The following is a 67,609-nucleotide window of genomic DNA, read 5'->3' on the forward strand; positions in this document are numbered from 1 at the left end:
GATAAGTCCCAACCCTATAAACCCTTATTCATGTAAATTAATACTTATTCATACAATAGTTCCATTGAAGTCAATGAGACACTACTCCCATTAGTAATCCTTACTTATGTGTGTCAAAGTTGAAGGGTGCAGCCCTAGTCAATCCTAACACCACTCCCATAGAGTACAAGTCATGGGTGTGATTCAGCAATGTGCTTAAGTTCCTGTCAAGTCTGTTAAAGCACGTGCTCAAGTGATTTGTTGTTTCAAGGCCATGAATCCCATTTTGCAGAAGCTGAGATCCTGGAATTAAGTGACTTGGCCAAGGCTATGCAACGAGTCAGCAGCAGAGCTGAAAATATAACTCCAGAGTTCCTGGCTCCAAATCAGCCAGTCAGCACTCAGATTCCCCCCAAGTTCTGAATCACACTTGTTTTGCTAAGCAGCTGCCAGAATGCTAGGGATTCTTTATGGCTAGGGAGATGGTCCTTTTTGCTATTGGATAGAGATGTCTATAGTTTGTTCACAGAATTGGCAAAACCATAGAGAACATTTATATTTTTAGTGGATTTCTGTAAAATGAAAGGAATTGACCATTTCAGCTGATGTTTTTGCTAATAAAAGTCCCAGTCCTGTCTCCTCCACAAAGAAATATAGCTGATTTTCCATGTAATGGGGGGGGGGGGGGAAGTGGGAAAGACTGCTAACTTTTCTCTTCAGGCTTCACCTCTACTTTAGGTTCTACCTTGTTTTGGGCGGGTTCTTGATTTCCTAATGGATTATTGATCCAGCTAGCATGTAGCAGTGAAGTATATCAACCTGTTAGAGTACCTGATGTTTCTTGAAGTTGCATTTTTGCATAGTTATTTAGTAACTTCAAACTCACTCACTTGCAGTGGGAAACTGGACATCCCTTCCCCCCTCTTGAACCTCATGATTCTTCACTTTTCTTTCTTCTGTCATTCAGCCTGGCTATAAAGAGTTAAACTATCTTATTGTCAGACGTAACTGTGGTCCCTTCACTAAGGATAGAGCCACACTGGAAAAAACAACTACCATCCTCCAGTAGTGAATCTCAGAGCTCGAGTCTACAGACTTGGGCTCACAGTACAGCACTAAAAGTAGCCAGGTAGACGTTCCATAGCAAGGCGGAACTTGGGCTCTAAAGCTTTGGAAGTATGGTGGGCTTCCAAGCCCGACTGCCAGCCTGAGCACAGCATCTACATGGCTAGTCTTAGCATTGTGACATGAGCCTCAGTCTGTAGACCCAGGCTCTGAAACTCACGGCTATGGGTTTTTTTGTTTATTTGTTTGTTTCTTGTAGTGTAGAGATACCCAAAGATGAGCTTCCCAGTTCACTTCACCATAGCATCTGCCAGTGGATAAATGCTGGGAGTTTTATCCTTAGTAATGGTCATTTATAGCCAAGCTCCTTAAACCAGGACCCTGAAATTGTGACAGAGCGTGTTTAGCCTAAGGCTCACTCACCACTCTGTGCACTTGGCAAGTGTCACCTCTGGGACAAACCGAGGAGATAATTGTTTAAGGACTGGTTGATTAACCAAATAACAAGGTGATTCAGCTTAAGCAGGGCCAGAGAAACTGAGGATCTCAGGCAGGTAAGAGTCCCTCACCATCCCCCATGTCTAAGAGAAGGTAAAAGCCTGGGGAACAAGGACTTGGACAAGTCTACACTACAAAATAGTCGACCTAAGTTATGTCAACATACAGCCACCACAGTAATAAAATTGCTTTTGCATGTCCACACTACGGTGGCTTGCGCCCTCAACAGGAGCTCATGCACTGATTTAACTGTCAGTGTGGAGCATCGTGGGATGGCTTCTGAAAGGCAGCAACAGGCGATGTAAGCAACATAGCGTCTGCACTGACACTGCGTTGACCCAACTACACTGACCTAAGCACTATGCCTCTTGCGGAGGTGGAGTTATTAAGTCGGTGTAGTGGGCAAGTCACATCGGTGGGAGCTACATTTTAGTGTAGATGCTTACAGAGTTAGGTCGACATAAGGCAGCTTACATCAACCCTAATTCTTTAGTGTAGACCAGGCCTCATGTTATATAGCATAATGGAAATAAAGTACATGGTATCGAACTTGCCACAGGTGTGGGTAAGGACTGTATGCAGCAAGGAATCCAGGGTGAGGGAGACCTGCCCTGTGACAGCAACATTACATTTATTTTTAAAATGGGTTAACATAGTAGAACAGTCTCCTTTCAGATATTCTGGAGATACCCATAATGTTATCAGAGAGCTCAGTTAATTATTTTCTAGCTGAACGTGATTAAGGTACTAGAAAAATGGGAGCCGTTAACAGTACAGTCATTATCTGGGCTGGACTTTTAACTGGTTGCCTCATTTTCAAGCTATTGCAGTATCCTAATTTCCATGCTACCGATAAAGGGGGAGGATTTTAGATTTTATCTGCATCATCAAAACTGCATACCAGCTTTGTGGAGGTGTGGAGTGGGACAGGAAAACACTGCACTTCATTTAAATAAAACAAAACAACAGAAACCAACCCTCTCTCATTGTAATTAGAAGAAAGAAGTGAACCATTCTCCAATAAAGTTAAAAGGGAGCTACAAATATTACATGCATTGAAGGGAAGTAGAAAACCTGTATTTGTGATACATGTTTTGCTTGGTTGGTTCCCCCCACCCCCACATTCATAGCAAGAGAACATGAAATGTATTTTGTCTGGCAGCACTACAGCTGGAAAATGAACAGCAGCTATATTTCAGGTTGGACGAGGTCTTCCATTCATCCTCCTTGCCCAGTTGTCAGTTTCTCATTACTTTTTGAAGTTTCCCCCTCTCTGGCTTAAGTTTCCTTAAATAATTAAAAATTCATTGCAGCAGAGGGACTAGATCCTGGCTCTCCCCCCTTGAGTGCTCAAACTTCCTCAAAGCACCAGGTTACGATGTTATTCTCAAGTTTGTGAGCTCCCTCTGGCTCAGGGAATCTTTTGTTGTTGTATCCACAGTGGAATGGCTGCAATAGGAGAGGGACCCTCTCATCAGAATATCCCATAGGCCACTGGTTAGAGCACTCACTTGAAAGAGAGCAGATCTGAATTCAAATCCCTTCCCCCCTCTAGTGGGGTGGGGGATCTGAACCAGCGGCCTCCCACATCCCAGGCGAGTATCTTAGCCTGTGGGCTAAGAATAATGAGGGAGCTCATTCTCTCCCCCAGCTTCTTGCTAAAATAGCATAGGGGCCTAACACCAAGAGAGGGTGGGTAACTTTGAGAACCCCAAGCAGAGGGAGATGCCTCCCTGCACCTAGACATAGGCACCTATCTCTGAGAGATGGGGCGGAGCTTAGCACCACACCTCACCTTGGCATCTCCCATTGGCTAGCAGAGGTTTGGAGCAGCATAGCACAGTGGCTTTTGTGACTCTCTCCCCATTAATTGTATAATGAGAGGAGCTTAGGAACCTTACCCAGGCTCTGTGAATCCCAGCGATTTTCTAGGTATCGTGATGCTCCCAGTAACCGTGCCCAAGTTTCTTTGTGAATCTAGCCCCCTGTCTTCACACACAGAGAACCAGATTAAAATCAGGCAACAACCCAAAGATCAATTATGTACAAACCAATAGAAAGATCACTAATGAGAAGCAGATACCAGTCACAGGGGGCATGATTTTGCATTTATCTGGAAGCATACAGCATGTTTGCTTTAAACATATCTATCAATAAGAAAACAAATGTACTTTAATAAAGAACAGTGAATTGTCCACATTTATCTAATATATCAAGCAAAGGGCATAAAGTAATTCTATTAGGGAACCAGTTTATTTCCTTAACTTTTTTTTCTTAAGCATACTAGTACTGATCCTGTAATGTGCTAAGCACCCACAGCTTCCATTGACTACAATAGGAGCACTGGAAACTGATCTTGGAGCGGAGTCAGAATTTCTTGCCATGTCCCTGGTCCTTCGTTTTTATGATGGGTTGAACCAACCTACTTTCCAGATTTCAACAGCCCTGTAGATTGTGCAGAGTAGGATTAAAAGCTGGGTTGGGATTTGGATAAGGTTCATTTAATTGTTTCCCTTCCAAAGGGGGGAGGGATAGCTCAGTGGTTTGAGCATTGGCCTGCTAAATCCAGGGTTATGACCTCAATCCTTGAGGGAGCCATTTAGGGATCTGAGGCAAAAAAATTGGTCCTGCCTAGTGAAGGCAGGGGACTGGACTTGATGACCTTTCAAGGTTCCTTCCAGTTCTATGAGATAGGTATATCTCCATATATTAAAGTGATACACTGGCTCACAAAGAGCAAACTAAACATCTGTACTCAAAAATGCTTAATATAAGAAAGACTCATTCTTAACTTTTTAATTTGACAAACAATGAATAAATTACTCAACTGCCTGGTTAATGTTCTCCATCTGAGCTCAATGCAGCATGGTAAATAGACATGCATAGCTGGAGATTTATGGTCTGTCCTTGCCAATAGATAAAGAGCAGAAGTTACTGGTTAAATGCAGACAAGACTTTTGTTCTTTCGAGGGCTCCCTTGAGATTGAGGGTGTTTGTCGCAAATTTGTTGCTACTGTAACATATTTTAATTGTGAAACTGCTTATCTGAGGACTTTCTCCATAGAATAAATTCCATTGGCCAACCCCGAAGTTCCTATTTTAAATAAAGAAACCAAGCTCTTCTCTCTGGGGGGGGGGGGAGGATAGGTGAAATTTTAAGGATCTAGGGCTGTGTGATTTTTAATAAAATTGGCAATACTTTTTTTTTTGGCTCTTTAACTTTTCCAGAAGCACTGTTTATCGAAGGCCATTGGCTCCAGTCTTGGTCCTTGGCCTGGCCACTTTGCACAGCTCAAACAGAACAAAGGAGCCCTAAAGGGAAACCTTTACTCCGTGTAGGGGGCAGAGGAGGGAGGCCAAGGTCATGGCTAGAAGTAGACGGGGACAGGGCTGCAGTGCATGGCACTCTTCCCAATACTGCTTGTGGGGCTGCTGCTGCTGCCAGTGTAACACAGAACAGCCTGACCACCTGCCCTTTGAAAATCAAAATGTCTTAACTTGGGCATCCAAAAATTCAGGAATCCATAATCACTAGCCACATTTGAAAATTAGGCCAGTACATAAAGCTTGTGTGTTCAGAACCTCAGCTCCCAATTTAACTGTCAATCAGGAGCTTTGCCTCATTACCCCAGTCTTTTTCAGTGAGAACCTGGAAGCTTTAGCCAAGAATTGACTATTTCCCTGGTAGGTTTTATAGAGCCTGTTCACATACCGGATTATTTGTAGACAGAGATTGATGCTGCTTGCTGGACTGCTGATCACCAATTCCTTGGATATTTAATTTAATTTAATTTCCAGAAGAATCTCTGGTGCCAGAATGCTAAAATTATTGAAACTGCACTTGGAGAAATTGTATCATTTTGGGGGAAAAGGAAAGGGTGTTCATGCAGGGGGTAACATTACCTGCTAAGCTACTGAAGCTATGTGGTCACATGGCTGGCTTTATAGTAGAGTGTTTAGAGTGGCACAGAGTAATACCCATCCTTATGTGCCATTCCATCCAAGATGCATGCCTAACTGACCTCATTGTTTCCTTCTCCTAATCTTATTTGTGTCTTCTTCCATGTGTCCTACTATGCCCAGAACTCCTTTCCTAGCCTGTTCTGACATGTGTCCAGCCGTGTCTCCTTAAAACACACTTCTTCTGTGAAGTCTATAAACCCTCATCCTCTCCATAAAGAAGTGTTATTAAAAAAGAAAGACAACTGAACAAAAGATAATTACTCTACACCATGGTAAATAAGCCAAAATGGTCAGACTTCCTGGCATTCTGATCTTTAGTAAATACTAAGATTAAAGAATAGAGAGTAATTGTATTCCTTAATATTCATGTGTTTCAGGGCATGGACAAAATTGTCAGATCACCAGTGTTTATGAAAACTAGTATGCACCACTCTGATCAATATGTACCACTCAAACAAGATTAAAAACACATGTAATTCCTAAGGCTAAAATTAGCTCTGATGTCCTATACTCATAATTCATGGTTAATGAATAGTTCTATCATCAACATTGGTATTTTATAGAAAAGCAATTATGTTAAAAAATGGTGGTATCAAAACAGACAACTTATGTTACAACAATAAGCTAACTAGTCACAGTATTCAGCCCAAATATCAAAAGTGTCTTTGTTGCTCTGAGGCTAAATGCAAGGTTTTGTTTTGTTTTTGAGTACTTACCAAGCCACTATACATTGATAAGTGGTAGAAATGAACTGTTGACTTTTTGTAGCAGATGCTTGCGTCACTCACAAAGAACATAGTGATTTTATTCAAAAAATTCTAGAGTTCAGTAAACAAAGAATGATAAAAGATTATTTAGAAGATGGTAGGTCTGCAGAATTGTTTTTCCTGTTAACCTTTAACAATAATTTCACCTTGTATAAGATATTCATTGTGTTCAGATCAAACATATTATTCAATTACAAAAGGTAACTAGCTTAGAACTTGTTCTAATCTCTTCCGGGTGCAAAATCTTATCTTCTTCGCAACTGTATCTGCCTAACATTTTGCAAAGCAAAGTTGTTTGCTGTTGAGAATAATCTCCAGCATTCTTCTCTGAAAAGGCTCATTCTATGCTAAGATTCACTCAGCACAACAGACAATTGCCACTTAAGTGGTAACTAAGTAACCACATGCTCATTTCCTTGATCTGGCAGGTTAGTAACCTAGCACAAGACTATTTATGAAGATGACTCACCAGTATGACTATTAAACGCTGATGATATGTAGAAGAAAAGGTATTATTTAGATATAGAAAAAAAGTCAAAAGGAAAGCACAATATTACTACAAAATAAAAATAAAACCCTATCCTGTGCATTTCAAATAGCCATATTGTGAATGGGGACAGAGGGAAGGAAAAATCCTTGCTAAACTGCTGTGAAGAAAACTATTTCTAATGTATATATTATATCAAATAGTGTTGTATTTTGTCAAAGGCTGACTCTGCTGTGATAAGTCATGCAGTAACAGGGCTCATACAATGATAGGGCACCAGAAACAGGAAAGAATAAAGAACAAAACTGCGAGGAAGGCATTTCAAATTGAGGATTGTGGTGTGCATTTTCAATACTCATTCTACTCCCCCCTTCACCCACCTGTTATATCTTTCCTTTCTCCAGTAACGTATGCTGGAACTGCAGAAACTAGTAATGCTGCTACTAGTAAAGCAGGATCCTGCAACATAGTAGGGTTAGGTGTGCCTACTCAGAGTAGTTAGACTCAAAGACTCTAACTCAGGCCAGAAGGGACCATCATGATTATCTAGTCTGACTTCCTGCACATTGCAGGCCACAGAACCTCACCCACCCACTCCTGTAATTGACCCCTCACCTCTGGCTGAGTTACTGAGTCCTCAAAACATGATTTACAGAGAATCTACCATTTACTCTAGTTTAAACCTGCAAGTGACCTTTGCCCCATGCTGCAGAGAAAGGCAAAAACAAAACAAACAACAACAAAAATCAGCCTCTCTGCCAATCTGTTTTTAAATTGTAGCTATCTAATCCAGGGGTGGGCAAACTTTTTGGCCTGAGGGCCACATTGGGTTTCCAAAATTGTATGGATGGCCGGTTAGGGGAGGCTGTGCCTCTTCAAACAGCCAGGCATGGCCCGGCCAACGCCCCCATCCAACCCCCTGCTTCTTGCCCCCTGACAGCCCCCCCCCCAGGACTCCTGCTCCAACCCCCCCCCACTCCCTGTCCCCTGACTGCCCCCACCGTGCCGTCCAACCCCTCCTCTCATTCCTGACCCCCCCCGACCTCTGCCCCATCCAACCACCCCTTCTCCCTGACCGCCCCCTGAACCCCTGCCCCGACTGCCTCCCGCTGCCCCATCCAACCTCCCCCACCTCCTTCCTGACTGCCCCCCGGGACTCCTATCCACACCCTGCCCCCTGACCACCACCCCAAACTCCCCTGCCCCCTTACCGCGCTGCCTGGAGCACCGGTGACTGACAGTGCTACAGCCGCGCCGCCCAGAGCACCAGGACAGGCAGCCGCACCGCCCTGCTGGAGCCAGTCACATCACCGCACAGCACAGAGCACCAGGTCAGGCCGCAGCTCTGCAGCTGCGCTGCCCCAGGAGCTCGCAGCCCCGCCACCCAGAGCGTTGCGCCGGTGGCGCAGTGAGCTGAGGCTGCGGGGGAGGGAGAACAGCAGGGGAGGAGCCGAGGGCTCAGGGGCCAGGCAGGAGGGTACTGTGGGCCGGATGTGGCCCATGGGCCGTAGTTTGCCCACCTCTGATCCAATCTGTACATTTTCAGAATGATTGCACTCTATACTGTATGTTTAACGTGGATTGCACTAACAAAATATTTGGTTTGGAAAAATCTAGGGCCCAATTCTAGATGTCATTTATACTGGTGAAAAAACTTACTTCAATGGTGGCATTACCCTTGTTCCTGATTTACACTACTAAGAGTGAGATCAGAATCAGGCCTTTTGTGTTAAGCAATGTGGGCAAGTTAAACAAAGAAGGATCATAAGCCCTTCTGTGAAGTGCCCAACAGAGGTTCTTTTAGCTGACAGGCTGACTGTACATTGAGTAGGGCTTTAAAAAAAAAAAAAAAAAAAGCTGAACAAAAACCCTTTGCCTCTCTTTTCCTCCACTCCATCTCTGATTCCAACCTGCTGCTTCTTGTGCCATCTCAGTCACGTCTTCTGGCTGCAATCCTATCTTTCTCTCACTAGCAAGACCCTGGGGATGTACGTGTTACAAACATCCACTTGTATAACAGCATAGCACCCTCTCTGAATAAAACTTGTTTTAAAGATGCTTTATCAATGAGTGCAGAATGTTCGGCTGCTTGGACACGTGACAGTGTTGAGCATTTTAGACATGTCTCTAAGTCTGTAGAAAAGGTGACAAACTGAAAAAAGGGACACATTTAAATTCAACTTGTAGTCATTCATATCACCCTTGAACTACAGAAACAAAGTACACCATGAAGACCTTTATGCAATTGCCATTTGTAACCGAGTCATGGTCAAACCACCCTCAGCTGGTGCTCAGATACCATGTGGCTGGTTGTCTTATTATAACCCAGATAAATTAGCATAGTATCCTTAAATCATGCAATTGCGGGGGAAAGCACAACAGCATGGGTTAATTCTAGGCCTCTATATTGTCAAGAATTGTGTAAGATATCAACCAGGTCCTTTTAAAGTCAATGGGCTTCACCCTTGCAGAACTGGAAATGGTACCCCAGAGGCTCAGCCTTAACCTTAAATTGCCACTTGAATAAAAAGATATTTAATACCACTACTCCCAACTCCTGTCCCTGAAGCATTCCACTGGATACTTCTTAGTTGTTTATTGCCTTGTTTATGGTCTTTTGGCCAGTTTTTGATTCTGATTCAAAAACAATTTGAACTAGTTTCAAATAAAGCTTCATGAGACACTATCAAACACGTTAGTAAAGTCTAGCTATATTAGATCAATTGCATTCTCCATCTATTTTGCAACACCATGAACAAATTTAAAAAGCAGTCGCATTTGCTTAGCCTGCTAATGGGTTGTTTAGCTGATCCAGTGAGACCACAAGGAGTTATAGAAATGTATGTTAAAGGTTAAATTGTGTTTAATTTCAGATATAAGACAGGAGCCTGAAAAGCATATTGCAAACTTTTCACTGAATGACGTGTCCACATAGGACCAGATTTTCAGAGAGGCTCAAGATGTTGGGTACTGAGTGCTTTTGAAACGCTGATTGTGGGTGCTGAGCACTCAAAAAAATCTGGTCATAAAGTAGAGCTGGACAACAAGATTTGTTCATTTGTTTGCCATTTCAAAAAGCCACCCACAGTTTCCTTCTGATTTTGAACATTTTTAAACTATTTGATTAAGAAAATTAAAAAAGAAATTTTGAACCAAAATCTACATCAATTTTTTGGATTTTTTAAAAAAAATCTAGAACAATTTGGTGAAGTCAACATTAATTCATAAAATAATTTGGTGGCACGGACTGCATCTTTTGCTGAAAATTCCACCCAGCTCTAGTAATGATTTTCTTGAAAATCTGGCCCTTGCTCCACAAGATGTTTGCACTGATGCTTTAATTTCTCTCACTGAACCTGAACCTGAGTTTGTTTTTCAAGAGAGATTGAAGGGGAAAGCTACTCCCAAAAAAGGCTGCACTTACCCAGCCTTTTAAAATGAAAAATAGATCTTTGAAGAATAGTGGTTTACAATGTACCCTCATTGCTCACATTTCAATTGCTTTTCTTGGCACAACCTATGTATACACAGGGACCTCCATTCCCTAGTTGGATGGAATCCAGCATTTTAAATCTGTGATTAAACTCGTAAAAACTTCATGTTTACTGGATCTCTGGTGGCATGAGCTCTGAAACCCTGTTAATAATGCCTTCAGCACACACTTGTGTTCCTGTGCTAGGCATGGTACTCACACAGACTTCTTCTGCAATACATATTCTCTTTATGTTCTAAAGGCTCAAAAACGTTAGACATGACAGTGGTAAAAAACAGAGCTCATTCCTACTCACTAAAAGCAGTGAGTAATTTGTGTCTGGGCTTGCTGAGCCAATTCTGAAAGTAAAAAAATTGCTTGAGCCCCAGCACTTCTTTCATAACAAATTAAGCACTGACTAAAGGCCAGGTTGCTGCATGTTTTTCACAGAATATGTTGGACTCTGATAACACGTGTGACTTTTTGTGAGCTCAGTTTGATTTCCTCCCTCTTTATTAATGGTTCAGTTGAGTCTTGACCCTACACAGCTGTGCGGGTGAGTAAGGAGTCCACACACTTCTGTGTATCCATGTAGGACTTCCTTGGATTGTGGCTCTGGGCACAGGGAGGAGAGCAGAAGTTAAGCACCTGATACACCTCCCCTGAGCAAGAAGGTGGGAACGGGAGAGCCAAGACTCCATCTTCCCCAATGCGCTAGCCAGCAGACCTGGCTGACTGCAGTAGAAATCCTACTGCACTGCCAGCTTAATATGCTACACCTTGGAAAAGAGTGTAGTAGTAAGTTACCCTCACCACCACTAAAGCAAAGCGGTAAAAGGGAAGGAATTGTTACTCTGTGGCACAACTCCTTCTCAGCTGCACTGCCCTGGCAGGGCCACTATGTGCCACCCCTTACTTAGGATTGAGCCGAATGTATGGGATTGCCCCTAGCATGTATGTTCCCATCAGTTGCTGTGGGATTCATATGGATAAACCTCATTAATGCTAATAGGTAGAGCTAGCCAAAGAATGACAATTGAGTTTTGGCACAACTTTCTGAGGTTTTGAAGTTTGTTTTGTTTTCATGAGAAATGAAAAATCATCTTTTTTTTTTTTTTGGTTAAAAGGCATTGTGTTGAAAAGGTGTCTCTGGGGAAGTCACCAGAGACTTCACTGTAGACCTCAGAAACCTTCCCAAGAAAAGCTTACTCAAAATGGATGCATCTTCATAAACCATTTCAGCTTTGATGAAACAATTATTCAACAACAACAAAAACTTCACTGACAACGTTCTCACCAGCTCTGCTCTGAGGAGTGTAATGGGGCAGGCTCCGTCACCATTCTCACATACTGGACAGAGCTTGAGAGGTTTCTGGGGGAAGTGACAACTTTGTGTGATTTATTTACATTCCCATCACCAAACACCAAGACAGCTCTGTGCAGCAATATTTACAGTGCTTTTCTACTGTTGGCCCTTTCCCACAGGGCCAAGGAAGAACACAGCTCTCCATTTCTTGAGCTGTCTGAACACACTCCACACAGCTAGCCTGTCCGCACTCCTCCCACTTCCTGTGTCTTGTATATCCCCCGCAGCTGATGGGCTAATTGGTTTATCAGCCCTCCCAGCCTATTCAGCTAATTAGCTTGCATATCCTGAATCAGCCTTTTCCTGGGGAGCTGACTGATGCCTAAGTGATCACAGTGCTGGTTCCATTGCTAGCTTCCAGCACTCTGTCATAAGGAGATACCCATGAAAGTATCAAAAACACAGTGAATATTTCTGAAGAGCTATAGTCTCTCACAGCCTCAGAGAAGCAGCAAACCTTAGCTGACTTAGAGTATATCTACACTGCAGCTGGGACCATGCCTCCCAGGCCCAGCCCACATAGACAGACACGCTAGTTCTACTTGAGCTAGCATGCTAAGCATAGCAGTATGGATGTTGGGTACAGGTGGTGGTGCGAGCTAGCCTTTAGAGCAGAGGTGGCCCGCAGGCCACATCCGGCCTGCAGGACCCTCCTGCCCGGCCCCTGAGCCCTCGGCCCCTCCCCTGCTGTTCTCCCTCCCCCACAGCCTCAGCTCACTGCGCCGCCGGCGCAACGCTCTGGGCGGCGGGGCTGTGAGCTCCTGGGGCAGCGCAGCTGCAGAGCCGCGGCCTGACCTGGTGCTCTGTGCTGTGTGGTGACGTGACTGGCTCTGCCCGTCCTGGTACTCTGGGCGGCGCGGCTGTAGCGCCGCCAGCCACCAGTGCTCCAGGCAGCGCGGTAAGGGGGCAGGGGAGTTTGGGGTGGTGGTCAGGGGGCGGGGGTGTGGATAGGGGTTGGGGCAGTCAGAGGGCGGGGAACATGGGGGCAGGGGTCCCGGGGAGGCAGTCAGGAAGGAGAGGAGGGGTTGGATGGGGCAGCGGGGGGCAGTCAGGGTCAGGGGTTCCGGGGGCGGTCAGGGAGAAGGGGTGGCTGGATGGGGCAGAGGTCCTGGAGGGGCAGTCAGGAGTGAGAGGAGGGATTGGATGGGGCGGCAGGGGGACAGTCGGGGGGGGCAGTCAGGGGACTGGGAGTGGGGGTGGTGGATGGGATAGGAGTTTCAGGGGGCAAGAAGCGGGGGGGGTCAGATAGGGGGCATTGGCAGGGCCACGCCTGACGGTTTGGGGCAGCACAGCCTCCCCTAACCAGCCCTCCATACAATTTTGGAAACCCGATGTGGCCCTCAGGCCAAAAAGTTTGCCTGCCCCTGCTTTAGTGTACAAGCCAGCCTGCTCCCCTGGGGTCCTTGTTCAGGTAGCTAGCCCATGTCACAATGTTCACACTGCTATTTTGGGCATGCTAGAGCAGAGCTAGCATGTGTCTGTCTACCTTGACTAGGAGGCACAGTCCCAACTGCAGTGCAGACATACCTTAGGTACCCAGGTATAGATTGTTTCCCATATTGCTCATGAGAAAGAAGCAGCTTTAACTGAGTGTCCAGTCTTTGCGACTGAAACCTCAACTCTTTGCATAGTGGCTACAGCCAAGAACGTGTGCATCCAACCATATGTTCTGGGCCAACTTTCTGCAACTGAACAAAACTCCAGTTGACATAAATGAAAGTTTTGCTTGAATAAGGGCTACATAATTTTGCTCGGTGTTACCAAATTTAAAACATTGAAAAATAATACTCTTCTCAAAGAGTTTCCTGGCCCTTTGAAAAACGATAGTTCTGAATACTCACTGAGGAATTGAGAGTATGCCGTAGAAATCTAACAACTTTGGAATCAGAAGCTGGACATGCCAAAGCCATGTATCGATTACGGAATGTCCCATAGATTTTCAGATGAAATCCTGGCTTCAGAGATTCCTTACCCGTGGAAGATATATCCATTCCATAAGCAGAGAGATCAAAATATAGACTGTGAGCACGGATCTCTGGAGTTGGCACCTATAAAGTGCAAAAAAAGGGAAAAATAATTAAGGGCTAATCTAACTAATGTGTTCATTTCACAGATTCTACCTGATGACCCTCACATGGGCTGCCTTGCAATGAATTAAATATTTAGAGAGTGAGGTTTTGTTTCCGGATAAGAAGAATTCAGAAAGTTACCCTGTGCATTTGCATTGCCATTTCATTTCCTTCCCGTGTTGTTCTAGATCAGGGGTCAGCAACCTCTGGCACGCGGCTCACCAGGGTAAGCACCCAGGCGGGCTGGGCCGGTTTGTTTACCTGCCACGTCCGCAGGTTCGGCCGATTGCGGCTCCCACTGGCCGCGGTTCGCCGCTCCAGGCCAATGGGGGCGGCAGGAAGCGGCACGGGCCGAGAGATGTGCTGGCCGAGGCTTCCCGTCGCCCCCAATGGCCTGGAGCGGTGAACCGCGGCCAGTGGGAGCCGCGATCGGCCAAACCTACGGACGCAGCAGGTAAACAAACCGGCCCGGCCCACCAGGGTGCTTAGCCTGGTGAGCCGCATGCCAGAGGTTGTCGACCCCTGTTCTAGATGATTTTTCTTCATGCTGAAGGCTGAGAAAATAACATCTCTGGGATACTAGTATATCGTGTTTTCAGCACAGTGAAATTGCACTAAGAACTCTAAAAGCAAACTGCCTTTTCCATAGGAACACCGCATGGTCCAGTGGACTGGGCACTGGTTCACTCATGAGATCAAGGAACTTGATTCTACTCGTGATTCTGACATTGCCTTGTTGTGTGATCTTGTGCGGGCCATGAAACCCCTGTGCCTCAGTTTCCCCATCTGTTAGTAGGAATAATGATACTTTATTCTTTTGTAAAATGCTTGGAAAGTTACACATAAGGGCAAAATATTCTTAGAGAATAATTTTTCAATAAGGCTGTGGGGGTGGTACTTTTGTGTTATTAGAAATAAACTGCCTCAGAAAAAGGAAAAATCTCTCTGGACATCATATAAAATGCAGATTTAATTGCAACATTTTTAATTAACTGAACATGTTTATAATTTATAAGGCAGACAGTTATTTGAAGCTGCCCAGGCACTTTTGCTGTGTCAGAATTCTTAGGGGGAAAAAAGAGACCATAAAATTCCAACATGACTTGTGGCAATCGTAAATTACAAACAGACATATCTTATACTATACATGTACAGGAAATTAATTTCGCATTCAAAGACGAATCCATTGATCTGCAGGACCCAGATACATTACAATTTGTCCCACATAATAATGCGAAGAAAAAAAGTTCTGCTTGTGTTAAGACTATTGTAACTTGAGATCGTTCAATAGAGCCAGTTTTGTCAAATAGCCAGTCTTTGTTCCATATATTTCAGCTTGCTACTACAGCACCAAGTTCTTCAGCCTTTACTCACAAGTGTAAAGTATTTGTTAAGGTGGGTAAGTAAAGTCTGATGTAGTCTGCTCCAGCTCAGTGTGGCCAAACCATAGCATGGGCTAGTGAGAGGAGAACTATGGACCAGAGTATGGCTTTCTTTCAGCCTCTTTGGAGCTATCCAGCTGTGGAGCCTCCTTGTATGTTCCACCCTCTCCTGAGCACCCCTGTAAAGGTCTGCTCCACTCTAGCACTATAGAAACATTAGAGATAAATCCCTATGGAGACTCTTATTGCTTATTGCTAGTTTTAATATGGTTGTTTTCTACTCCTTTGGAAAATTATTTAAATACGTCACTACTAAAGATGTATTTTCTTATCCTGTCTACTAGTTGCGGATGTTGGGCAAAATCGCTTCTTTATCTCTCATCATGACATTGCTCACGTGGCTAGGTATTTTTCTATATCTTCTCAGCCCTTGTCTTACACATGAATTATCACCATAACTCTCCCTTCCTCACCAAAAAGAAAGTTGGAAAAAGGCTTGAGGCCAAATCCTTCCCTCTAGTCTATGGTTCTCTACTATGTCTAGTGCTTGTGACAGGTGTGCAGAATAGGAAGTGCAGAGGACTTCAATGGACCACTCATGTTCTTAAATGAGTGTGTAAATGAGTGCAGGTCTGGGCCAAACTCATTTCACAAGCCAGCAAGTCAGATGTATCAAACAATAATGGCTTCCAGTCACTACCAATTGTATTGGAGAGCAATCTGTTACCTAAAGATTAAATTAGGGCTGTTGATTAATCGCAGTTAACTCACACGATTAACTCAAAAAATGTATCATGAATAAAAGAATTAATCGCAATTAATCACACTGTTAAACAATAAAGTACCAATTGAAATTTACTAAATATTTTTGGATGTTTTTCTACATTTTCAAATAAATCTATTTCAATTATAAACACAGAATACAAAGTGTACTGTGCTCACTTTATATTATTTTTATTACAAATATTTGCACTCTAAAAATGATAAACAAAAGAAATAGTATTTTTCAATTCACCTCATGTAAGTACTGTCGTGCAATCTCTTTATAATGAAAGTGCAATTTACAAATGTAGGGTTTTTTGTTACATAACTGCACTCAAAAACAAAACAATGTAAAATTTCAGAGCCTACAAGTCCGCTCAGTCCTACTTCTTGTTCAGCCAATCGCTAAGGTAAACAAACTTGTTTACATTTACAGGAGATAATGCTGCCCTCTTCTTATTTACAATGTCACCAGAAAGTGAGAACAGGCATTTGCATGGCACTTTTGTAGCCGACTGTGACGGGTTGGATCACAGAAACCCCCTTGGGGCTGCCAACTGATGTGCCAAGACTACTTCTGCCCCTGCTTTCCTGCCCTGGCAACTTAGGACTTCAGTGCCCTGCCTGGTTTGAGCCAGACCTACTAACCTACTGCAAACCCAGACCCAGGGACTGAACCACGTCCCCTAACGTCTGTAGTCTTAACTGAAAGCAACTTACAGAAGTGTTCCTGTCTTTAACACTCAGATGTCCAACTTCCAATGGGGTCCAAACCCCAAATAAATCCGTTCATAAATTGTTCACCCTCTATAACACTGATAGAGAGGTATGCACAGCTGTTTGCCTCCCCCCCCCCCAGGTATTAATACATACTCTGGGTTAATTAGTAAGTAAAAAGTGATTTTATTAAATACAGAAAGTAGGATTTAAGTGGTTCCAAGTAGTAACAGACAGAACAAAGTGAATTACCAAGTGAAATAAAATAAAACACGCAAATCTAAGCTTCATACAGTAATACAACTGAGTACAGATAAAATCTCACCCTGAGAGATGTTTCAATAAGTCTCTTTCACGGACTGGACGCCTTCCTAGTCTGGGCACAGTCCTTTCCCCTGGTACAGCCCTTGTTCCAGCTCAGGTGGTAGCCAGGTGATTCCTCATGATGGCTTCCCCTTTGTTCTGTTCCACCTATTTATATACATTTTGCATAAGGTGGGAATCCTTTGTCCCTCTCTGGGTTCCCACCCCCTCCTTCTTAATGGAAAAGCACCAGGTTAAAGATGGATTCCAGTTCAGGTGACATGATCACATGTCACTGTAAGACTTCATTACCCACTTGCCAGCACACATATATATAGGGAGACTTACAAGTAAAACAGAACCATCTGCAGACAATTGTCCTGGTTATGGGAGTCATCAAGATTCCAAACCACCATTAATGGCCCTCACTTTGCATAATTACAACAGGCCCTCAGAGTTATATTTCATATTTCTAGTTTCAGATATAAGAGTGGTACATTTATACAAATAGGATGACCACACTCAGTAGATTATAAGCTTTGTAATGATACCTTACAAGAGTCCTTTTGCATGAAGCATATTCCAGTTACATATATTTTCATAAAATCATATAGAGTGCAACATCACACCGACATTGCAAGATATTTATGTGCCAGATATGCTAAACATTCATATGCCCCTTCATGCTTTGGCCACCATTCCAGAGGACATGCTTCCATGCTGATGCCGCTCGTTAAATAAATAATGCATTAATTAAATTTGTGACTGAACTCCTTGGGGGAGAAGTGTATGTCCCCTGCTCTGTTTTACCCACATTCTGCCATATATTTCATGTTTTAGCAGTCTCGGATGATGACTTGGCACATGTTGTTCATTTTAAGAACACTTTCACAGCAGATTTGACAAAACACAAAGAAGGTACCAATGTGAGATTTCTAAAGATAGCTACAGCACTCGACCCAAGGTTTAAGAATCTGAAGTGCCTTCCAAAATCTGAGAGGGACGAGGTGTGGAACATGCTTTCAGAAGTCTTAAAAGAGCAACACTCCGGTGCAGAAACTACAGAACCCGAACCAACAAAAAAGACCTTCTGCTGGTGGCATCTGACTCAGATAATGAAAATGAAAATGCATCAGTCCTCACTGCTTTGGATTGTTACCGAGCAGAAGCCATCAGCAGCATGGATGCATGTCCCCTGGAATGATGCATGAAGGGAGATATGAATCTTTAGCGCATCTGGCACATAAATATCTTGCGACACTGGCTACAACAGTGCCATGAAAACACCTGTTCTCACTTTCAGGTGATATTGTAAACAAGGAGCAGGCAGGATTATCTCCTGCAAATGTAAACAAACTTGTTTGAGCGATTGGCTGAGCAAGAAGTAGGACTGAGTGGACTTGCAGGCTCTAAAATTTTATATTGTTTTATTTTTGAATGCAGGTTTTATTTGTACATAATTCTACATTTGTAAGTTCATCTTCCATGATAAAGAGATTGCATACAGTCAGGGCCAGCTCCAGCTTTTTTGCTGCCCCAAGCGGCGAAGAGAAAAACAACAACAACAAAAAGATAAAGCCGCAATCGGCGGCACTTCGGCGGCTGCTCTACCATGCCGCTTCATTCTTCGGCAGCAATTTGGCGGCCGGTCCTTCCCTCCGAGAGGGACTGAGGGACCCGCCGCCGAATTGCCACTGAAGCCCTGGACGTGCCGCCCCTTTCCATTGGCCGCCCGAAGCACCTGCTTACTGCGCTGGTGCCGGCCCTGACTACAGTACTTGTATTAAGTGAATTGAAAAGTACTATTTCTTTTGGTTTTTTACAATGCAAATATTTGTAAATCAAAAATAAATAGAAAGTCAGCTCTGTACACTTTGTATTCTGTGTTGTAATTGATTTTTTATATATACATATCAATTTTTGGATGTTTTCTACATTTTCAAATTATATATATATATATATATATATATATATATATATATATATATAATTTGAAAATGTAGAAAACATCCAAAATATTTAAATAAATGGTATTCTATTATTGTTTAACAGTGTGATTAATCAAGTTTAATGTTTTTAATCGTTTGACAGCCTGAATTAATTTTATTTTGACATATAGTAACAAATATCACACTGGATTAAAGTCATATAAAACAGATATTAGATTAAAGGCATGGTATATTTCCTGATATTGACTCTTCTGTTTCAGAATAGAATAGTAGGTGCTAAATACAAAAGAAGAAAAACAAATTGTATGCTCTTTGGGGCAGTATGTGTGAGGACCACCTCGCACTTTGCAGATGCTACCATAATGCGAACAAATAGGTCAACTTACAGAGTCCCTGCTTGGTTTCTTTTTTGGTACTAAAACATTCCAGAAGCACTGGGAGCAGCCCAGAGACCTTTTGGTAGTATGCTTAGAATGCTAGTTATTTCCGCACACAGACAGTCTAATTTTCAGAGATGCTAAGCACTGCAAACTCTCTTCAAAGTAAATAGGCACTTGGCACATCTGAAAATCAGGCCCATATAATATTTGTAAAGTTATGGAAAAGTAACAAAAAAATGCCTGTGAGGGTTAAATTTCCTGTGATTTATGAGTGTGCTTGGAAGGCTTCAATTTTTGTTAGTTGGTAAACTAACACACACAAACCGCTGAAAAAAAATATTTGCATCGATAATAATTGAAGTTTACAGATAGGCAGAGTAAAAATAATGCTTCTTGAGAACTTAAGAGTTTGATTTAAGGATATTTACCATATATACTCGTTCATAAGCCAAATATTTTTGATTAAAAAGTGATGCACCAAAAAGTGGGGGGCAGCTTATAAACGGGTCTACACCAAAATTTGATGATTTTAAACTCTATGGAATCATTGAACTGAATATCTAATACACTGTTGTTTTGTTTACCTGGAGTGTCTGCAGGAATCGAGTCCCTCAGCTCCCTGTGGCCATGGTTCGCCGTTCCCAGCCAATGGGAACTGCAGGAACGCGAACTGCGGCCACAGGGAGCTGAGGGGCTCCATGCCTGCAGACACTCCAAGTAAACAAAATGTCCCAACCTGCCAGCGGCGTACCCTGACGGGCCGGGAGCCAAAGTTTTCCAACCCCTGAAATATAGGGTCAGCTTATGAAAGGGTCATATAGTTTTTGCTATTTTTACCTATCCATTTTGGGGGGTCAGCTTATAAACAAATGGGCTAATGAACGAGTATATACGGTACTTTGTATAGTTCAACTTGTGATGACATCTCTCAAAACTGGGTGACTGGGCAACAAAATGGCAGATGAAATTTAATGATGATAAACACAAAGTGATGCATATATTGGAAAGCATACTCCCAACTATACATATAAAATGATGGAGTCTAAATTAGCTGTTACCACTCTCAAGAAAGAGATCTTGGAGTCATTGTGGATAGTTCTCTGAAAACATCCCCTCAATGTGCAGCGGCAGTCAAAAAAGCGAACAGAATGCTGGGAATAATTAAGAAAGGGATAGATAATAGGACAGAAAATATCATGTTGGCTCTGTATAAATCCATCGTATTCCCACATCTTAAATACTTTGTGCAGATGTGGTCGCCCCATCTCAAAAAAGATATACAGGTCTGTCGCATCTTACGCGCATTTAACATGCGCGATTTCAGCTTTACGCAGTCGGCAAAAACAAAACAAAAAAAGGGAAAAATAACAATTTTAATACTGTACCTGTAGTGCGGGCGATTTCGCCCACCATTCAACTCAATGTAATTTTGACTATATGCGGTTTTCGCTTTACGCGCTAACTGTGGAACGGAACCCCCGCGTAAGATGAGACTTGCCTGTATTGGAATAGGAAAAGGTTCAGAAAAGGGCAACAAAAATTATTAGGGGTATGGAACAGCTTCCGTATAAGGAGAGATTAATAAGACTGGGACTTTTCAGCTTGGAAAAGAGACGGCTAAGGAGAGATATGATTGAGGTCCATAAAATCATGACTGGTGTAGAGAAAGTAGATACGGAAGTGTTGTTTACTACTTCTCATAACACAAGAACTAGGGGTCACCAAATGAAATTAATAGGCAGCATGTTTAAAACAAATAAAAGGAAGTATTTTTTCACACAGTGCACAGTCAACCTGTGGAACTCCTTGCCGGAGGATGTTGTGAAGGCCAAGACCATAACAGTATTAAAAAAAGAACTAGATAAATTCATGGAGGGTAGGTAGCCAGGATGGGCAGGAATGGTGTCCCTAGCCTCTGTTTGCCAGAAGCTGGGCATGAGCAACAGGGGATGGATTACTTGATGATTACCTGTTCTGTTTATTCCCTCTGGGGTACCTGGCACTGGCCACTGTCAGAAGACAGGAAACTGGGCAAGATATACCTTTGGTCTGACCCAATAGGGCCATTCTTATGATGTTGACAATTTGTGTTTTTATAGTTATAAAGCTTTATTTTTTTTAACTCTCAATGTCTGTCATTAAATAATTATTGTCTCACTCCCCACATTATTTGACCCCACCAGAATTTCCCACAGCTGTGAAAATGTATATAGATAGAAATAGAAAAATGCTTAAAAACAAACATTGGTATTTATTGCAATGATAAAAAAATTGAATTATGCCCAGCCTATTTATGAGCTCTCTTCTCAGAGTCTTTGTCCCTGGATAATGAACAGCATCTCCTGAGCCTTGCATAAAGCTTGACATTTCCCTTGCTATTCATTCACGGCTTGTTTCTTTCCTTTCAAAGGGTGACGGGATTAGGACAGCAATACCAATAAGCAATGCATGGAAAAGGCAACTGGCATAGTGTGCAATTCATCTATTCTTGTCATCTTCCCTTAATATTCTAGCAGTCAAACTATCCACTGCACATGGTAATCATTTCCTCTAATCAGTTGTTCCTTTATGTAATCTTGTTCAGCCCTACTTACTGTATTTGCCAAGAAAGTTGAATATGAAGCTGTTGGGGTTGTCTGTTTTTCTTAATATTGAGAACAAATTAATTTGAACTCAGACAACAAAATAATAGGAAAAGCATGTTATCTGTTACGTAACATTCATAACTTACGTAAGGTATTGATGAGGTAAGAAATGATTAATATATATGTTTTAAGAAATTGTTATTCAGTTGTTACAGGGCCCAACTGGTCAGTAAGTTGCTTATAACCATAAGATCTACCAATGTAAATAAATTAAATTAAATAAATAATTTATAATTTATTTATAACCATAAGATCTACCAATGTACTTAGAACTATCTACAACACATACTCCTCATGTGTCTGTAACATGTTTAGGACATCTATTAATAATTTATTCACCCTTTATAAAGCCTTTTAAATGTACCCCAGAATATAAAGCATCACCTATTTAAGTCAGTAGGAAAAATACTTTGCAAGCAAACTCTAGGAGGTGAAGGAAATGTCACATGGCAGCATAAAAGCCCTTAAAACCCCACCTTATTTCTATAGTATAGAGCATCATACAGCAAACGAGAGTAAACAACTGATAGCAATGAGTGTTCTTCTCATTACCTGTCTCTGATCACGCCTCTCAATAGCTGCATTTGCTCCATAAGCATTACAGGATTCCACAATGTAATCTGGACTGATTCCAAGAACTGAGCTTGATTCTCCGCAGGATCCATCTGCTATCACAATTATTTGTGGCCACTCAGAGGCTAAACTCTTCCTTATAAAGTCATCTGAGAACTGAAAGAAAAGGAGAGTTGACCGTGAATGTTGTATGTCGACCTGTTACAGTAAAACACAGACTTTAGGGCGTGGCTCTCCTCTGAAAAGCAACAGTGTGAAAAAGCCCTACCTCATTCATAGAATCATAGAATATCAGGGTTGGAAGGGACCTCAGGAGGTCATTTAGTCCAACACCCTGTTCAAAGCAGGACCAAGCCCCAACTAAATCATCCCAGCCAGGGCTTTGTCAAGCCTGACCTTAAAAACCTAGGTAGGAAGGAAGGAGATTCCACCACCTACCTAGGTAACCCATTCCAGTGCTTCACCACCCTCCTAGTGAAAAAGTTTTTCCTAATATCCAACCTAAACCTCCCCCACTGCAACTTGAGACCATTACTTCTTGTTCTGTCATCTGGTACCACTGAGAACAGTCTAGATCCATCCTCTTTGGAACTCCCTTTCAGGTAGTTGAAAGCAGCTATCAAATCCCCCCTCATTCTTCTCTTCTGCAGACTAAACAATCCCAGTTCCCTCAGCCTCTCCTCATAAGTCATGTGCTCCAGCCCCCTAATCATTTTTGTTGCCGTCCACTCTTGGATTCTTTCCAATTTTTCCACATCCTTTTTGTAGTGTGGGGCCCAAAACTGGACACAGTACTCCAGATGAGGCCTCACCAATGTCGAGGGGAATGGCCCTACTTATACAACCCAATATGCCATTAGCCTTCTTGGCAACAAGGGCACGCTGTTGACTCATATCCAGTTTCTCGTCCACTGTAACCCCTAGGTCCTTTTCTGCAGAACTGCTGCCTAGCCATTCGGTCCCTAGTCTGTAGCAGTGCATGGGATTCTTCTGTCCTAAGTGCAGGACTCAGCACTTGTCCTTGTTGAACCTCATCAGATTTCTTTTGGCCCAATCCTCTAATTTGTCTAGGTCTCTCTGTATCCTATCCTTACCCTCCCGCATATCTTCCACTCCTCCCAGTTTAGTGTCATCTACAAACTTGCTGAGGGTGCAGTCCACGCCATCCTCCAGATCAGTGATGAAGATATTGAACAAAACCGGCCCCAGGACCAACCCTTGGGGCACTCCGCTGGATACCAGCTGCCAACTAGACATGGAGCCATTGATCACTACCTGTTGAGCCTGATGATCTAGCCAGCTTTCTATCCACCTTATGGTCCATTCATCCAGCCCATACTTCTTTAACTTGCTGGCAAGAATACTGTGGGAGACCGTATCAAAAGCTTTGCTAAAGTCAAGGAATAACACATCCACTGTTTTCCCCTCATCCACAGAGCCAGTTATCTCATCATAGAAGGCAATTAGGTTAGTCAGGCATGACTTGCCCTTGGTGAATCCATGCTGACTGTTCCTGATCACTTTCCTCTCCTCTAAGTGCTTCAGAATTGATTCCTTGAGGACCTGCTCCATGATTCAATTGATTGGTTTCACAGCTCCCTACCCTGAGCTGTTCTGGACATAGCTAGGCCAGTCCCAAGAACTTGGTCCAAGGACCCGGTCCAATTATTCCAATGCTATTACTCCAGATTTATACCTTGGTAAATGTCAGAAAAAAATTAGTCTTCATCTAGCCCAGTAGCACCCCTTACATTATCAAAGATAAATGATCAGTGAGGCACAACACTGGCAGCAGACAGATACAGGTCTGGTATGTGGTGCTTTCTGCAACCATCAAATTTCCCAGATCTGGGCTTGTACTAAGGGAGTAGCCTATGCACATGGAGTTTTGGTTCCACTCTAGGGTCAGTGGTTTACCTCCAGCATCTAGTAAAGTGATTACTAAATGCTGGGAAGATCACCTGCAACAGATAAGTAAAAAAATCTAGACCAAACCTTATTCAGGTCTACTGTTATAATGCAGCGGAAAAGCATATTACATTCCTTTAATTTGGCCCCAGAGATGTAACCACAAAATAGTAACACTTCACATTTCTTGATAGACTTCCACCAGAGAATCTCAAAATTCTTCAGCAGCATTAATTAAATTTATAATCTCATAACACACTTGTGGTATAGCTAAGAGTTGTTGTCATACTGTTTCTTCATCATATTACTGATGAAGAAACAGCGAGAGATTAGAAGCCAGAATCTGATCTCATTTACAACATGTAAATCCAGAATAATTCCAATGAGAACCTTGTGCAGGATTATTACAAATAAAAGGAAGTTCTTCACACAGCACACAGTCAACTTGTGGAACTCCTTGCCTGAGGAGGTTGTGAAGGCCAAGACTATAAAAGGGTTTAAAAGAGAACTGGATAAATTCATGGAGGTTAAGTCCATTAATGGCTATTAGCCAGGATGGGTGAGGAATGGTGTCCCTAGCCTCTGTTGGTCAGAGGGTGGTGATGGACGGCTGGAGAGAGATCACTTGATCATTACCTGTTAGGTTCACTCCCTCTGGGGCACCTGGCATTGGCCACTGTCGGTAGACAGGATACCAGGCTCGATGGACCTTTGGTCTGATCCAGTACGGCCATTCTTATGATTGTGGAACCCTTGTTACATGAACGGACGTCTAAACAGAGTGTTCATGTTATTAACTATGCATGGCAGATTAAACGGAATGTAGGAAGTATTGTGGCCTAAGGGGTTTTTAGAGTTGCCCTTCAAACAAATTTTGTAATGATCAAACACAGCTACAACAGTTGTTCCCAAACAATATTCTCAAACATATATTGTAAATGGCAAAGTACACTCTAAATGGTAGAATTAATGTGTCTGATGGTTTTGCAAGTATTTCTGAGCACTCACTGCTCTAGTTCACCTGAAATTGCTAAGCATTTCTGTATTGATAGTCAGATATTTCATATATGAACAAGCTTTGATATAAGGTAGCTGTGGCAACATCTGATGTAATAGCATTAACAGTTGTACTTATCAATTGAAACTGTTCTTATTTGAAACTCTTAGCTTGTGCTTTAAAGAGATTAATAACGGGGGAAATTTGTTTTTTAGAATGTTGTGAAATGAAAAACAAAAAAACCCTACTCATTCTAGTGACCACCTATCTGTATAAGTAGTCTATTCTCTGTAGGTTCCTATACTGCAGTCATCACCCTCCAGTAGCACATTAAGCAACATTAATAGGCAGCAGATTTAAAACAAACAAAAGGAAGTATTTTTTCCACACAACGCACAGTCAACTTGTGGAACTCCTTGCCTGAGGAGGTTGTGAAGGCCAAGACTATAAAAGGGTTTAAAAGAGAACTGGATAAATTCATGGAGGTTAAGTCCATTAATGGCTATTAGCCAGGATGGGTGAGGAATGGTGTCCCTAGCCTCTGTTGGTCAGAGGGTGGTGATGGACGGCTGGAGAGAGATCACTTGATCATTACCTGTTAGGTTCACTCCCTCTGGGGCACCTGGCATTGGCCACTGTCGGTAGACAGGATACCAGGCTCGATGGACCTTTGGTCTGATCCAGTACGGCCATTCTTATGATTGTGGAACCCTTGTTACATGAACGGACGTCTAAACAGAGTGTTCATGTTATTAACTATGCATGGCAGATTAAACGGAATGTAGGAAGTATTGTGGCCTAAGGGGTTTTTAGAGTTGCCCTTCAAACAAATTTTGTAATGATCAAACACAGCTACAACAGTTGTTCCCAAACAATATTCTCAAACATATATTGTAAATGGCAAAGTACACTCTAAATGGTAGAATTAATGTGTCTGATGGTTTTGCAAGTATTTCTGAGCACTCACTGCTCTAGTTCACCTGAAATTGCTAAGCATTTCTGTATTGATAGTCAGATATTTCATATATGAACAAGCTTTGATATAAGGTAGCTGTGGCAACATCTGATGTAATAGCATTAACAGTTGTACTTATCAATTGAAACTGTTCTTATTTGAAACTCTTAGCTTGTGCTTTAAAGAGATTAATAACGGGGGAAATTTGTTTTTTAGAATGTTGTGAAATGAAAAACAAAAAAACCCTACTCATTCTAGTGACCACCTATCTGTATAAGTAGTCTATTCTCTGTAGGTTCCTATACTGCAGTCATCACCCTCCAGTAGCACATTAAGCAACATTAATAGGCAGCAGATTTAAAACAAACAAAAGGAAGTATTTTTTCCACACAACGCACAGTCAACTTGTGGAACTCCTTGCCTGAGGAGGTTGTGAAGGCCAAGACTATAAAAGGGTTTAAAAGAGAACTGGATAAATTCATGGAGGTTAAGTCCATTAATGGCTATTAGCCAGGATGGGTGAGGAATGGTGTCCCTAGCCTCTGTTGGTCAGAGGGTGGTGATGGACGGCTGGAGAGAGATCACTTGATCATTACCTGTTAGGTTCACTCCCTCTGGGGCACCTGGCATTGGCCACTGTCGGTAGACAGGATACCAGGCTCGATGGACCTTTGGTCTGATCCAGTACGGCCATTCTTATGATTGTGGAACCCTTGTTACATGAACGGACGTCTAAACAGAGTGTTCATGTTATTAACTATGCATGGCAGATTAAACGGAATGTAGGAAGTATTGTGGCCTAAGGGGTTTTTAGAGTTGCCCTTCAAACAAATTTTGTAATGATCAAACACAGCTACAACAGTTGTTCCCAAACAATATTCTCAAACATATATTGTAAATGGCAAAGTACACTCTAAATGGTAGAATTAATGTGTCTGATGGTTTTGCAAGTATTTCTGAGCACTCACTGCTCTAGTTCACCTGAAATTGCTAAGCATTTCTGTATTGATAGTCAGATATTTCATATATGAACAAGCTTTGATATAAGGTAGCTGTGGCAACATCTGATGTAATAGCATTAACAGTTGTACTTATCAATTGAAACTGTTCTTATTTGAAACTCTTAGCTTGTGCTTTAAAGAGATTAATAACGGGGGAAATTTGTTTTTTAGAATGTTGTGAAATGAAAAACAAAAAAACCCTACTCATTCTAGTGACCACCTATCTGTATAAGTAGTCTATTCTCTGTAGGTTCCTATACTGCAGTCATCACCCTCCAGTAGCACATTAAGCAACATTAATAGGCAGCAGATTTAAAACAAACAAAAGGAAGTATTTTTTCCACACAACGCACAGTCAACTTGTGGAACTCTGCCAGAGGATGTTGTGAAGGCCAAGACTATAAACAGGGTTCAAAATAAAACCAGATAAGTTCATGGAGGATAGGTCCATCAATGGCGATTAACCGGGATGGGCAGAGATGGTTTCCCTAGTCTCTGTTTGCCAGAAGCTGGGAATGGGCAACAGAGGATGGATCACCTGTTCTGTTCATTCCCTCTGGGGCACCTGACATTGGCCACTGTTGAAAGACAGCATACTGGTCTAGATGGATCTTTGGTCTGATCCAGTATGGCCATTCTTATGAATAACATATATCATGTGTTTGTCCTCTTATCCTCTCCTTAGGGGGAGAGGCATGTGCAGTGATGTATCTTGTTTTGGTAGGATTTTCAGGGACTTTTTAATTTTGTTTAGATTCCCTCCCACCTCCCCCTGTTTTGTACTATGGCTTGTGTAAAGCTTATGACAATGGGCACTATTTTATAATTATTGCATATTTCATGTTAGAGTTTCCAGAACAATAAACCCACCTACATCTAGTTTGCTGAAACACTCATATGGTTTGGTTTTGCTTTTTATTGGTGAGGGTGCAAACAAACCTAACTGGAAATGCCAGTTTGGCTTGAACTGTTGCTTAATTATATGGTACTGTTACTTGCTTTCACTAGTTAGATCTGCTATATCTCTAATGTATACATAATTCCAAATCAGATAAGATGAAAGTAGCAAAAGAATCTTTGTTTGCTTGACTGTTCTTGGTTATTAACCCAGTGGTCTTATCTTTGCGTTTGCCATATTTGACCTTTTGTTCACCATAAAGCTCACATTTAAAATGATCTATTTATATTAACTATGAAAGTGGTCAAATAAAACCAACAACTCTAGAGCAACAGAGCCAGTCACCCATGAATAAACATCTCAGAAGATCGTAAAATTTGAGCCTGCATCTTTGGTTTTTATGAGTTGGAGACATTTATTGCCTAGCACTACTACTGCTACTAGGGTGTTATTGCTTATATAACCTTAAATTTTCCCATTAGCTTTGATCTGCTCTGAATTATGAGGCAACATTTTACTCTCAATTTCTACCTTTGTTGCACTATGCATGATTAAGGATACGATTTAGTCACGGAGGTCACAGGTTTTGTGACTTTAACAAACCTCCTTGACTTCTTCAGCTTTAGACCCCACCACAATGGCTGTGGTGGGGGCTGGTGCCCTTTCCCCCCCCTCCCCGAGGGGCTCGGTCTTCCATCTCCTTGGCAGTCAGCCCTCCCTCCTCCCCACTGTTATTTTTAGTAAAAGTCACGGACAGGTTGCGGGCTTCTGCGAATTTTTGTTTATTGCCCGCAACCTGTCCGTGATTTTTACTAAAACTAACTGTGACAAAATCTTAACCTCATGCATGATACATATAAATTTGCATCAGGGCTGGAAGTTTGCTTTTCTCCCTTCCACTTCTCTACCACCCTAATAAAGATAAAACGTTCTAAACATATTATTAGAAACAACAGTATTATGGAAGTGCCTAGAGGCCCCATTGTGCTAGCCACTATACAAACACAGCAAGAGACTCAGAGAGGGAACGTGACTTGCCCCAAATCACATAACAAGTCACTGGCAAAGCCAAGAATAGACTACAGGTGTGTTGGATCCCACTTCAGTGCTGTAGTCACTGGCCATGTTGCCTGTCCAAAAAACTAATAGTATAAAATGAGCAAGAGTGCAAGATCAATCTAAATACATGCCGGAATATTTCAGACTATAAAATTTCTTGGCTATAATTTTGTCTATGTGCTGAATTTTATCATGAAGAAATTTTACAGCAATAGGAATTAGCTGCCAAAACCAACTGAGCACGTGTAATACACCATCCTCCCAACCCAGGTGTTTCTTCCTCACACCTAAGGGTGTTCTCCTTTTGTTCAAGAGGTAGAGACCTGTGTTTGATGCTAAAGGGCCTGGGTTCTTCTCTGCATGTATGTCTGTGACCAGGGTTTGTTACATGGGTACAATAGTGATATGTATGCCATGTTTTTCATACAAATGCCAGAAGGCTCTACAGAGTAATCAGTACAGTTCCACAAAGAAGTAACAGCAAGAGAGAGGGAGAGATGTACAAGAGACAAGAGGTTGGGGTCCCCCTCCAATCTGAGAGTTTCAGTGAAATGGAATCAATGGTACAGGGAGGCTATCTGAGACAAAAGGAATTGCACAAGAGAAGATTCTTGGTTCAAAAGAGGCCAGATTGTGCAGAGGAATGGTTGAGGAACTCAGTGCTAGATTAAAAGAAGGGGAAGGATGTGAAGAAAGGAAAGGTCCTTGAGGTAGGCTGGAGCCATGGCATGTAAAAACAAAAACACATGGAGGCCTTACCTCACTCTTCTAATCAAGGAAGTACTCCAAGGAAGTGTTTACTTTTCCAGCCTCCCTTTCCCTGTAGGCTACCCTTTATACTTTTAAAATACATGTGCAGCATACATGTACATTTGGTGTTCAGAACAAATAATAATTTCTTCTGGCACTGCTGCTTATTCCACTCTATAGATCAACTACTAGGGGATATTGGAGAATGATTTAGTGTGCCTGCACCCCTCAGTACATAAGTGTCATGCCCTTTTTGATGGCTACCTCATCTGGCAGCCGGAGGTACTCCTTAAACCAGGTTTCCAAAGAAATTGTGAATTCTAGCAACACATTAGGACCTGACTGAGAGGCACTGACTTCAATGGGAGTTGCATTTGCTCAGTACCAGACAGGATCAGGCCTATCATTTGGAAAATGTCCTGTTTGAAATCAAGCTCATCTGTTATACTACAAGAAATGGAACATTATTCATGCTTTAATTTGTCCCCATTAGCTGGAAATTATCCCATGTCCCACAAACAGCCAATATTGAGAGAGTCTTCTTGTTTGTTAATATGTAGTTCTTAAAATTAAAGAGTATGCAATATTGGGTCACAGCTCTGCTGACTTCAATGGAACTACATGGATTTATACCAGCCAAGATTGGACCAATTTTCTTTTCAATCTGTACTCTGTTTTCATAAAGACACAGAGTGAAGCCTTGTGCGGACATCAAATATATTGATACATTGTATAAACACATCTAATGAGTTGGACTATCCCTCTTTAGTTAACAATATTACAGGCTATGTTTTGTGGTGAGGACTGGATGATGACAGATTGGTAATGTGATGTATACCCCAGAGCTATATTCACATCTAGGTCAGTATTGAGCTGAATTTAGCATAATCTGATAGCAATTTTGTTCTCAAGCCCAGTTCCTGGATAGGTATTGATATCACAAAGCCACTTTCACAATTGTCACCCTTGTTTACAGTCTAATAAAGGCCAAGGCTTGAATGGACACGGAGAATAAAATAGCCCCTTGTAGGCTAGTGAGAAGAGCCCCTATGCAGAGAAGATGAATAATAGCCTCATCAGTGACAGTTTCAATCACTTTCTTCAGGGCTTTCTTTTACTGATTCTTAAACAAAGGATTCCAAACAAAAACAAGTCACTCCGAATAGTAGGTTCCAATGGCTAGAGACCTGTCCAACTTCTTGGTCAGCTGGGAAGGGAAGACACACTCTTCCCCTTAGCTAGCTGCTATCACAGCTACTTCTCTATCTTTATATCCCTATCATTTGATGACCCATGTGACAGATAGGAGTCTGGAACCCTCATGCACTAGGACTTGTGGAGCACCTTTCTACCTGGTCACACCCTTTATCCCTACAGGTGGTCAATCCAAGGCAGGTTCAAAGTGCATTGATGCAGTGCTGTATGGAGGGAAGCTTGCACTGCCAATGCTGTCCCCCTTCTGGGTTAACTAGAGGATTTCGATTTCGAAAGCTGTCACTTCAGTTCCTATAAGAAGCACAAAATTAAGTTAAAAGTTAAGAAATTAAATGACAATGTTTAAAGATGTCAAGATTAATACTTTCCCCTGCTGTTTTGAAACTGGCTCACAATTTTGCATCTCTGTCAATATAATTGAAAAAGAAAGGGGAGGATATTATTTCTCCAAAATAGGAATAATGGAATATTGGGGCAGATCCAAAGACTGGACTGATTTCAATGAGGTTAGGATCAAATGTACAGGACTTGATCCAGCAAAGCATTTGCTTAAGTTTAAGCACATGAGTAGTCCCCAGTGAAGAAACAACCACTGAATGCTATGGTACTACTCACATGTTTCAATACTCTGCTTGATTAAGGCCTTAGTAAGGGACTAATAAGAGTATAGGCAAATATTGTATAGGCTAGTGCGATGCAAGCGTTCCGGTTCTGTTCAATACTTTCATCTATGATTTAGATAATGGCACAGACAGTACACTTATAAAGTTTGCGGAAGATACCAAGCTGGGAGGGGTTGCAAGTACTTTGGAGGATAGGATTAAAATTCAAAATGATCTGGACAAACTGGAGAAATGGTGTGAAGTAAATAAGATGAAATTCAATAAGGACAAATGCATACTACTTCACTTAGGAAGGAACGATCAGTTGCACACATACAAAATGGGAAATGACTGCCTGGGAAAAAGGACTGCAGAAAGGGATTTGGAGGTCATAGTGGATCACAAGCTAAATATGAGTCAACAGTGTAACACTGTTGCAAAAAAAGCAAACATCATTCTGGGATGTATTAGCAGGAGTATTGTAAGCAAGACATGAGAAGTGATTCTTCTGCTCTACTCCATGCTGATTAGGCCTCAACTGGAGTATTGTGTCCAGTTCTGGGCGCCACATTTCAGGAAAGATGTGGACAAATTGGAGAAAGTCCAGAGAAGAGCAACAAAAATTATTTTAAAGATCTAGAAAACATGACCTATGAGGGAAGATTGAAAACATTGGGTTTGTTTAGTCTGGAGAAGAGAAGAGACATGATAACAGTTTTAAAGTACATAAAAGGTTGTTACAAGGATGAGGGAGAAAAATTGTTCTTCTTAACCTCCGAGGATAGGACAAGAAGCAATGGGCTTAAATTGCAGCAAGGGCGATTTAGGTTGGACGTTAGGAAAAACTTTCAGAGTGGTAGAGCACTGGAATAAATTGCCTAGGGAGGTTGTGGAATCTCCATCATTGGGGATTTGAAAGAGCAGGTTGGACAAACACCTGTCAGGGATGGTCTAGATAATACTTAGTCCTGCACTGAGTGCAGGGGACTGGACTAGATGACCTCTCAAGGTCCCTTCCAGTTCTGTGATTCCTCACATAGCTCTGTCAATGCAACAGAATTGCATAAGCACTCTCTGCTATTTCATGTCCAGGACCCACTTTTAGCACAGATGTCTTAATGCTTGAATTCTGCTAGTGTATGTGGTGGGTTGTGCAGAGAGAGGAGACCAAGCTTGTTTGAATTTAGGTCCCTGGAGCTGAATATCTTAATCCTCAGTTGGGTAGGATGGATTTAACCAAAGCTAGTTCCATTGTTAAATCTGGACAGTCTTTCTAAATTATGCTCACATCCAAACTGAACCTTCTGAGGACACCCTTCAGCATATCTGTTCCCTGCTTAATTAGATGCTGGCTACAGTTTGTTTAGTGCCTTCAATCTTGATATTTTTCATTTTGTTTACTTTAGCTGGCTGAGACAGATTAAATATATAAGATGGTAATTAGTTTAACAGCATGTTAGATTTATAGATCTGTTCAATAACAACTCATTATTGGCTAAACTAATCCTGTAATGTACACTAACTTAATTATTTCATACATGCTGAAGTAAATATAAAACGGCAGTGTGTCAATGTAACCCTTAACATAATGTCATCTGACTCATTACACTGGAATCAAGAAAACATATGCTGCCTGGAATCTAAAAATAACATATAATAGCAAAAATAAAGATTGCGTGTAATAAAATTAATTATGTCAACCTATTTTCACCCTACAAAGGAAGATACAGAACAAGTTTCAGATTCCAAGTTACTGTCTATTAACTGCAGTTCTGGTCAAACACTACAGGTCTAGCACTAAGGATGGTCTGATGGTTAAGGCTGTGGACTGGGACCCACAAGAAGTAGGTTTCTATTCCCTGCTCTGTCACAAACTCCATGCGTGACACTCATCAACTAACTAATCTTTCTGTGGCTCAGTTCCTCATCTGTAAAATGGGGATAATCATCTTTCCTTTGTCTGTTTTGGTTGTAAGATCACTGGGGCAGAAACCCTGTAACTATATCTGGATGATGGGATGGATTGCACCCTCAGCAAGTTCACAGATGACACTAAGCTGGGGGGAGAGGTAGATACGCTGGAGGGTAGTGATAGGGTCCAGAGTAACCTAGACAAATTGGAGGATAGGGCCAAAAGAAATCTGATGAGGTTCAGCAAGGACAAGTGCAGAGTCCTGCACTTAGGAAGGAAGAATCCCATGCACCGCTACAGGCTGGGGACCGACTGGCTAAGCAGCAGTTCTGCAGAAAAGGACCTGGGGATTACAGCGAATGAGAAGCTGGATATGAGTCAACAGTGTGCCCTTGTTGCCAAGGAGGCTAATGGCATATTGGGCTGCATTAGTAGGAGCATTGCCAGCAGATCAAGGGAAGTGATTATTCCCCTCTATTCGGCATTGATGAGGCCACATCTGGAGTATTGAGTCCAGTTTTGGGCCCCCCACTACAGAAGGAATGTGGACAAATTGGAGGGACTCCAGCGGAGGGCAACGAAAATTATTAGGGGGCTGGAGCACATGACTTATGAGGAGAGGCTGAGGGAACGGGGATTATTTAGTCTGCAGAAGAGAAGTGTGAGGGGGGATTTGATAGCAGCCTTCAACTACCTGAAGGGGGGTTTCAAAGAGGATGGAGCTTGGTTGTTCTCAGTGGTGGCATATGACAGAACAAGGAGCAATGGTCTCAAGTTGCAGTGGGGGAGATGTAGGTTGGATATTAGGAAACACTACTTCACTAGGAGGGTGGTGAAGCACTGGAATGGGTTACCTGGGGAGGTGGTGGAATCTCCATCCCTAGAGGTTTTTAAGGCCGGTCTTGACAAAGCCCTGGCTGGGATGATTTAGTTTGGGTTGGTCCTGCTTTGAACAGGGGTTGGACTAGATGACCTCCTGAGGTCCCTTCCAACACGAGTTTTTTATGATTCTATATACAGCACCTAGCACAAGGTGGCCCTGATCTCAGTTACACAATACTAATTCAAAAGATAAGAAGTCCTACTTTAAAATAAGTTAATCCTGCAAAATACAGGGTGCCTGCTGGATAGTGCTAGTTGTAAGCCTGTCCTGCCAACAATGTTTATTTTCCCCTTCTCTTCCTGGGGACCCCACAGTCCCGGTGTCCCTAACTCTCCCCCCCTCCAGAAGCTTAACAAATAAACATGATTACTAGAGTAGGTCGAAAGTTTTTAAATGACAAAAAGGGTGTCAACTAAGGTAGAAATTCCATCGAAAGTCAATTTTTAACAAAATATTGGGAGGAAGTGGTTGTCAAAAACAGGTCCTCCCAAAACCCAAGCAACTCCCCACCCCCCAAAAAATATTTGGAAACCAACATTTTTTGAAAATCAAATTATGAAAACCTCAAAACATTGCAAAAATATTGTTTTTTCCCCCAAAAAAATGTGTGCACAGGAGACAGAACCATTTCCCAACGAGCTTTTCCAGATAAGTCATCCCACACTCCAGTGAAAGGAAGGTAGCACTCCACACCCAGAACATCTTTCCTCTCTCGTTTCTACCTTTTTTCTTCCCATGTGTTTTGCTCTGATAAGGGAGACAAACTGCTGATGCTCCCTCCCTTCCCTTCCCGCCTTAGCAGGGGGACTGCTGCCTGCACAGTTCCGTCCCAAGGACTGGGACACAGAACTCCAGGGGAGATCCCTCCCACAAGCAGTGGGCCCAGTCCGGTGAGGTGCTGGTCCCCCACCTCACCGAGTTCAGTGGGATCGGGCCCTTTCTGAAGGAAGTTGGGTGGGGGGAAGCCGGCGGGGACAATTTTACTCACCAGTCCTCAGGGGCTCAGTCCTGCACCCCAACTAAATCATTGGCAAAACAGCTCCCAGTGAGTCTAGTGGGTCAGGCCCTAGCCCCCCACTCCTCCCTTTCCCCCTTCTAAGGAGCCGGAGGGGAGGGGGTGTAAGTCGCAAGCCCAAGTTAGTCCCCAGGCAGAGCCAGTGCAACTCGGAGCGTCCCTGCAGCTGCAGCGCGGACTGCAGGGAGCCGGGTACTTGCCTTGGTGCCCAGCAGGATCCGGATCTCCTGCCTGTACTTCTGCTGCTCCAGGATGCTCAGCAGGTGCTCCTGGAAGACGCCGATGCGGGTGAAGAAGTGCTCGTTGTCCCAGCAGCCCTCCATGTTATCGAAATCCACCCCCAGGGCCAGCAGGAACCGGACGCTGCGCGGCTGCAGGGCGATCTGCTGGGGTCTGCAGAGCAGGGCTGCCCGGTAGCGCTCGTCCAGCAGCGTCAGCTTCAGCACCTTGCCCGAGCGGACAGCGACCAGCGCGGCCGTCAGCCCCACGGGGCCAGCCCCCACGATCAGCACCGAGACCCTCGCCCTCCAGTGGCGGAGCCTGTCCACGCTCACCTTCACCGCCACGTACAGCAGCACGGCCAGCAGGGTGCTCAGCGCCGTGTCCAGCGCCAGGCGCTCGTACTGCGCGTCCAGGCGGCCGCCTGCCTCCTCCATGCTCCCCGCGCGGCCAGCAGACCCCGGCGCCGGGGCAGAGGAGCGGCTCTCCCTGTCCCCCCGCTGCGCGCCCCAGCCCAGGCTCCAGGGAAGCGCCAGCCCAGGCGCGCACGCCCTGGCAGCGGCGGATCCTCCTGCACCCCCGCCCCGGCGGTCACTCCCCCTGCTGCACCGCTCGCCTCTACTCCTCATTCCCTGTGGCTCCCAGCATTACCCCCGCTCCTGTTTCCTGGTGAAACCAAGGGCCCTCCTCCTCCACTAGGGAGCCAGGATAAACAATGGAGGAGGTGCCACCCAGTTCCCTTTTCACTTGGGTGGTATCGCTACCCCAAGGGGTCAGTGCGGCAGGGCGACGTGGGGTAGGCGGGGAGCTTTGGCGGAAAGTCATGCTGGATCTATCCAGCCGATTTGTGGGGGCCAAGCCCTGAAATTGTACAGTCAAAACCAGAGATCAAGTCAGGCAGCTTCTGCAGCGCCAGGGAACTCCAGCCGCGTCCCGGAGCAGGAGGGCTGCTCAAGAAAACCAGATCCAGCAGCAGGGATGCTGCCACGTTTCGGTTCCGAGCCCTCACTTCCTACTGTCTAAATAGAGCCAGTCTAGTTCCTCCCTTCCCCCCAATTCCAGACCCTGACACATCCCCGCACATTAACATTGCAAAAATCCAGATCCGGCCCTTGGCTGGATCTGGCTCCTCCCTGGCAATTGTTGGCTCCAAAGTATACGCTCTAAAAAACACAAGTTTAACTGCTCTTCCTTCAGGGGAAAGGTCTGTACTGCGACCTGCTGCTGTAGTGGCAAATCTCATTGGAAAACTGCTGGTCTGGTCTGTGGACCCTGCTCGATGAAGACACTTTTTCATCCTGATCCTGCAACATTTCACGGTCTAAACAGAGAAACCATATTTAGCAATTAGGAGTGCACTCAAGAATCTAGACGCGCGTTGCAAAGCGATGGAGTAGCAGCACCAAAAGGCACCTGGAGCCTGCGGGATCCAACAACTTTTTCGGTTTGTTGGTTGGTTTTTTAACCCTCCCACCTCAAACTGATCACTCGTACTCAGATTTAGGAGCAGATTCTCCATTTTGAGGACGCAACTTTGAAGCAGAACCCATGTCAGAGTCTGGCAGGATCCCAGTAGATCCAGCAATTATCCGCCCCCCCCAGCGTGAGTTTCTTCTGCCATTCCGGGCTGCCTTAGAAGCTTACAGGAGTCATCCATCCCAGCCAGGAGGGCTGTCTGTTTCTTTAGCCGGGGCGCAGGCGCAGATTGGCAGGGACTCTGGGAATTTTTCTCCTTCCTTTGCAGCATGGGGCACTTGCTGGAGTGGGTGAGTGAGGGTTTGTGTTCTGCGATGTGCAGGTCACACTAGATGAGCACAATGATCCCCCTTCCCCTCTGGCCTTAAAGTCTATGAGTAAGAATGGAATTTTTACCTTTGGCTGGAGGATGAAAGATTCTTCCAGCCCTGGTAGGTCTGGACTTCTCTTGCCAGTTGGACAGTGTTGCTAGTCACTGCACGGAAGGTTTAGGATGGAATCTGGACAGATTGGTCTCCAGCCTCAGGGTTGTGAGCAGAGTGGTTGAAGAAGCATGATTTTCTCCCCATTTTTTTTCCATTGAAATTTTGATCGAAATTCTCACTGATATTTTAACATTTCAGATACTTAAACCAGCTCTACAGATGGTAAAAGAGTAGAAAAACATTTCAATTATTTTTTTCAGATTTTGCCCTCCCCCCCGTTTTGTTTTTGCCAAAACTGGAAATTGTGTAAAATGTTAACTGAAAAACTGAAACATCGACATTATGACACACTAACTGATCAGCTTTGTCCAACCCCATGAAGGGTGTGTGTCTATCAGGGTTCTTTGGCTCCACAGCCAGTGTGGCAATAGGACATTGTCTGATGCTGGTTCTTGGAAGGAGCTAATTCCTGATGATGGATTCCATCTCTGCTCTGGGAGCATTAAAATGGGTTGACACCACATGTGCCCAGAAAGAGGATAAGCAACATAATTGCAGAGACCTGTCTGCCTTTGAACAGTTCGCTGCACCTATCTGAATCCGAGTGGTTGTAGCAATTTCCCCTCTCTCTATTGGTAAAACAACTTTAAAGCAAGCTATAAACATGCTGTGTTACACCAGCCACGTCCTTTAATGGTGTATGATAAATCCTTCGAACTGAGCCTATTATTTCCCCTGAAGCTATTTTATCATATTTGGGATTTACTGGACCAGGCATAACCTAGCTTTTTAAAGTGGTGACCTTGGTCTTGTTTGCTATAATTTGAAGAATAACCTTAAAACGTGCTTCTACTGTGCGAAGAGGCTGTGTAAAAATGGCACCTTTTTATGGAGATCCACGTTTTAGGTGGAGTCGGAAACATTTCTGCTGTCTGGGATAAAAATAGTTTGTACCTGTTAGAGCCAACGGCACAGCCAACACAGCTAAGCGAGTAGGAGCTGGATTGTGCTCTGGCTCACAACGGAATTGTTCATTCAGTTCCAATTGCAGGGACCAAATGGTGCCCTCACTTATAACTTTTAGTGTAACCCTGCTGAAAGCAATGGCATTGTACTCATTTAACCAGAGGCAGACTCTGGGCCCGCATTAACCAGAAAGTAAGTAGCTTGAGTTTCAAATTCCAGGTTGAGTTTGCAGAGCTGCAGTCCTTTCCTGGGAAAGAGTCCCTGCCAACTTGCAGAGAAAAGGCAGTGAGCCTATCCTAAAGATATAGATATATCAAGCCTCAGCTTTCAAGCCAAATGTAGGGGGTTGTTTAATGAGCTTGCCCAGGAAGGGTGGATCTGATGCACTATTCATTTGCTAGTTGTGTCACACATGAGCCCAGGCTTCATCTTCATGCAGGAGAGGGAAGGAATATTTGGGATGAAGATTAGGGATCTCCAATGTGCATTTTCATCTATCCATGTTTTTTAATTTAGGAGCAAAGCTTCAGTGCTCCACTTATTAAATATATTCAATAGTATGGGCTACCATTTTCATCTACGAAAGACTTCTTAGTAACCGCATGGTCTTGTTCTTAAACATGGTATGCTTGCATCTGCTCTTTCTTCTGTACTGCATACAAACATGTCTAGATTTAACATTCAGAAAGATGCTCTCGGAAATCACGTAATTAGCTCTTGCATTTATACTAATGCTTCACAAGAAGACACCCATCTCAGCATTCTTCTATCCTCTGTAAAACACCCCTATTCAGCAAACAACATGGTTGATATATAATCAAGAAAAGCTTATTCATAGGAGAGAACCAATTACAATACACCAAAGGTGCTTAATTAGGTTTTTGCAATTCACTTATCAAACCAGACACTTAATGTTGTTTTGTGGTAGTTGCCTTTACAGCTGCTTGTCCCTTGCAGTCTATTTAGAAAGAGACAAAAGCCTTGTATAAAATTGGCAGAAAAGTTATTGTCCATACAAGCAAACACTTTTCAGAATTCATTAGAAGCCTCTATTGGGCTGTCAGTATCATATTAGTTGCAATAAGCAGCCTGCATTAAAGATCTGATCCAGAGACTATTGAAGTCAGTAGGAGTCTTGCCATTGCCACAGGTTTTATTTCCAAGACTATTTATTTAAAGCACTTAAATACCACCATAAGCCAGTCTTTAGATATACAGAATGCTAAGGGCCCAATCCTGCTCCCACTGAAGTCACTGGCAAAATGTCTATTGACTTTGATGGGGGCAGGATCAGGATGTAAAGAGGGTACATAGGTGCTGGAACTATGGGTGGGGGGGTGCTGCAGCACCCCCTGGCTTGAAGTGGTTTTCATTATATACAGGATTTACAGTTTGGTTCAATGGCTCTCAGCACCCCCACTATACAAATTGTTCCAGCACCCCAAGAGGGTAAGCTGTATTCAAGGGGATTACAATTTATCTAGTAGTTAGATTTTCAGGGACTGGTTCCAGCAAGAAATTGTGCCAAATTAATTTGCATGTGAGGTCACACAAGTCTAAAACCATTTAAAACTGCATGAGGCAATCTAGTGTACAGTATCTTTTTCCATTTTCCCCAACCTTGACTACTGGGCCTGGTATACACTAAATTTATTCTGACATAACTTCAGTTAGAGGCATGCTTTTTTTCTGATTTATTTATACTGTTAAGCCATGTGGATGTAGTTATATTGGTATAAGAGTTTCTTGTATTGGTATAGGATAAGCAATACTGGTTGTAAGCACTTTTATACTGAAATAACTGTGTCCACGCTTGGGGGAGTTTTGGAGCTTTATGCCAGTAATATTTTCTAGGGGAATGCAGCAGAGTTGCTGCTGCATCACACTCTCAAGGAGGTGGATGTGGTGATAGTAGCTGTGTCCCAGTTTCCCCTCTTGTGTTTTGTGGCCTGTTCTGGCCACAGGAGTCGCCTGACCTCCGGTCAAGACACATTCAAGCATTTGATCCCTTCTGGGGCCACAGAATCCTTTAACACAGGGGTAGTCAATAGGCAGACTGTGGGCCAAATCTGGACCGCCAGATGCTTTTGAATGGACCCCCAAATCTTTTTATTTACTTATTATTGTCATTATTGGGTTTTTAAATTATTATTTTCTTGGGAGTCTGGACCTTGACCAAGAAATTTGGACATTGACAAAAAATAATTGACTACCCCTGCTTTAACACATCCAACAGAAATATAAAGACAACCTTCAGCCCTAATCGGGCTCAGCTGGCCACCACTCTCCTTCAGAGGAGATCCTCAACTATAGTGTAATATCCTCACAGCAGAAGACTACCTATTTCTCTGCTCTTCCAACCTTCCATCAGGCCCCTTCCCAGCAAGGGGGAGCTCACTATCTTCTCTCTCTCCTCCTTTAACCCCATCCCCTTCACCTGCCCAGACCCTCCTTAGGTGCAGTCAATTCTGGTGCCTGTGTGGGGTCTACTGCCTGTCACATGGAGACACTCTGGTATGTGGTTACATTTAAGCGTCTTTACATTGCTCTGCCAGTATACAAGGCCCATACAGTAGGTGGGAATGACATTTAATTATATGCTGACGGCCGTTTATGCTGCCCAAGCAGTGCAAGGGGGCTGTAATAGGAGTAAGAATCAGGCCTAGTTCACAGAACTGAAAAAAATAGTCAAAATAAACAGTGTTTATGAAGTGGGTTTTTTTAAAGAAACAAATGTCTCAGCTACTCACCAGAGTATGTATGAGAAAACTAATAGTTCACCTCATAACAGGTTATTTTTTTCCTGTCTCCATATGTACGTGCTAGAAGGCACTGAATTCACAAGGATATGCCAGTACCCAAAGTAAGATTGGCTTATTGGGATTTCTCAGAATATACTACAATACAGGGAACTGACAATCCAATTCTAAACCAACATTTGCCACAGCTTTGGATTTTTAAATTACCTGCTATTCATTTGTATTGCTGTAGCACCTACAGGCCCCCATTGTGCTAGGCCAAGCATCAAGGCCCCCTTTGTGCTAGGCACTATACACAAAAAATGAAAAGGGAGTCCCTGCCCCAAGGAGTGTGAACTTCTATTTCTGAGGAAACCATCTGAGGAAGCCCCTATTTAAACTGGTCCCCAAGTGCTCTTATGCTCATGCACACCGCAGGCTGACTTTTCATGAGAATACCTTTCATGAGCAAAAGAAAAGAGCAAAGCAACATCTGACCTAAACTGGAGAATGAAGCAATACATAAGATTTAGCTTTGCTTGGTAATTATTTAGAGTATGATTTAGCCATGTAAACAGCACTAAAGAAACTCTGAAGCAGGCTAAGGAGGCATAAAAGTGTTTAAAGATAGAACTGGTCTGAGATCAAGAAAACCCGATTCTCACAGTAACAATTTAAACAAAAGCCAATGTTAATAGAATTTACACTTATGGGTCCAGGATAAATTACTTTGTACTCAGATATGTATACATTACAGAGCAAATGTGAGGGGGGGAAAGGACTGAAAATAAGGCTGAACAATGGAAAGAAAAAGGAACACTGAAGTGAAGTTTCTAAATGAAGTTTGAATATAGGAGGCTTATAGGTATAGCATGTAGTACCCGGGCTACTTTTACCAGCTGTTCATTTGTAGAGAATTAGGATCAAATCCTACTTTAGTTCATGAACGAACATTAATTTTGTGGTTTCATTCAAATTCATAGGGCAAATTCTGCCCTCAGCCCCACCAGTGTAAATCCAGAGTAACACCATTGCAATCAATAGTGTTCTCTTGCACTTACACTGGTGGATGTTAATGCAGAATTTGGCTGAATCTGGTTGTCTGGGGAGCAGAATTTTTATACTTCCAGTTATTTCAGCAGGTCTGTTTCATTTAGGCTGGGATTTTCAAAGGAGCCATAAGAAGTTGGGCACACATCTCTCTTTGATTTTCAAAATGATTTGGGCTCCTAATTTCTTTAGGCTGCTTTGGAAAATCCCAACCTTTAAGGATTGTTGTACTCATTTTGTCTTGTTTTCTATTTACAGGTGGCCAAAAGCTTGTGGGGTGGTGGTGGGGAGAGGAGGTCTGATCACTGAAGTCAGTGGGGGACTTTCCCTGGATTTCAGTGGCTTTGGATCAGACACTAATCACGGGCACATTTTTAAACAATAAAAGACATTTGTAACACAAGTAAATTTAACAAAAGTAGCCGAAAAGGGGTCCTCTTTCCACAAAACAGACACAGCTACACATACAAGGTGGGCACATACATGATGCAAAAGGTGTCATTTGGTGCCCATCTGGAATTGTGGGTAACATTACCTTAATTCATTCCTCTTAAGTGCGAGTTGGAAGCTGAAGAGAAGCTTAAATATCATGGGAAACCTTTTTATAACTTTGGCTCAAGTTACAGTTGCTAAGAGAAGAGTGTTTTGTTTAAATTCGAAGAGTTTATTAATTACTGACAGTTTGGTGATCCAGCCACCTTACAGAGAGAATCCAGCCCATCTCCACAGCATAGTATTTATTTGAAGAAGCAGGGGATTTTCAAACTCTACTTTTACAAGTGTTGGCCCCAATTTCTTTTGGAAACATTTGCACTGCAGAGCTACCATTTTGTTAGTCTATATTCTTTTGCTACCCTGACAACTTGGTCAATTTGTGCAGAATTTTCCATACTGCATTTCCCTGGCAATCTGAAGGTAAGTCACAGTGTTGTTATACATACCACATGGTTTTCAGGTGTGGATAATGCCATTTTCCTCAGTACTCTGGCCCCAATTCAGCAAACTCACCTTATCCAGCATGTGCTCACAAGTGCTTTGCTAATTAGGCATGGGCTTCAGCACCTGGTTTGTGGAAACAGGACCTTTGTTAGGGGTACTATATTGTGCAGGCGCAAACTCAGGCAGGCATGTCCCTGCTCTCTGGGGGCTGCTCTGTGTACGTGGAAGGCTGCTCCCTTCATTGGGCTGCAGCAGAGCGCTCCTGCATTCATGCTGGTCCTTCTCTCTGAACCCTGCCCTCTCCCCATCTCTCTCCACTCCCTTTTTGTCAACTTATTCCGGGTGAGGAGCAGAGGCCAGAGCACAGGGAGAGCAAGGACCGCTACTGTGGGAGGCTCTTACAAACAGGGGGCCTGGGTTCTTGCACCTCCATCTTCTTTGGGCATAGGCCTAAGTCAGTTGTTTTAGTTAGAACAAACTTACTCTTCCATTTGACATACCAAAGAGATTGGTGGATTGCTCTTTGATGCTGTGCTACAATAATACGATGCCACGATACCACTGCTACAATGATCCAACCCAGTTCATTAAGCCAATACTTGAACTCAGCCCGTTCACTGGACCTTCTACAAACATGCATTTCAAAGAGATCAGGGCCCCAAACTCAACACAAAGCTTATTTAAAGCTGCCAGTTTTCTCCTTGTTTCATCTCAGCACTGGAACCTCCCAGGCCTCTGATAAGAAGTCACAAAGTGCTACACGTTTTCTCAAAACCATACCCATTGTGCTGAGTCTTTAACACAGAAGGCCCCCTCCATGCTACAATGGCAGCACAAAGGGGAGGAAACAACCCTCTGAATATACCCCTTGTACAAAGGCTGGCATAAGGGCTCTGTGCTGACCCTGCTCCCAGCCACTGATACAGGGGGTGTATTGAGGATGGGAGAGGGGACTGGCTGGCCTTCACTGTGTTACAGCTGCTCTCTGCTTCCCAGCGCCCACATACTGCTCTAACTTACACCAGAGGTTGAGCGACCCTGACTGCTCCAGAATATGGGGAGTGCAAAATAACTTAAAAGCACCTTTATTCCCCGCTTCCATTCCTGCCGCATACATAGGCAAAAGGAAACCAAGAATCAGGACCATTGACATCTGTGGAGTGATTCCTGATTTACATCATTGTAAGAGAGAAAGGAACCAGGCCCTAATTACGTAATATAACATTCCTAGGGCGCCCATCAGTGTAGTATCTGAGCTCTGACGTTACTTGTCTTGTTAACTAAGCTGATCACAGATAAGGAATTTAACAAAAAGCAACTATGCCGGAATAAGGCTTTGTAGGTGAAAGCCAGAAAACAAAACCAAACAAAACCCTTCAGTCTTCTAAATAGAAAATCCATAGGGAAGGAAATAGTTCCAAACTCTCAACAGTAATGGCAAACCACAAAGGATAAACAAAATAAACCCCACAGAGTAGCAGAGCTCTTTTTAAAAGATACAATATAAATATTTAAGTTTTACTCTTTTTTCCCCCCAAGGACCAATTCCAAAAGAGTCACAGATTGCATGTGAACCATCCTAGATAGGCCACATTCTGCCTTCATCTATATAAAGGCAACAACATGGAAATCAGGGAGGGCAGAAAGAGGCCTAGGATTGTACATCAGCACATTCTTCTTTTTATTTAAAAATCTGATCTTCAAAATCATGTCAGCTGGAGTAATCTCTAATAGGGTCTGAGGAGGAAATGGCTGGTTTCTGGTGGCCCTTTGCTTTCTGTTCATCGTTAGTGGTCAGGTAAGGAGATGGTTTCATGGAATCCTAACAAGAAATTTCTAGATCATCGTCTGCTTAACAGGATGGGAATGGGGCAAGGCCAGGGTTTGTGCTACAGAGATTGTTCACAGGAGTTCCACATCAGACAAAATAAACCCCTCTATGAGGTTTCTCATCTACTCACAGAGTTCTTGATCAAACTAACGGACATAAACTGTTAAAGTCTCTGGCCACGTACCCATCATGCAACTCAACAGTTTGTCCTAAGGCAGATAGCAATTCTGGCATCTGCAGTGCACCCAATCACAACTCCCAACTAGCAAACACCTATCTGTAGTTACTATCATGTGACTAAAGCTCCTTTTAAAGGCTTTGATCCCATCTAGTCACAGCTGCATCTGATTGCCTGAGCTCAGGGAAGTACTTCTAGCCGGTGCTCTGAACCCCCAGCTGAGATTTAATCCCCCAAGCCCTATGCTGCTCTGGGGGCCTTCCTTTTACAGGCCCCAAAGGGGTGGGGGCATAACAGGGCCAGGGCCGGCTCCAGGCACCAGCCGAGCAAGCTCGTGCTTGGGGCAGCAGATTCTACAGGGCGGCATTCTGCCCAATCCTAGGGTGGCACGGCCACTTTTTTTGTTTTGTTTTGTTTTGTTCACCATTCCAGCCACCCTGTAGGGGGTGGCAGCATGGAGGAGGGGAGCGCCCTGCTGGGAGCGGGCCGCGCACTCCATCTGCCCCAGCCGGTGCCAGGTCTGTAGCAAGCCCGGCAGGGCAGCCCGCGTCCTTCCCTCCCCGCCGACCAGAGTGGTGCGGTGCCCTCCCGGCGGGTGGCGCGGCGGTCAGGGCCGCATGGCGACCGCCCTGCTGAAGCCCTGGCCGCTCCCCTTCTCTCTCTCCCCCCCCGCTCCCTCCCCCTGCCCCCCGCTAGCCGGGGCACGTCTGCAGCGCAGGGAGTTCCCCTGCACCCTGGCTCCGGCCACCACGCATTTGCCCAGCACAGCAACAACTGTGGTCTATAGAGCTGGTTTTTATCGCAGGGGAAGGTTTAAACTGATCATTCTGAGCAAGAATCCCGAAATTCAAAATCTGGAAAGTTTCCCAGTGTATTAGTGGCTCCCTGGTTCATTTTAATTAGAAGCCTCTAGGTTACTTTCCTCTTTGCAGACTATTTGTACTGAAATCCATTGCACATGGACATCCACCCTGCAGATGCTACTGCAGCCCAAACTAGCCTAGTGGAACTTCCCACTGCATTCTAAACTTCCAAGTGAGAAGAGCAATTGGGGCACAAAACTGAACAGTCACTTGCCTAAACTCACAGAGGACCAATGACATAGTCATGAATTGGACCCAAGAGTCCTGCCTCTCAGTTCATACTGAGGTAAAATATCACTTGTAAAATCTGTAAAAAGGCAAGAACAGCATAGTAGGGGAAGAATGAGAGCCCAATACATATGTGTGTGGGGGAGGGAGGGAGAGGGGGGACCCTGTTCTTATGTCCAGTGAGTTGCCTAGCAATGACAGTATGAGATTAGAACCTCATGCCCTAATAAGAGTTGTTTGCCTAATATGACAAGCTGAAGCAAATTGTATTTTTAAAAATATTCATTATTGAGTCGTAAGTGTTTGGGGGTGAACCCTTTATACAAGGGACAGTTCCCTGCTGGTGCCTCCCCAATAAAGATAGGGTGGTGAGGCTGGAAGGAACAGAGTGAGAGACTTTTCCCAGGGCAAGACAAAGGCAGCAATGACTAGAAGAGGACTCCTTGCGGGGAGCTATTTCCAACCCAATCCTGAGCTCCTGGAAGGACGTTTCATTGCCATCACCAGAGGCCAAGGTGGAAGGATAAGTGGGGAGAAGAGCACATGATAGGAATTAGCCCGGGATGCTGATAAACTGCAGGCAAGATTTTTAGTTTTTACAAATATTGAACATTTTGAGCCTCTTCCTTAAAGTTTGTGTACAAGACCCTATTGCTGCTCAGGACTTCCCAATGGTCAGCACAGAGCTCAGAGTCTCCAAAAGCATAGGCCCCTTCCAGTAGAGCTAAAGGATGAATCTCTGTTCTCTGTGAGCAATTTAGGATCTATGAGACACAGCCAGGCAGTTTTAAATCTATGAAGAAGAGCAATACTAGTTAAAAATGAGTTGCTGTTTAATGGAAGCTATATTAACCATTCACTTAAATATTAAGAATATGCTAGAATCTTCATTAAGCTATGAATAACTTCTGGGTTTTTTTAGTTCAACATACATAACATACAGCAGGACCTTACCATTGGCATTGCTTGTAAAGTGTCAGGATTATACTAGATAATACTTAGTCCTCCTTGAGTGCAAGGGGCTGGACTAGAAGACTTCTTGCAGTCCCTTCTAGTCCTACACTTCTATGATTTTGTAATCTGATGTAATTTGTGTCAGCTCACTGAGTGCTGTGCCTAAAAGTCAATACCTAGGAAGTCCATTAATGATATATGTGAAGTATTTCTCACTAGCTTATACTAACTTCATTATGCAAAGCTTGGAAGATGGAGCACCTGCTTATTAGATGAATACACAAGTGCATGTATTAGATCTCTAGTCCATTGGGATATGGCTGTATCACAAACTCACTAAAAAATGCACAGCCATTCTCCAGAGACTTTGCTTCCATACAAGATAACCATTCGCTCTGTCCTTCCACGTCTCCTGCTGCAAGTCTTAAATTGTCAGTATCTATAGTAGTGAGGTATAGGACCATCCAGCTGTAATAATCCTAGTGGATTCAGAGGGAATATGATCTGGCAGAAAATGTTCCGTTGTATTTATTTATTAAGCACAATGAAACCAGATGCCCGAGAAACACCAGGATCATTCTTTTTCCAGATACCAACCTGCAGCTGGTTTCTAAAATACATAGTAGTAGCAGCAGCCTTTTAGACTCATTACTTATTTGTGACATTTATGGCCTAATCACTTAGACTCTTCAGCAGCTGTCAAGATGATTGTTACATATAATTATTTCATGCACATTAAGCCTACACCGTAGTGTCCCTGATAGTTGCTCCTTCTCTTTCTGCCTCAACATCCCCATCTTTCACTCTTTCTCATTGCCCCTAAGGCTTCTGTACTTGGGCCCTTTCTCTTCTTCCCATTTATAGTGTCCATGGGCAATCCCATCTGTTCTGAACTAACTCCCAAATCTACCCCTAAAAAGAACGTAATATAGAATAACCTTGTATTGATTTGGTTCCTTCTGCATGCCTGCTAACTAGTGTTATAGTTTTACAGTGGGTTGATGGCACAGATAAAATAGTCACATGGGCCATTTACCACAGTATTACAAGATAGCGTAGAGACTTCCCCCACAAGACACCAGTCACCAGAGTTTCCAATGGACTTTTTACCTAGTCACCACAGCCAAGATTTTAAAAAGCAGGAGCCTAGAATTAGGTTCCTACATCCACAGTTAGGCTCCATAATAAATGGCCTGAATTTCACAAGTACTGATCACCCATTGACTTCAATGGGAGCTGCGGGATGGTCAACGCTTTTGAAAATCAGGTCATTTAGGATCCTAACTATGATCTCCTATTCTGCTCATCTTGTCCTGCATCATCATGAAGTAATGCTGTTTTTTCTGATTCTCGGGAATAACTTCTCATCACACATCTTTTTATTTCCAAAGTTCAGGAATTAAATGCTGGGATCGTCCTCCTTTTCCCTAAGTTTTCCATGGGTTAACTTATTAATTCTATTTACACAAGTCTCTGCCAAATTTAAGCAGAATCCTCTTCATAATCCACCAGCCATGAGTTTAATCATCAAGTCTGCAAGGTCATCAGTGCCTTTGGTCTAACCAGAGACAACCTCAAAGCCAAACTGCAGGTAATCTGGCTGTACTCTCTGCATTGCTTCCGTGAAACATGGGCTACTTATCACTGTTGCACAGAGCCTGTGCACTTTTAACGAATTCTGTGGCTACATAGTCTCCTCAAATTAAGCTGGCAGGTCAGATAACAGAGGTTCCCATCTCCTCCTGGATATCCCAGATATGGGCCTCTTGAGACCATGCTACATGCATCTGAGCTCATAGACCCGCCAAGAGTATGCCTGATTCTGCGCTTCTTGCATTGGCCTGGTTGTCCACATAAGGGTCCATTCTAAGTATAATCTTATAACATAGTTTGAACATGAGTCATCATCAGTTAAATGGACTAGAAATAAGTCAGACAATATATTTGCCTTCGGAACATTTTAATTGGGTGTTAATGTAGACTTCCAAAATATGGATCCCTACCTAATGTAATAATAGCTGGGTAGATCTATTACACTGCACTGATTTCTTTAGCATTGAATTAGAAGGGGGGAAGCAGTTTTAACAGTACTTATTACTGAGATCATCTGGCATTTTAAAAAACAATGTAGGAACCACATTGTTTTGTTATACCACTAGGTGTCACTACTGCAATTTCTACTCCAGATCTTGGGTACTTTTACTGTAACTTACTTAAGAGTGGAAAACTATGTATCACATTGAACGCCCTCCAGCCCATGCAAAGGAACCAGCTGATTTCCAGGTCTGCCATCACAACTATTCACTAAGGAAAGTCATCAGTGGGAAATCACTAACTAACCAACCACCTACCATGCGCTGCTCTGACAGTGATCAAAACAAAGCGACCCTGGCTGCGTTCAGTGGAGACCATCATCATTTGTATTGTAGGGGCATCTGGGAGCCTCAAAAGAGATCAGGGCCCCATTATGTTAGGTGCTGTACAACCAGGTGCAAAGAGCAGGGACCATCAGAATTTGGAGTCAGGGGGAAGGCAGCAGAAGTGGAATTTGAAGGAAAAACATCAGTAGGATTACAGGTGGGGTTTGGGAATGCAAGGTATTAACGACTGGAGGGTCTGGTTAGGGGATGAATCAAGATCCATGGGTCATGTGACACATTCCATTATCAGGAGGGAGTATAAGCTGTTTGGAGCAAGGACAGTCTTTTTTTCCTTTGTTTGTACAGCACCTTGCACAATGAGGTCCTGATCTCTGACTGGGTTACCTAGGCAATACTAATAATTCATATGAAGATGACAGCCCCACATCCCAATCAATGAGTTCATACAATAGCAGACCCAAGCCCATCTTAAGTTCAAGCCTTAAGTTCTCTGTGGTCATGGGTTTCACAGGTCCTCAAAGCCATTATCAGTTATTATCATACTTGTTTGGTTTTCAGTCCTTGTCATATACTGTTAGCCAAACCTGTATTTTATTACATCAAAGCAAAAAATCATTTGAGGGAATTGGTAGCAGTGTGTGTGTATTTATGTAGCTATAGTCTGAAAATCTTTCTGGGTTTTACTAAGGAAAGGTAGACCTCTGCTGGAAGAAAGAAATACGGAGACTCCTGACATACACTATATCTGTATAAAATAAAATGCTGATGCAGATTACAGGTAGCCAACATTTTTCAAACAAAAACATGTTTTATTGGAAAATGGCCTGTTTTCAGAAATAACTTTTAATAAAATAATTGTTGACACTGTCAATTTTTTCACAAAAGAGGAGGCCTTTTTTTTTCTTCAATTTTTATCAAAACAATTATCAATATTTCTCATTTACCAAAGACCAATTTTTTAGTAAACACAAAATGTATAGAACTAGTTCATTAACATTTGCAATACAAATGGTGAGAATTTAAAAAAAACCCTCAAATATTTTGAAAAAAACAACTATTCATTGTTCCATTTCAAACATTTTGAAATGAAAACAACTTTGAAGTGATGATACGCATGATAAAACAGCAGCTAAAGTCTCAAAAGGCTGTACTCATTGTTTTGAACATAGAGAACAGAGGTTGTATGATCGCTACTTGACTTGAAAATAACTTTATAGTGTGTTCAATCTAATAATTTATTTGTATCATTTTGATTCTCTTTAACCAGGAACCAATATTTTCCTTGGTTTTTTATTTTTATTTTTTGTGTTAATTTATTTCACTAATAATCCAAGTGAAAGAAAAAGAGCTAATTAATGCCTTACAATTAATTGCACTTACAACCACAGATGTAGAAAAGTTGGCAAAAAATATTTTGTAAATGGTTAATTTCCTTCTGCCTGTCTGATCTCTAGTCTTTTTGTCAAAATGCTTACGTGGGTTCCATCCCAGTAGTGTCTGAGCACTTGGGACAAGAATTCTTCAACAAAGCTTTACTCTCTCTCTCTTTCAGAGTGAGTAGGATTTATGTCAGTGTTCCCAAACTGTGATTATTTACAGAGAAGTGTGATTTCCACTTTGCCATGATAACTTGTGGCTCAGTGTTGTTCATGCTGCTTACCAGATTGTCCCTCTTACCTTGAACCCAAGAGCAGTGCGTTGCTTTGGGAGCATTCTCCATTTCACTCACCATTCTGGGATAAAAGTGGAGCAACAGCACAGAAAGGCTACTTGGTTAGGAAATACATTCCCCTGTGAGGCTCTGATGAAGTCATTCAAGCCATCTGGGACAGGCTTGTTTCCTTATCAGGCATCAAACACCCATCCCCTAATGCTAAGTCACCCTGGCTTCATGCAGCGATATGATCACAGTTAGAGGAAAAGCAGGGGAATGTGGCAGTTTGTGCCTTGCTGGTGCACTCAGATCCTTTACTGGTGCCAGCTGGTCCCTGCATTAGGAGGCCATGCAAGCCCTCTTGGAGGGAGAGGAGCAAGGAGGTGAAACTGTGACTCTGTTTTCTGTGGAGAGAGGGCAATACTCACTTCTGTGCAATTGCTACATAGTATCTACAGGATGGGGTAGGCTGGGTGGAGGAGTGAGGGTGGGGGCAATGGAAGAAGATTGTCTGTGCTATTTAACAAGGTCCTTCTAGGACTTGCTAGTCACTACTGTCTAGATCCACAACTGCAAAGCTCCGTGCAGCTCATCAAGTGACCTATTTCATGGATGTGAGTGAATGGGGGGAGAGGAACATTTTTTGCTTTGGCCCAGTTACCGGCAATTGACTCTTACCATCACTCTGTTTCCTCCTCTCTCCCCCCTGCCCACTCTCAACTTCCTGCCAGCCATACCATTCTCTTTGCCCTGCCTTTTTCACCCCATCCTTCTGGTCTACTTCAGATATCCCAGTTATTAGACAAAGCATCTGGCTGGGAGTGTTAAGACCTAAGTCTGAGTCCCCCATACTGGCTGTAACTTTGTGAACTAATTAATTGGCACAGATGTCTGTTTGTTTAACAAAGTGTATGACATCTGCTGTATATGGAAAAATGTCCCCCAGTAGTGTCCATAACCAGTTTATATTGCTATTACTTAAAGTAAATGGATGAAAATTGAGTAGAAATAAAGAGTAACCCCCTTGGAATTCGGTAGGTAATTGTGCTACTGCACATGTGAATAGGTTTCCAAAACTGTGGTGAAATTACATGTTGAACATAATGTAGTTTCAGATATATTTATATAATTAACTAACCCAATGAACTGGCATATAAGAGGCCATATCAAACTACTGTAGGGCTCTCCATTTATTTAAATCACAGTTTAAAAACAAAACCAAACGGGGACCATAGCATCTGCTGAGCTTAATAGAGACAGATAGATCCTGATAGCCTGCTTTGCTCCCATAATTTAATTCAGAGGATGGCTAGCAGGGTGGACAGTTAAGCCTCTATTGCAGGTTCCTCATCTAGAGAAATAATTATTTCACCAATGAAGGTGCAGTAATAATAACTGTTCATGTATAAAATGGTTCTATATGTACAGGTACCATTGCCCACTATTGATGTGTGGCCATCTCTGGAATGGAAGGGGGCAGCTGTTTGCCAGTACATAGCAACACAGCAGCTAAAGATGAGGAGAAAAGCTTATCTGATTGAAAGTTCAGGAGAATTTAGTTAGCCAGAATCTAACTACCTACAGTGAAATCTGCCTACAGAACTCACTTACTCTCACTACTCTTGTGATAAGGGCTATGGACAGCAAAAGACTAGATGGGGTCAGGATTTTGGTGTAGCATCTCACCTGGAAGATGATCCCACAAACATGTCAGTTCCTTTACTGCCGTACTGGAATGCTGGATCAGTGAGAAGAGTGACCCCTATCAAAAATGACTACACCATTTCCTGCTGCAGCATCTTGCACCGACTTTGGTGGTCTCCCAGGCAGGTGCCAACCAGCCCTAATGGTGATTAGTTTTTGAGAAATTATGTGACCTTGGCCCTAGCTGGCTAGAGAAATCTGTGGGTGAGCAAACCATTTACCCAAAGGTATCACATTCCACTTACAAATACTAGTGATGGGCCCAACTGGAAGTGGAACCTTCATTCTGAGTCACCGACACCCAGCAGGGCAAGTAGGGTGGTACGGTCCAGTACACCGTACCAGCAAGATATTTATAGGTGGCACGGCATACCGGAAAGAAGAGCAGCAGAACACGACTGAATGAGCTGAATGGCCCCATGCCAGCAGCTCCTCTGGCACAGCTGTACCGCCCCAGCTGTACCGCCCCCAGCCCTTCCACACAGGGTCTCCTCCATCTGTACAGCAGCAGCCCTGCCGGAGGACAGGGCTGGGGAGGGTGGGGATGGGGCAGTACAGCCGTCGGAGGAGCTGCGGCCCCACTTTCTGCTCCTTTCCCTGCTGTGGTTCCGAAGACCCAGCGGGAGGAGGACAGAGCCCCCGCCTCCCCAGGTAAGGGGTGTGGATCATGGGAAGCGGACGGGAAGAGCATGGGGGCCCTGGGCGGGAGGGTGGGGAGCAGTCATATGGAGTGTCATGTGAGGTCACGTGCCCCCGTTTCCCCCCCCCCCCTCCTGCCCCCATACCGGTAAGAAATAGATTCCATTTGTACCACTGCTGACACCAGACCTGCTGCAATAGCTTTGGTTCTTAGTTGGAGCTGAAATCAGAAAGGGCCTATTTTCTGTATCTCTCATGTGACTTCAACAGCATCAAACTCAGCCCAAGATGGCAGAAATGTCACAAGAACAGTTGAACTCTTATGATTTCTATTATTTTGGCCCACAGTCTTGCAAGATTTTGGTGACATTAGACTCTGATCCTAGCCCAGATTTGGCTTTGAACATGAATCCAAGCCCTATCCTAAACCTAATCTGTGTCTAAACCCTGTCTTCTCAATGCATCTTGAGCAAAGCCCGCCTTAAGTACTCGATATTATGGAATAGCAGCTTCACTCAGATTTCTCTCAGCCTCAGTGTTGATGGAATTCTCTCTCATACAGGATGTATACACAATATTTACAGAACCACAATACATGTAACCTTGTACACTTTATCTTTGAAATGCTGATTGTACATGTCTTCATGTCTCAAAAAACAACAACAACCCACTAGTGAATTATATGTTTGATTTATTAGCAATTAAAATGTATTGTATAATTAAAAGGAAAACTAAGAGTTGACCTCCAAGTAACAGAATTCAGGTTCTAGGATGCAAGAGGTTATTTGCAAACTGCATTGTACATACCACTAAGATAAAGCATACTTGGGTGATGCAAAGCAAAGTATATGGCTGGCTTCTTTTTTTCTATCGTTTCCATTTCTCTAAAAGTATAGGATTTATTTACAGTTCTTTTGAAAGATTAAGAATAGCAAAAAATAAAGAGTGTTATTCCTCCACTTCCAAACATCAGGTGCTTAATTGGAATTTGCATGTAAACAAGTCAGTGCAGAAACACAAGGACAATATTTTCCAAATGACCAGTACATACAAAAGATTTCCACAGCTGGCGTTTCGTGAGGCTAGATTGTCTCCTGGATAATGAGGCTCATAGAGATGTAGGTAGGGGCAAAGAGTCCCTCTCTCTTTGTTCCACACTGGGGCTGTGTTAATTGCCATGCTGGTCCTCGGGTGGAGTGCAGAGGCTGTACCCTAGATAGTTCCCCTGAGGAGCAATTGAGAGGGGAGTGGGAAGGAGCAGGTGAAGCCATGGCTCTGCCCATCCCTATATGCCAGGTAATGGAGCGGGTTTGCTACTAGCATGTTGCACCCTGCAAAGGGGTGTCACAAATTACCTTCCCCCCCCATTACAACCAGGGAGCGCCACAAGGCAGTATGTCTTTGAGCATACTGCTCCTGCTGAGTGGTGTGCTTGTGCACTGCCCCTTATTATGGATGGCAAGCTGCAAGCATGACCTAGCCCTGATGTTGCACTTCAAAATGGGCAGAAGAACATTCCGAATGACATGCTTTACATTTAAAAGTAATAAAATCAATCTGAGTTGAAGCAAACATTTCTAGCTGGGCTGCTGTCTCGATCGCTAGTGGGAATATTTCCCCCACTTTCTAGGAATGTGTCATTTTTAACTCCATAATCTTTCAGAATAACATCAGCTTCTATTCATTTTTTTTCTTCCTTTAGATCAAAATCTTATCTCAGAGCTACATTGTTGAGCTCCAGCAGATGAATTCCATCCATTTGCAGAGGTTTATACACCCACTAAAGTTCTACTTAATAAGCTTCCATAGCCTCATGCTGGCAAATTTCACTCTCTAGTGAATGTTCTATGTGTGGAACTTTCATAAATATTGACCGGAGTTCTGCATGGGGTTCAAGCAAACACTAATCTATAGAGATATGTAGTGTGGGTCTGAAAGATGGATTTTGACTTTACGATGTTGATAACATGAACATCGGACTGTGAGTATATGGCAAAATATGATGCAATACATCTGAAAACAAAACGTACAGCATATGCGACAGTTGCATGGTGAGAGACCTCACTAAACACAACCTTTTTAGCAGTTGAATGGAAAATAAATTAATAAAGAAAATTCCTGCCTTAGGGCAAGGTTTGTGTATTGTGGGAGATGTGCATTTCAATAAGTATTTTCAATTCACCGTTGTAAGTAGGAGGAACTACTAACATGCAAAACCTGCATATTAATAACCAAATATTGGTGCAGCTAATGGGAATGGAATTACGGGATTAGAAATTCACAAATATATCTTTTGACAGTACGGCAGACTTCATCCCCCCACTTGCCTTGAGATGACTGGGAAAACAGGACACAGTTTTCACGCTTTCCCCCATTTGGTTGGGAGCGATCCCAGTTGAAATAGTTTAGAGCCATCCCATTGACATCAACAAATTTCCCTTCGTTTACCATGTCGGTGATACCCAGCCAAAAGTCTGCAACCCCTGGCAGACTTTTCTTGCCATAGTCTCGAAGGGAGTTGGTTTCATCATTATCTCTGGGGATAGCCAGTGTCCCTCCCTTGGCTATGCAGTCTTCATTGGCTTCATGGAAATGCTTGGCACCTTCAGATGCCAGGTAGCACTTCTTATGGATCTTTGTTCCACGAAGACAGACTGTGAATAGATATGGTTGAGCATGTTGATTAAGAAACGGAGTCACATATTAGAATAGGGTCTGGACCAGTTCTAGGAGCAGGCGAGCAGGGCAGCGCCACTCAGCTTTTGTTTTTTTATTTTGTGCATTTGGCTGCTCGTGTGCAGGTTTGTAGGGGTGGGGAGAGCACCAAGAACATTTTCCACCCTGGCTGGCAAAATGGCCAGGGCTGTTCCAGAACAGAGTTGACATTTTAGTGGGAGATTTTCAAAAGCCCCTAAGGGCCTACAAGTCCCACTGAAAGTCAACGTGACTTGTGATCTTAATTTCAGAAGGGGCTATTGAAAATCCCACCTCTATGCTTTTTATATTAATCTACTTGGGTCACCATTGTCAGCCTGGATCCAGCCAGGAACGTACAGTAATTTCCTCAGGATTATTTATGCTGTTGTTTGCGACCACACATACACACAAAGACGATGTAGGCCTGTTGTTTGTTTAACTTCTTTTTTTTTTTGTAAATAGTCCCTACTGCCAACTTTACACATTTGGCTTCACCTCATCGGGTTCATAATGTATGCTGAGGAGAAATGGATGTTTGTATTGTTGGCAGAGCTGGTTTAGTTGCCAGGAAGTAGGTGGATTCTTGGCTGCACGCCAAAGACAAGGATCTAAAGGTCTTTTCATACTTGTGACATTTAAGTGCCAAAGTAAAGCGTGTTATGCATTAGCTAAGTCTAGTCCCTAGTAAATAAATGGAAGACAGAAAGTGCTAAAGGGCTAGTTACAGTATGTCCTGGTCATCAGATATTGATTGGAAATTCATAATTCAAATCTCTGTTTGGGCAATTGATAGATAAATATTGCCACTGGCAGGATAACATACAGAGGACATAAAACTCTTTAGGGCTTCATTTCCAGTCACTTTTTCCACCATCCTCCTCCCTTCAAATGCTAATTTCAAGTGACCCAAGGTGATTTAAAACTAGAAATGCCTTTTCAAAGAGAGAGATTACATTCAATGCCTGATTTGCACAACAGTCTCATTTATTAAATCTTATTTATTTTTGGCTATGCTTCGCTATATGGTAATAGACCACGAGGTATGCCAGCATGGCTCTTCCAAAGTCCAGGTCATTGCTGGCTTCATCAAGTGGAAGATGTTGGCAACATCTCAGTGACATGTTGCTAAGGAATCCCACTTGTCAAAGAAGTATGATTCCTCATTGAACATTATAGTGGGGCAGGAAATGTTTGGTTTCACTGATAAAATGTTTAGTGACATTTAGTTGATTTAGTTGGGGATTGGTCCTGCTTTGAGCAGGGGGTTGGACTAGATGACCTCCTGAGGTCCCTTCCAACCCTGAGATTCTATGATTCTATTTCCTAGTAAAAACAGACTAATAAAACATGTTTTACCTGTCTGAAGTGCCTGCATTTCTTTCAGGGAGTTTACTTCTTGCCACAGCTTGTCAATCTGAGTCTTTAGATCACCGTCCTTTTCTTAAAAGAAAGAAAGAAAGAATGAATAAATATACACATTCAAGATGATCTTTAAGTCAGAAGCCCTGTTAAAATATCATGGGCTTCTGCATGTATGAGATTTGCATAACTCTTTAGTTGGGAGAAAATCATAGTAATTACAATGTTCAGAGACAATCAAAATGCTGTAATGCAATAAAATTAAGTAGCAATCATTTAAATGCCATAAAATCACAACATCAAAGCAATGCAATTCTAGTAATCATTATAAGCCAAACGAAATGTTCACCTGGGTCAGACTCAGTTCTCTGTGACACTAGTGCACCTTCTTCCATTGAAATCAGCGAGATTATACCAACACAAAATTTATGCAGGATGAGAATAAAGCAACAAATATTCATAAACAAATAAATTGCATATTTAACTACACTTCTACCCCGATATAACGCTGTCCTCGGGAGCCAAAAAATCTTACCCCATTATAGGTGAAACTGCGTTATATCAAACTTGCTTTGATCCGCCGGAGTGTGCAGTCCTGCCCCCCCCAGAGCGCTGCTTTACCGCGCTATATCCGAATTCGTGTTATATCAGGTTGCATTATATCAGGGTAGAGGTGTATTTTAAAATACATAGGTTTAGTAAAATTAATTTCCCAAGATTAAGTACAGAATAATATTAATATGACAGCTTGCTGTTTTGCTCATTGATTTCTACTGTATTTCATTTTGGTCTCTCTTTAGGTAAATACACATGAAATTCCAATGCACTCTCATGGTAGTTCACTTATTCCAACTTTTTAATGTGTTACTGAATTATAAATTCAGACTATTGCTTAGAGATCAGTCATTATTGTACTAGGGCTGCTGACGAGATTTGGTTTTGGCTGTACATTTGAGCCCTGGTCTACGCTAAATGGTTAGGTCAATGTAAGCTGCATTGCATCAACCTTGCTGTGGAAGTGTCTTCACTTAAATTTGGCTCCCCCCAACATAAGCGCCTCTCTACACCAATTTAGTAACACCACTTCTCCAAATGGGGTAGAGTCAAGGTCGATGAAATTAGGTCAATGCAGTGTCAATGTAGTCGCTGTGTTACTTCCGTCAACTTTTACTGACTTTCAAAAACCATCCCACAATTCCCTACACTGACAATTCAATTGGTACAAGAACTCCTGGTGAGGACACGCCCCGCTGACACAAGGAGCCAAGTGTGCACGAACACAAGCGATTGAATAACTATGGTGGCTGTATGCATATGTAAGTTAGATCGACATAATTTTGTAGTGTAGACATGGCCTAATTTAACTATTAGATAGGTTGGAGATGTTGAGAGTTTGTTTTCATGGAATTTTTGCTTTGAAAACTATATTTAGTGATTGGGCTACAACCTGCCTTATATACTTGTCTTGGTAAAAGAACCCCAAACAATCCCAAAAGATGCTATGGCAGACATTTTCAATTTTGGGTGTCTAAAGTTAGTCACCTAAATAAAAGAGGCCCGATGTTCAGATTTACTTTGCTACTGCACAAAAATGCACATGGGTTAAAATAGGAATCAGGGCTCCCAGATACCACTGTAATGAGCATGGTGTAAAACCCTCAAAACTAGACAGATAGATTCATGAGAAGGGGAAACAAAAGCCATACAGCCTCCCGGCTTTCAGAGTAGTGTGAGCATAGTAAGAAATGGACTTGTGTAAGCTGCTTACTTTTCACTGACTAACAAGTAAATATTCACCAGCTGTGTAATCTACATTATGCTTTCTAAAAAATGGGAAGTAAGTTTAAATTAAATACACACATTTCCCAACATTCAAGGTTTTTGTCTTTGCTCTGCATATGTTTAGTGGGAAACTATACTTTTCTCACCAATTCTTTCTGGCTTCGTTTGTCCATCATTGTACGACACTCCCTAAAGAACTAGAATTGAAGAATATCCTACAAATATCCCATTAAAAAGTTACAAAAACTTTCTAGGTCATGGAAAATAAATCTCAACAAAAATCCTTGGGAGTCTGTTAGTTTATTGAGCTTGTTTTGACCAGATGCACATGATATTCTATTCTTGGTGATATCCATTATATAATACAGAACTGAAGATCATGGGCCAAACTGCGATCTCATTTACAACTCAGAATCCCAAATAAAGTCAATGGAGCTGAGAGGACAGTATTTGGCTCTCTACCCTATATTTATGTAATACAGTTTAGCACATTACACTTCACTTTACTCATACTTGTAACCCAAATAACGTATACAGAATCTTCTCTCTAGACAGAGTAAATATAGGCACAAATACCCTTTGATAATACATTTTAAAAATGATATTAACCACCGGTTCAAATAATATTTAAGAGTATTGTAAATGCCCATGGTATATACCCTCCCTCCTCCAAATTAAACTGATTACCTTTCACTCTACGTTTACTGTGCTTTCTGGCTTTGAACTTGGAAGCCTGGCCAGTAGCTTGATCCAGCAGTAGTATGCTAATGAGGAGAAAAATTAGAAGTCCAGTTTGTGCCATGTCTCTTTTCAAAAGCTAATAAGAAGCTTCCAGAAAGTCTCTATAGCAGCTAAGAGAGCAAATCACACAGCCACAGCTCAATATGAACTGACTGAGGTCAGCTTTATGAAACTGTAGTGATAGAGTTGGCTGTACTCCTTGCTTACGAAATGTGTTTGATGCTTCAGCTGGCTTCAGCATAAGGTACCCCCTTGTTCTCATTCCTCCTCTTCAACTGATTTCAGCTGGAACAGATCCATTTTACAGAGCGTATACCAGAACTGAACAATTTATTTGTTTTGCTATTAGTGAACTCCATTTTTCAGGAGTAATATTTAAAACTTTGAGGATGAATGTCATGGAAAAACAAACGGGCGTTCAAAAAACACACATCCGTGCATTGTCACTTTCAAGGAGATACAGTCAGACTACTTACGTGAATGTCATAGAAGCATTTACCAACATCCCCATCCAGCTTCTTGAAAATGGGTCTGGCCTAAGCCAATTAAAGATAGACAATGGACATGATCCTCCTTCCATTGAGGTCAATGAGAGTTTTGCCACTGAGTTCTTTGGCAGCAGGACTGAGCTCTGTAGCTCTCCAAGGGGTTTTGGTCACTTTCTATGAAGGGTACATTTATCAATAGCATACAACGGGTTAATAAGTGACTAATAGATGTTACAAGTTTACCGATATGAATAGTATGTGTTATAGACTGGGGTCGGATTGGGGAGAAAAAGTCTTGGTACTCTTCCAGCCTCCTCCCCCACAATAAGTGCTTCTCACTTGAGTCATCAAAATCAGATATCTCTCAGTTAATTGAGGTCCACTGGGCTCTTTAAATCAGGCTTTCCTGGATGGTCTTGACTATGCCCATGGAATCTGCTCTCCTCTTTGGGCCTGGATCCTTCTTGATTAGAAGGAAAAAAAATAAGCGGTGGCACCTCTTGCCCATTTGTTGCACCAAAATGAGTTGTTGCCCACAAGGAATTGTGCAGATCTGTGACCCGGCCTCTCCTCTTTTACATGAGGAATGAAATAGCTAACTGTGTTGATGTTCAAACAATCATCATTGGGTGTCCGGGTTCACACCTCAGGGAGATGAATGGGGCAATTCACACCTGTCGGAGCTGTTCCAGACTCACCTAGACATCTTTGCACGGCTACATTCCATTCCCATTTGAGAGGTTTTCTTCACAACCAGAACAGCTGGGGGTAGGGGAGAGTGGTAAAAAAGCTGAGCTTCAGGAGAACAAGATAATAGTTTCAGAGATGTGCCTGTACAGTGCATAGGTCTGTATCGGCTGTTCCCAAGCCCTGGTTATGAGGACATCAGTAGAAGGTGTTAATGATTGCTATAAACAACCTGTTTGACTCTAACAATCCATAACACTTGATTAATCATTAAAACATTTATTAATAATTAATTAACCCTTTAAAAACTATTTATAAATGTACCCTTAATATAAAGTACGAGTAGGTCTCTTTAGCCCTCTCGCCAGAGGATCTAGGCACTTTGCAGTTATGTTAGATCAACATAATGAAGTCTCTGTCACAGTAATGTTAACTCCTTGGTGTTGTTCTTAAATATCACAGCACAACAGGGTCCTGTAGTAGTGGGCATTCTGACATACTGCTGACCAAGTACAAGATATGTAGGTAAACGTATAGTCTTCCTTGAAAACATAGTAGGTAAGTGTGATGGCTGCCATTTAAGCTGTCACACCAGAGACTGAACTGTCAACTACTACAGCTGAAAGCATGAGTCTCTACAGCATGAGCTAAAAAAGCCAAGCAACCAGGCTGAGAACTGTAACAGACTCATATCCTCTCTGGATCGGGTACAAAGGGAATCGTACATTTCAATAATTTCATCAGTGACTTGGATAATGAAGTGGAGTGTGCACACAAAATTTGCCATGCTGGGAAGGGTGCAGGCACTTTGAGGATAGGAACAGAATTCAAAATTATCTTGATAAATTGGAAAATTGGACAGAAATCAACAAGATGAAATTCAATAGAGACAATTGCAAAGTACCATACTTGGGAAAGAAAAAAAAAATCAAATGCACAACTACAAAATGAGGAATAACTAGCTAGGCAGTAGTATTGCAGAAAAGGCTCCGGGAGTTATACTGGAACACAAATTGAATGTGAGTCAACAATGTCATGCGGATGCGGAAAAGGCTAATATCATTCTAGGGTGTATTAACAGGAGTGTCCCATGTAAGATACTGAGATAAAGGTTCTGCTCTATTTGGCACTGGTGAGGCCTCAGCTGGAATATTGTGTTCAATTTTGGGCACCCTACTTTAAGAAAGTTGTGGACAAATTGGAGAAAATATACTCAGTCTGGATGCAGTGTAAAGGTGCCTTATGCCAATATAGTTTATTTTCCTTCCCCTAGAGGACTACACTAGACTGGTACAAGCACCTTTATGTTGGTGTATCTGCATCCATGGTGTGTATGTGTGTATGTATTGCTTTAACTATACTGGTATAAAGCAAGAGAGAGTCCTATGGCACCTTTAAGACATCTGTTAGTCTTAAAGGTGCCACAGGACTCTCTGTTGCTTTTTACAGATCCAGACTAACATGGCTACCCCTCTGATACTATACTGGTATAGTTAAAGCAGTTCAGCTTGTGTGTTTAGACAAGGTCTTATGATCACCTCCAACTTGCAAAAGCCATAGTCCACGATATTGTTCAGTGACCCAGGTGGGTTTTTAGAAGCAGTTTTCTCAGTTTGTCCGTACTTGCTTTCCAATAACAGGGTCATTCAGAAAATGAGATAGCTTTGTTTATAGGAACCTGCAAGTTGGTCCATGGAGGCTGCTCAGGGTAGAAAGTATGCCCTATTGGCAGTTGGATCTTTATCTGCTGCTGCAAACTGGTTTTGAATAACCCATTCTTAGCCTCCACTGTGTATATAACAGGTTTGTGGAAACAACATGCAGTTACACATCGAATACTAAGAGATCTATGTGGAGCTAGATTTGGATGCTGGGCTGAGCTCCTGAAATAGGTGTGGATGCACAAATAATTTCCTGTTGCATGGAATAAGAAGTTACTGTAAAGGATGATCATGTCATTCACTTATCCAGGGCCGGCTCCAGGTACCAGCTTGGCAAGCAGGTGCTTGGAGCGGCCACTCCGGAGAGGGGCGGCAGGTCCAGCGATTCGGCGGCAATTCGGCGGACTGTCCCTCACTCCCGCTCGGAGCAAAGGACCTTCCGCCGAATTGCCGCCGCAGATCGCGATCGCAGCTTTTTTTTTTTTTTTTTTGGCTGCTTGGGGCGGCCAAAACCCTGGAGCCGGCCCTGCACTTATCTCCTGAGTTGGTAGAGCTGCAAATAAAACACAGCTGGTGAATAGACCTTTTAAGATGGTGAATGCATTGATCTGTTCAAAGGAAAGCTGTTCAAATATTGCTTTTTGGCCAACTATGTTTTACTGTTAGTCTTTAAGGTGCCACCGGACTCCTTGTTGTTTTTGTGGATACAGACTAACACGGCTACCCCCTGATACCTGAGGTTTACCACCTCCTCCAGGTTTTGGAGCTAATAGATTACTATGTGTGTCATGTCATGCTTGGACAAAATGTGAAACTGACATGTTGTTGCAATAGCTATTTCTGGAGTTACAGTAAGTTGTTTTCCAGAGTTTCATACTCTGACAAACAGGACCAATATAGGCTTAGATAGAAAAGCTCTTGAGTTTGTGGCTAATTGTCTGTTGTAGAGAGAATCTGAAAGCTGTCAAGAATTACACTGAGCCACTGCCAACCTCTGGAATTTCAAGTGGCACAACCTGAGGAACTAACATGGTAGATAAAAGTAGATAATATAAAGCTGAGAGTGAAGTCTCTTTCCCTATCATAGTTCTCTCTCCAAATGTCATTTCATGACTATCCAAGGTAGAAAGCATGGAGTACACTGGATAACATATACAGTACTTGTTTCAGTTAAATGTAACAGGTTTGCAAACTCTTCAAGTCACTGAAGTCATGCTTGGAAAACTACTGTATGTTTCAATTTCCTCAGTCCCCAAAAGCCGTGTAAGTGCCTCTTTAAAAGATCTGAGCTCAGACCAAGCAAGCATAAGGAGGGATTATGGCTGAAATCCCAGAACTAGGAAGCAGCACATGGATACTGACTAAATGAAGCTGTACGTTTGGAAAAGGGATGGATCAACCTCCTAGTGTGTGAGGTTTTGTAAATGTGATCAGCCATATTCTGGGTTTGCGCAGGGAGGGTGAGATGTCTAATCTTCTTTCCTGTCATGTTAACCCATTCTTTCCAAGGGAAATTTTCTAGTTAAAAAGAAGACTGTGCTATGTATTAGAGATAGAGGGGGAGCAGGATTTTTACTACACAAGGTAGGATGCATAACAGGAATTTGTCTGCTCATACACTGAAGACTAGAAAGACCCTGAACACAGACACTGGCTAGATGAAGAGTTATGGGCACTAATTTAAAATGAAAGAATCTAAGAGTATTTTAAGTTTCTTGCATGAATATTTTGTGTCACACATAAGGTCCCATATTTGGGCCTTTTCTAAGGCAACTATCACTGTCCTATCTAAGTGGCCTAGAGTATTGTATCCTAATTCCTCCAATTCTCTTGAATAGTCAGAATATAGCAGGGGTTCTCAAACTTCATTGCATGGAAAATTACTACATGACCCCAGTGTCCTGTATTACTCTAGATTCTAGAGTCTAGAATCAGGGACGGCATTAGGGGGCGGTAAGCAGGGCAATTGCCCATGGCCCCATTCCACAGGCAACTGAGTGAAGCTAAGTTGCTCATGCATGGCTTCAGTCCTGGGCAGCGGGGCTTGGGCTTCAGCTTCTGCCTCTGGCGGCAGGGAGTCCAACACCAGCCCTGGCGACCACATGAAAAGAAACTCATGACCCACTTTGGGGTTGCAACCCACAGTTTGAGAATCACTGTAGGTATAATGGGGGTGGTGCAGCGGGAAGGCAATGTTAGTCAAATGGAGTTGCAGAGAGCCACCCAATAAATATGAAACAATGTCAGGCAATTGCATTACATTGTAGCCTCTCACGGCATGTTGTGTTGACAGGGATGCATTGTCGCAACAGTTCAAGCATGTCACTGGAATGTCAGACCATTTGCGGTGTTCCTTTGTGAATCGCTGTCACTCTTTGCTGATGAAGTGGCTTTGTAGCACTGCCAGGATGAAGATCGCTGAAGGAGAGAGAATGACCATTTCCACCAGGATAGTGGCAACTGGGATTTTTGCATAAAACTTCTTCTCCATAGCACAAATATTTCCAAGTTGCTTTCACCTTTCAAATGCAAGTACATGGTTAAGCATAACAATTTGACTAGGTAAAATGTACATTTTACCATCAACCCTCAGCTCCTCTCCTGGGATAACTTGTATTTCAGAGACTTGTCTCATTGCTGATCTATGAACTGGTCAGCTTGGGAGCATGCTGAAGCACGGCTGGTAGTAGCACCTTCACCTCAGACACCTATTGCATCCCACCTGGTGGGCATCTGATTCCCTCGGGGCCAAATTGCTGGCAGGTGGGAGAAACTGCTGCCCATCAAGACTAGCTGTGAGTTTGATTTTGATTAGTGTGTCATGAGGAGGAGGATCAAGAAATGTTGACTGTTCTGCTGGTTTCAGAGAATGGGATCACGTGGCCCAACGTGAGAGTATTTCACAAGCGCTCATCGCCAAGGTTGAAGTGAAAAGTCTTTTTCTATTAGAAGCCGCCAATGGATACCCTGTTCTTCCTTAAGAAAGCATCAGTTTGCTGGCTATCACCTGATTTTTACCAGGTGCCTGATGGGTCTTGTTTGGCACTCATATTTTCTCTGCCTCACTGTATTTTAAATTTTCCCCATATCTCAAATTTATTATGGTATCCTTCAGCCAAATGTAGGGCCTAAATCTTCAGAGTGCTGATGCCTTTCAGTGCCCCTTGAAGTTTGCAGTCAGGGTTGAGTATACTCAGCATATCGAAGGATTTGTCCCATCATACCATAGGTTCTGCTTAGATATTTTACTGGATTTTGCTAAATAAACCTATTTTTTAAAAGCCAAATATGAATATCAATCGCAATGCACTACCCCCGTCACATTCTACAGGAAAAATATGAAATTAAAGAATTAGGGTTAGTTTAAGTTTGGTTAAGAAAATGGGTTGTAAAGAAAGGCCCTGAGTAGTAAGTAGAAGGAAGGCCTTGAAAATAATTATATATAAGGCCGGAAGGAGTGAAGTAGAGAGGACATCTGGTTCAAAGAATAACTAATGGAATAAGGGAAAGTTTGTGAAAAGAAGGCATGTGACCAATAGGGGTGGCTGCAAATGGTTTTAAATAAGACAAAGAGAATCTGTCTTCAAATAAACCAGTATGGTCCGTCCAACCCATACACCACTGTTGCAGCCTATGTGAATCTAGGTGCAATGGAAAAACTATTGGTTAATAAGAAGGAGGGGACAATAAGAAAGGCCTTGAGAAAAAAGGAGGTTGTAAATTTTATCTGGATTAAGATTGGTAATAAGGGTGAACTGTCTCCAATTGGTTTTAAACTGAAATCAGTATTTGGGGATGACATCACTTGTTTGTTGCAGAATATAAAAAAGTTAACTCTTAAAGGGTTCATTGCTAATATCTGCCTGACCACTCTGGAGTGCACCAATATGGGTCTAAGCACCCCTCGGTTTAGCCCACTTGTAGCTTGATCAAATGCTTGTAAATGTTGTGTCACTGTTTGGATGTAGTAAATTGCTTAATATTTAGGCTTTTTAAAGGCATGTTTAGAGCAGTTGTATAAAATACCATTTGGCCTTTGGACTTTAAGGAATTTTTATGGTTAAATTAGTATTGTGGTAATATCCTGCATAAATAATAATTCCAACACTTTCCAAACACTGTTTTTGTTAGGCTAAACCCTATAGTATAATGTCAAAAAGGACATATTTTAGTACATCGTGTTCCAGTAGAGAATTCACTCACAAATAAAATGAGTATTTTTACCATATAAAATGCATTGTTATTTCCATAGAACTTGCTGAAATCTTCAATCAATGGCTTCCATTTTCTACTTCAGCCAGTTTTAATGCACTAAATATTTTTTTTCTTGGTTGCAGCAAACATTTTAGTGGTTAAGTCACACAACTCATTTCTCAT

General features: G+C 42.7%; 1 protein-coding gene across 1 annotated transcript; it reads right to left on the minus strand.

Annotated features, from left to right (window-relative positions):
- Positions 1 to 56,079: 56,079 nt before the first annotated feature.
- CLEC3A (C-type lectin domain family 3 member A) lies at positions 56,080 to 60,457 on the minus strand. Its single transcript, XM_065416805.1, has 3 exons — positions 60,343 to 60,457; positions 57,871 to 57,954; positions 56,080 to 56,471 (listed from the first exon to the last, which is right to left on the minus strand). The coding sequence occupies exons 1-3, from the start codon at positions 60,455 to 60,457 to the stop codon at positions 56,080 to 56,082; spliced, it is 591 nt and encodes a 196-aa protein (XP_065272877.1).
- Between the last annotated feature and the right edge of the window lie 7,152 nt (positions 60,458 to 67,609).

This window comes from Emys orbicularis, chromosome 14 (assembly GCF_028017835.1).
Source record: "Emys orbicularis isolate rEmyOrb1 chromosome 14, rEmyOrb1.hap1, whole genome shotgun sequence".
In the NCBI taxonomy this organism is placed as follows: Eukaryota; Metazoa; Chordata; order Testudines; family Emydidae; genus Emys; species Emys orbicularis.

Excerpts from the sequence above, each read along its gene's own strand:
- CLEC3A (XM_065416805.1), bottom strand. The coding sequence starts at position 60,457 with ATGGCACAAACTGGACTTCTAATTTTTCTCCTCATTAGCATACTACTG. Across the intron at positions 57,955-60,342 it reads CAGTAAACGTAGAGTGAAAG|AAAAGGACGGTGATCTAAAG; the intron begins GTAATCAGTTTA and ends CTTTCTTTTAAG. Across the intron at positions 56,472-57,870 it reads AATGCAGGCACTTCAGACAG|TCTGTCTTCGTGGAACAAAG; the intron begins GTAAAACATGTT and ends ATCTATTCACAG.